Source organism: Anomaloglossus baeobatrachus, chromosome 1 (assembly GCF_048569485.1).
Source record: "Anomaloglossus baeobatrachus isolate aAnoBae1 chromosome 1, aAnoBae1.hap1, whole genome shotgun sequence".
NCBI lineage: Eukaryota > Metazoa > Chordata > Amphibia > Anura > Aromobatidae > Anomaloglossus > Anomaloglossus baeobatrachus.
Genome location: NC_134353.1, coordinates 715875596 through 715947684, shown reverse-complemented (window position 1 = coordinate 715947684; position 72089 = coordinate 715875596).

Genomic DNA, 72089 nt, shown 5'->3' with positions numbered 1-72089 from the left:
GGTGCAAAGCTGTCAAGGGGGAGCATAACATCGAAAACACCGGCAAGCAATCCACAAAGCCAAGCCAGGTTCATGCGAGGGCAGAAGCGTGGGAAAAAATATAAGACGCATGTGTCAACGGCATGGATCCAGACCCATTCAGGGTTCATTGGAGTGCAAGAGCGTGGGAAAAAGATTAATTGCGCATGCGTTAAAGATATAACAGCTGAGGATCCCTAAAACAACGTGAAAAAATAAACCTGCAGGCTAAAAGGGGTGCTCATATTTGACAAGGTCTTGATAAAACATACTAAAATGTGCAAATTCAAGTGTCTACATAAATATATTGTGAAGAGGGAATATTATTTATATGCCAGCACCCAGGGAATTCTAAGACAAGACACATATCAATCCATTTGACAAAACTATAAATCTCCTTAATGGAGGTGAAGCCCTATGCAAAGAAAAATATATATAATACGACAAAGGAATATAAAATATATATATGTGCAGAAAAGAGCTGTGTGCAAATATATAATCTGTGTAGAAAAACTACGTGTAGATGTATGACAAAAATAAAGTAGGAGTATCTACAAATATATGAATAGATACCCCTAAAAAAGTCTCCATTCAAAGGAGTAAAAACCACACAGGTAGGACCGGTCCTAGTCAAACCCACTGCAAAGGAGAGTATCACTTAAAGTAAAATTTAACATGATGCATATACACATAAAAACTAGAGTTGAGCGCGGTTCGTGGTTCGTGGTTCTCCAGTTCGCGGCTCGAGTGATTTTGGGGCATGTTCTAGATCGAACTAGAACTCGAGCTTTTTGCAAAAGCTCGGTAGTTCTAGAAACGTTCGAGAACGGTTCTAGCAGCCAAAAAACAGCTAAATCATAGCTTGGTTTCTGCTGTAATAGTGTAAGTCACTCTGTGAATCAAACTATTATCACATTTCAGTGTATAGTGTGCGTGAACAGCGCCTTCAGATCACTGCTGTTTCTATAATGGCGATCGCCATTTTTTTTTTTTTTTTTTCTTGTCTTCCTTCCCTAAGTGCGCGCGTCTTGTGGGGCGGGCCAGCATGTCAGCCAATCCCAGACACACACACAGCTAAGTGGACTTTGAGCCAGAGAAGCAACGGCATGTGTGATAGGATCTGCATGTCACATGTCCCTGCATTATAAAACCGGACATTTTCTTCACGGACGCCATTATCTGCCTTCTGCGTCTTTGGTGTCAGACATCACTGTCGCAGCTCCGTCTTCCTGAGTCCTATAGCCGATACAGCTGTATGCGCTGCATACACAGCGTTAGACAGCTTAGGGAGAGCACTTTATAGCAGTCCTTTTAAGGGCTCCAACCGGCAGGGTCAGAGAGCCATAGGTGACAGGTCCTGCAAACAGCAACAGCGTCTGTGTAGCCCAGGTCAGGGATTTCCTACCTGCATTTCACCATTAGGAGGGAATAGAAAGGCAGGCTTCCATTCCTCTACCCAGAGCACCACAATCCTGCCACTGTACCCTCTTGTCCTCTGCACACTCCAACTGATAACTAAGCCATTATACTAGCAAACACTCAGTGTACCTAGTGGCATCCTATACGTGGCTATTGGACTTTGCTATAGTCCCACTAGTGCAAAGACATTTGCAGAGCGCGTCTGCCTGCATTGCACACTACAACTCATTCTAACCAAGCCATTATACTAGCAAACACTCAGTGTACCTAGTGGCATCCTATACGTGGCTATTGGACTTTGCTATAGTCCCACTAGTGCAAAGACATTTGCAGAGCGCGTCTGCCTGCATTGCACACTACAACTCATTCTAACCAAGCCATTATACTAGCAAACACTCAGTGTACCTAGTGGCATCCTATACGTGGCTATTGGACTTTGCTATAGTCCCACTAGTGCAAAGACATTTGCAGAGCGCGTCTGCCTGCATTGCACACTCCAACTCATTAAAACCAAGCCATTATACTAGCAAACACTCAGTGTACCTAGTGGCATCCTATACGTGGCTATTGGACTTTGCTATAGTCCCACTAGTGCAAAGACATTTGCATAGCGCGTCTGCCTGCATTGCACACTCAAACTCATTTTAACTAAGCCATTATACTAGCAAACACTCAGTGTACCTAGTGGCATCCTATACGTGGCTATTGGACTTTGCTATAGTCCCACTAGTGCAAAGATATTAGCAGAGCACATCTGCCTGCATTGCACACTCCAACTTTTTTAAACTAAGCAATTTTACTAGCAAACACTCAGTGTACCTAGTGGCATCCTAAACGTGGCTATTGGACTTTGCTATAGTCCCACTAGTGCAAAGACATTTGCAGAGCACGTCTGCCTGCATTGCACACTACAACTCATTGTTACTAAGCCATTATACTAGCAAACACTCAGTGTACCTAGTTGTATCCTAAACGTGGCTATTGTACTTTTGTCTATTCACAGTATTGGAACGATATTTGCAGCACGTCTGCCTGCATTGCACACTCTAACTTTTTTAAACTCAGCCATTTATAGTAGCAAACACTCAGTGTACCTAGTTGTATCCTAAACGTGGCTATTGTACTTTTGTCAATTCACAGTATTGGAACGTTATTTGCAGCACGTCTGCCTGCATTGCACACTCAAACTTTTTTAAACTCAGCCATTTATAGTAGCAAACACTCAGTGTACCTAGTTGTATCCTAAACGTGGCTATTGTACTTTTGTCTATTCACAGTATTGGAACGATATTTGCAGCACGTCTGCCTGCATTGCACACTCTAACTTTTTTAAACTCAGCCATTATACTAGCAAACACTCAGTGTACCTAGTTGTATCCTAAACGTGGCTATTGTACTTTTGTCAATTCACAGTATTGGAACGTTATTTGCAGCACGTCTGCCTGCATTGCACACTCAAACTTTTTTAAACTCAGCCATTTATAGTAGCAAACACTCAGTGTACCTAGTTGTATCCTAAACGTGGCTATTGTACTTTTGTCAATTCACAGTATTGGAACGTTATTTGCAGCACGTCTGCCTGCATTGCACACTCAAACTTTTTTAAACTCAGCCATTTATAGTAGCAAACACTCAGTGTACCTAGTTGTATCCTAAACGTGGCTATTGTACTTTTGTCTATTCACAGTATTGGAACGTTATTTGCAGCACGTCTGCCTGCATTGCACACTCTAACTTTTTTAAACTCAGCCATTATACTAGCAAACACTCAGTGTACCTAGTTGTATCCTAAACGTGGCTATTTTACTTTTGTCTATTCACAGTATTGGAACGATATTTGCAGCACGTCTGCCTGCATTGCACACTCTAACTTTTTTAAACTCAGCCATTATACTAGCAAACACTCACTGTACCTAGTTGTATCCTAAACGTGGCTATTGTACTTTTGTCAATTCACAGTATTGGAACGTTATTTGCAGCACGTCTGCCTGCATTGCACACTCAAACTTTTTTAAACTCAGCCATTATACTAGCAAACACTCACTGTACCTAGTTGTATCCTAAACGTGGCTATTGTACTTTTGTCAATTCACAGTATTGGAACGTTATTTGCAGCACGTCTGCCTGCATTGCACACTCAAACTTTTTTAAACTCAGCCATTATACTAGCAAACACTCACTGTACCTAGTTGTATCCTAAACGTGGCTATTGTACTTTTGTCAATTCACAGTATTGGAACGTTATTTGCAGCACGTCTGCCTGCATTGCACACTCAAACTTTTTTAAACTCAGCCATTTATAGTAGCAAACACTCAGTGTACCTAGTTGTATCCTAAACGTGGCTATTGTACTTTTGTCTATTCACAGTATTGGAACGTTATTTGCAGCACGTCTGCCTGCATTGCACACTCTAACTTTTTTAAACTCAGCCATTATACTAGCAAACACTCAGTGTACCTAGTTGTATCCTAAACGTGGCTATTTTACTTTTGTCTATTCACAGTATTGGAACGATATTTGCAGCACGTCTGCCTGCATTGCACACTCTAACTTTTTTAAACTCAGCCATTATACTAGCAAACACTCACTGTACCTAGTTGTATCCTAAACGTGGCTATTGTACTTTTGTCAATTCACAGTATTGGAACGTTATTTGCAGCACGTCTGCCTGCATTGCACACTCAAACTTTTTTAAACTCAGCCATTTATAGTAGCAAACACTCAGTGTACCTAGTTGTATCCTAAACGTGGCTATTGTACTTTTGTCAATTCACAGTATTGGAACGTTATTTGCAGCACGTCTGCCTGCATTGCACACTCAAACTTTTTTAAACTCAGCCATTTATAGTAGCAAACACTCAGTGTACCTAGTTGTATCCTAAACGTGGCTATTGTACTTTTGTCTATTCACACTACTGCAAATCTATGTGCAGCACCTCTGCATGACAACCTCGTGCTCTGTTTTTAATAAGCTATAATGATAGCACAAAATACTGCCATTTTGTGGCATCATAGAACTGGCTGTTGTATTCCATTAGTGCCCCACTGGTGACAAGCTATTTCTAGCACCTCTACATCACACCCTCATGCACATTTAGCTACGCTAATGTTATAGCAAACTCATGGAATTCATTGCTGCATTTCATAATTCGGAGGGATAGAAAGTCAGGCTTCCTTTAGCTTTTCCTTCTGTTCATAGACAGCATCTCCAAGACAAATTTCCCCTCCACGTCTAAGTGTGGAGAGGCAGCTAGTGCGCATGCGTGTGCCGATGTACCCCAGCTGCAGCATAATTACAGTGTTTCGCCTAGTGAGTATGCTCAGCCTGACTGTGCCATTCCTGACGCTAAGTCTTCATTTCGGGATACAGCGCATGCTCCCACACTAAGTGTGAAAAGCCTCTTTGCACAGGTGCTTGCATTCTGTGCCGGGTCTAAGTCCTGTTTTGTGCCTAGACACCATGCTAAAGCTGATAGTCTTTTTTCAGAGACTGTATTTCATGCTACTGAGCATGCTCAGGCACTTCCTGCATCAGAGACTAGGTCCGGTAATGAACTCTTTGGCCCTGGCCCTGATGTGGGGGTCCCATATAGACCACAGGGCATCAGGTGTCCTCCCAAATGGCTTGCAGAGGCCCACACCTATGACTTGTCACCGCATTATTGATGGTCAGACGATGACTGGTGAGGTGTTTGGGTCATGGCAGCCATGAGGTCATCATTGAAGTTGCGTTTCCAAATAGGACGCTAGTTATGCCACTCATGACGTGTCACTCTGCTTTTGTCTCCAGGAGGTGCATTGTGGTTCACCCTGGTTTGGGGCGGACCCAGGTTATAAAAGGGGCTGGAGCCAACAAGGAGGTGCGCAGTCTTCTATTATGCTCCGAAAGAGCACACCTCCATGTGTTGAACCCATTGCGGCTTTAGGCCAGAGGTAGGCAGGGATAGGGTGGTGGATGCAGGCCACCACCACAGTTGGTAACGCAGAACGGTTAAGACCAGCTCCTGTCCTAACAGTCCTGCTTGTGCAGCCCAGTGGCATTAACAGGCCTGCTGCTGCTGATGCGCCTGCTGTCCACAGGTGTGGCCCCTACGCACACGGTCAGCGTACTCAATGGCCCCTGTGTTGTTAACAGGGAGTTCCTGGGCTGGGTGGGCATGTGGACCCTGTGACGCTAACAGGGCTCACAGTCTCCAGATCCGAATGGCGTCTAACTCGGTTCAGGCTACTATTAGTTTCATAGCCACACAGCTCTGTATCCTCCACCAAACCTTCAAGTTGCCAACCTCTCCTTTTCCAACTGGGAGCACGGTGGACACTGACTGCTGAAGGTGATATATACCTTTCTCTTTCTTTTCTTATTAATTTTTGTTATATAGCGGTCACAGATTATATACCACTTTATCCAAATCTGCCAGTCCCACTGTAACAGATGTTGTTTCTTCAGCAAATGTTACAGTTGTTTAACCACCAAATCCACGGACCAAAATTTTTTTCCCCTTTCCAACACACCTGTTCCCCTTTCCAACAGCATCTGTCCTTTTTCAACTCATTTTGGGATATGACCAAAAGTGCAACTGTGCAGGGACACCGTACTCAACGCCATCTCAGCACAGCAGCCATCCCTCGGTCCCTCCGATGTGGACAAGTAAAAGACCATTTCCTCCTATCCATGACAAAGTGTTGAGATTCACTCTGTGCAGCACTGGTGTTTAGTGGAAAAGTAGATCTAAGATTGCGTACCACATTCTGCAGATACTCCTGTATACGTGCGTCTATTTCTATGGCAGGAATTAGTTCGCCAAATTTTGTCTTGTACCGGGGATCTAACAGTGTGGCAACCCAGTATTCAGGATTACTTCAAATTCATACAATCCGAGGGTCATGTAGGTAGTGCAGCAAGAAGGCGCTCATGTGTCTTGTGCATCCAGGAGGACCAAGTCCTTGGTGTGTTGGTGGCAGAGAGGTGAGAATCGTGCATCCTTCCTCTGCCCTCTACCCACAACCTCGCACAACCGAAATGTGAGCAAGCTCTCACTCATCTGCTGAGTCTTCCATGCCCATCGCCAGTTCGTCCTCCATTTCTTCATGGGCTCCTGCACTTTCATCAACACTTTTTGCTGATACTATGCGCCCTTGTTAATCCCTCTCCCTCACCATGACTGCCGCATAGGTGCCGCTGACCATCTGGACCTCGTAGATCTTGTTATCCCTTCCGCATATGACTCCTCCTGTACTTCCTCCCCTTCCTCTTGTCCCAACACCTGACTCCGAATAATAATTACAGTGTGCTCCATCATGTAGATGACCAGAATTGTCACGCTGAGAATGACATTGCCAGTGCTAAACATCTTCGTCGACATTTCAAAACTGTGTAGCAGGGTGCATAGGTCCTTGATCTGACACCACTCCAGCAGCGTGATCTGCACCACCTCTGGATCAACTTATCCCAGGCTATATGTCTTACCGTATTTCAGCAGGGCTCTGCGGTGCTGCCACACACGCTGCAACATGTGCAGATTCCAATTCCTGCGTGTCGGAACATCGCATTTCCGGCGTTTAACTGCCAGACCCTAAGACTTCCGGAGTGATGAAAGTTGTTGAGCTGCTGTGTGCGCACGATGGAAGTGAGCACATAGCGAGCGTGCCCGCTGCACAAGGCCATGTAGGCCGTGATGGTGTTTTAAAAATTGCTGGAGAATTCGGATCAACACGTGAGCCATAAAAGGCACGTGTGTCACATTGCCCTGAGGATGGCCCGCAGCCAGGTTTGCATCATTGCCGCACACGGCTGTTAAGTCACCAACGGAGTCCGCTCCGTCAATTTGTACTCCGGTCGCCAGGTGACAACGTGTTCCTTTCATGAATAGTGCTGATGATGGGAGAGTAGTCGATGCCAGCGGCGCAGGTGGACGCAGGTTATGCTCACCCACTGGGCTGCATTACCTTGACAGATGCAGAATCTCTGGCTGAATGTAGCTGGTGGGTATCTCACAGATGAAATACCATCATTCAGCTACAACCAATGGGAAGACACCACACCCTTTTTTATGCCCATCCTGTCTGCAGACCACTGCCAGACATAGCTATGAACCTCTGGTTAATTTTACCCCCAGTTCAGTTTTATGATTTTGTGTGCTTGTTACCTGACTACTTTTCCTGCTTGCTGTTTATGTACCTTGTTGGCCGATACGCATTTCACCTCTGCTTGTTTTCTGATTAAGTCCTGGCCGTCCCATTCTGTTCCTGTTCCTCAATTAATGTTTTGACCCTGCCTGACTACTATTCTCTGTAATAGCGGTGTGACTCACATTTCCCATACATTTCAAAGTAAAACTTTGACCGCCTGATGGCATTGAGCTCTGCTGCCAGCATAGTAAGGAGGTGTGTGGTAGTCCTTGTGCGCAGTTGCAAGGAAGGGTGGCCTGACCACACAGGGTTTGCGCAAAGGTAGAGGACCCACACGAGGTTGAAGAGGCAGAAGCAGTGTATTAACTTCTACATACAGAACAAGGATTGAAACAACTCGTGGGGACGGCAAGACTTGTACAGCAGACCCTTCTCCATCTCTCACCATAGTTTGCCAGTGCCCAGTCAGTGACATGTAATGACCCTGTCTATGCTTACTGGTCCAAGTATCTGTGTTGAAATGCACCCTGTCGCACACAGATTTTCTCAAGGAAGTGGTGATGTTGTGTGCGACATGCCGGTGTAGCGCGGGCATGCTTTTCTTGGAGAAGCAGTGGTGATTGGGCATCTGGTACTGGGGCACAGCGACAGACATAAGGTCTGTAAAATCCTGTGTGTCCACTACGCGTAAAGGCAGCATTTCGGTAGCCAACAGCTTACAGAGGGATAGAGTCAACCACTTAGCTTTGTCATGGGTCGCAGTAAGTGGCCTTTTATTTGACCACATCTGAGGGACAGAGATCTGGCTGCTGTCTGTAGACGGTGTTGAGTAGGGTGTCCCTGGAAAAATGCAGGTTTGTGAGAAAAGTGCAGGCGGAGACATGATGTTGGCTTCATCTTGCCTTCAGATCTGTTCATCTTGTATCATTTTTAAAAAACACAGCAAGCAAGGGTTACTCCAAGCGGAGTCTCCCTTTTTTTCCAAAAATTGGGCCCCACACAGACACCTTATCAGTGGCAGCACTTGTGCCCTAGTTGCAAACAGGATGTTTTGATTTGCATCAAGCACATTCCAAATCCACAAGCATTTACTCTCCCCAGGATGACACAGGGGTAGTAAATTCCTTCTGGATCCATGACTTGTTCATTTTGATGAACGTCAGTCTGTCCACATTGTCACTGGACAGACGCGTGCGCTTATCTGTCAGCACACACCCAGCAGCACTGAAGACACGTTCAGAGACAACGCTGGCAGCTGGACACGACAAAATCTTCGAGGCGTAACTGGAGAGCTCTTGACATTTTTCTAGATTTGAAGCACAAAAGGAGCAAGGCTCCATTTGCAAAGTCATTGCATCGATGTTCATTTGGAGATACTCCTGTATCATCCTCTCCATCCGTTGACTATGTGTCAGACTTGTTGTCTCTGGTGGCCTTGCAAAGGAGGGTCTAAAAAAATTATGAAAAGATTCCATAAAATTGCTGTTACCAGCACCAGATACGGTCCTACTGGTACGGGTAGACTGTTGAAGATGACGAGGCCGTCCCATGTTTGTCAAGTTACAACTGGGAGAATCACTCCCTTCACCTGCACGGTTGTTTGGTGGAAAAGCCGAGCTAAGATCGAGTAACAGCTTCTGCTGATACTCCTGCATACGTGCGTCCCTTTCTATGGGTGGAATTATGTCACAAAATTTGGACTTGTCCCGGGGATCTAATAGTGTGGCAAGCCAGTAGTCATCATCACTTCTAATTTTGACAATACGAGGGTCATGTTGGAGGTAGTGCAACAAGAAGGCACTCATGTGTCTTGCGCAGCCATGCGCACCAAGTCCACGCTGTGTTTGTGGCATAGAGGTGCTAACCGTTCTTTCTTCCTCTGTCATCTCCCCCCAACCTCTTTCAACTGAAATTTGACCAAGGTCCCCCTCATCTGCTGAGTCTTCCATGTCCATGGACAGTTCGTCCTCCATATCTTCATGTCCTCCTGCACCTTCCTCAACATCTCACCTGCTACCATGCGCCCTTGTTGATCCCTGTCCCCCATGGTCCCATGCCTGCCGCGTTGGTGATGATGAACGTCTGGACCTTGGTGATGTTGTTGTGTCTTGCGCATATGAATCCTCCTGTAGTTCCTCCCCTTCCTGTTGTCCCACCCCCTGACTACGAATAGTGTTTAGCGTGTGCTCCAGCATGTAAATGACTGTAATCGTCATGCTGATAATGGCATTGTCAGCGCTAAACATATTCGTCGCCATGTCGAAACTGTGCAGAAGGGTGCATAGGTCCTTGATCTGAGATCACTCCATCAGGGTGATCTGCCCCACTTCTGCATCTCGTTGGCCCAGGCTATACATCATGACGTATTGCACCAGGGCTCGCCGGTGCTGCCACAGTCGCTGTAACATGTGGAGAGTTGAATTCCAGCGTGTCGCCACATCGCATTTCAGGCGATGAACCGGCAGGCCGAAAGACTTCTGGAGCGATGCAAGTCGCTCAGGTGCGGCGGTTGAACGGCGGAAGTGAGCACTGCAGACAGTTTCCGTGCCCTGGTCAGAAGGCCATCTAGGCCGGGATAGTGTGTTAAAAATTGCTGGACAACAAGGTTAAACACGTGAGCCATACAAGGCACGTGTGTCACCTTGCCCAGGCGAAGGGCCGCACCCAGGTTTGCAGCATTGTCGCACACGGCCTTACCAGGCTGCAGGTTGAGTGGAGACAACCATTTATCAAAATCAGTCTCCAGAGCTGCCCACAACTCAGTCGCTGTGTGACTCCTATTTCAAAGACATGTCAAGCTAAAGACCGCCTGATGCCGTTGCGCTCTGCTACCAGCATAGTAATGAGGGGTGCGTGATTCCTTCTGCGCAGTGAGAACGCTGGTGGCCTGACCAGGCAGGCTTGGGGCGGAGGTGGAGGACCCAGATGAGGTGGAGGATGCAGAAGCAGTGGCGGAACTTGGACAGACAGAGGATTGACACACAAGTCGTGGGGACGGCAAGACTTGTGCAGCAGACCCTTCACCATCTATCACCATAGTTACCCAGTGGCCAGTCAGCGACATGTAACGTCCCTGTCCATGCTTACTGGTCCAAGTATCGGTGGTGAAATGCACCCGTTCACACACAGAGTTTCTCAAGGAAGCGGTGATGTTGTGTGCGACATGCTGGTGTAGCGCGGGCACACCTTTCTTAGAGAAGTAGTGGCGACTAGGCATCTGGTACTGGGGCACAGCGACAGACATAAGGTCTCTAAAATCCTGTGTGTCCACTAGGCGGAAAGGCAGCATTTCTGTAGTCAACAGCTTACAGAGGGATAGAGTCAACCTCTTCGCTTTGTCATGGGTCGCAGGAAGTGGCCTTTTATTTGACCACATCTGAGGGACAGAGATCTGGCTGCTGTGTGTAGACGGTGTTGAGTCGGGTGTCCCTGGAAAAATGCAGCTTTGTGAGGAAAGTGCAGGCGGAGACATGATGTTGCCTTCATCCAAAGTTGGTGCTATCGATGTCTGAGAGAGCTGTACACACTCACTTGTTTCCCCTTCCAAACCAACTGACGACCTACCAAGCAAACTGCCTGTTGCGGTTACAGTGGTGGAAGTTGTGGGTGGAAAAACAGGTGTGACAGCTGTCCCCACAGTCCTAGAAGATGACGAGCGCGCGGATGCACTGGAAGGGGCAGGCGGTGGATGGTTCGCTCCGCTAGGCCGCATTGCAGCACGGTGAGCTTCCCATCGGGCCATATGATATTTATTCATGTGACGATTCATGGAAGAAGTTGTCAAACTGCTGAGGTTTTGACCTCTACTAAGAGAACCATGACAAATTTTACAGATCACATAATTTGGGCGATCTTTTTCTATGTCAAAAAAGGACCTGGCTAGGCAAGGCTTAGAGGCCATGCGACCTGTTGATCCACCCCGAATAATGCTCAGAGGCAGAGTGGTGGCTGAGGATGCAGTTGTAGACGTGCTACCAGTGCTCCGACTGTGTCCAGGAAGGCGCCAGGTTACTTCGACGTCGGTTGCATCCTCCTCCACCGCCTCTGTTGACCTCCTCGAGTGTCTGACTGTGGGTTGACAGTAGGTGTGATCTAGAACTTAATCATCAATTGTTGTGTTTGCACTCCCCTACCCCTCAGACCGAGTTTCTTCTTGCCCTGACCGAATATTTAAGTTGTCATCCCAATCGGGTATCTGCGTCTCATCTTCATCAGTATGTTCCTCATTGCCTATAACCACAGTTGTTGGAAAGGCAGCATTTTGGTAGCCAACAGTTTGCATATGATGAAAGTCAACCTCCAAGCCATTTCATGCCCTTCTAAAAGCATGTAAAACACAGCGAGGGGACTCCAACCACAGTCTCCCTCGTTGCCACTAACTGGGCCACACACACCCCACTTGACTGGCATCGGTTGAGCCCCCTTTTGAAAAAGAAAAAGATGCTTTGCATGAAGCACTCTCAAAAATACGCGTGCCTTTCCCGTCCCCTGGCTGACCCAGGGGAAGAAAAGTCCTCTGAGAGCCATGACTTGTTCATCTTGGTTCTTTTAGAGACACAGCGAGGGGACTCCAACCACAGTCTCCCTCGTTGCCACTAACTGGGCCACACACACCCCACTTGACTGGCATCGGTTGAGCCCCCTTTTGAAAAAGAAAAAGATGCTTTGCATGAAGCACTCTCAAAAATACGCGTGCCTTTCCCGTCCCCTGGCTGACCCAGGGGAAGAAAAGTCCTCTGAGAGCCATGACTTGTTCATCTTGGTTCTTTTAGAGACACAGCGAGGGGACTCCAACCACAGTCTCCCTCGTTGCCACTAACTGGGCCACACACACCCCACTTGACTGGCATCGGTTGAGCCCCCTTTTGAAAAAGAAAAAGATGCTTTGCATGAAGCACTCTCAAAAATACGCGTGCCTTTCCCGTCCCCTGGCTGACCCAGGGGAAGAAAAGTCCTCTGAGAGCCATGACTTGTTCATCTTGGTTCTTTTAGAGACACAGCGAGGGGACTCCAACCACAGTCTCCCTCGTTGCCACTAACTGGGCCACACACACCCCACTTGACTGGCATCGGTTGAGCCCCCTTTTGAAAAAGAAAAAGATGCTTTGCATGAAGCACTCTCAAAAATACGCGTGCCTTTCCCGTCCCCTGGCTGACCCAGGGGAAGAAAAGTCCTCTGAGAGCCATGACTTGTTCATCTTGGTTCTTTTAGAGACACAGCGAGGGGACTCCAACCACAGTCTCCCTCGTTGCCACTAACTGGGCCACACACACCCCACTTGACTGGCATCGGTTGAGCCCCCTTTTGAAAAAGAAAAAGATGCTTTGCATGAAGCACTCTCAAAAATACGCGTGCCTTTCCCGTCCCCTGGCTGACCCAGGGGAAGAAAAGTCCTCTGAGAGCCATGACTTGTTCATCTTGGTTCTTTTAGAGACACAGCGAGGGGACTCCAACCACAGTCTCCCTCGTTGCCACTAACTGGGCCACACACACCCCACTTGACTGGCATCGGTTGAGCCCCCTTTTGAAAAAGAAAAAGATGCTTTGCATGAAGCACTCTCAAAAATACGCGTGCCTTTCCCGTCCCCTGGCTGACCCAGGGGAAGAAAAGTCCTCTGAGAGCCATGACTTGTTCATCTTGGTTCTTTTAGAGACACAGCGAGGGGACTCCAACCACAGTCTCCCTCGTTGCCACTAACTGGGCCACACACACCCCACTTGACTGGCATCGGTTGAGCCCCCTTTTGAAAAAGAAAAAGATGCTTTGCATGAAGCACTCTCAAAAATACGCGTGCCTTTCCCGTCCCCTGGCTGACCCAGGGGAAGAAAAGTCCTCTGAGAGCCATGACTTGTTCATCTTGGTTCTTTTAGAGACACAGCGAGGGGACTCCAACCACAGTCTCCCTCGTTGCCACTAACTGGGCCACACACACCCCACTTGACTGGCATCGGTTGAGCCCCCTTTTGAAAAAGAAAAAGATGCTTTGCATGAAGCACTCTCAAAAATACGCGTGCCTTTCCCGTCCCCTGGCTGACCCAGGGGAAGAAAAGTCCTCTGAGAGCCATGACTTGTTCATCTTGGTTCTTTTAGAGACACAGCGAGGGGACTCCAACCACAGTCTCCCTCGTTGCCACTAACTGGGCCACACACACCCCACTTGACTGGCATCGGTTGAGCCCCCTTTTGAAAAAGAAAAAGATGCTTTGCATGAAGCACTCTCAAAAATACGCGTGCCTTTCCCGTCCCCTGGCTGACCCAGGGGAAGAAAAGTCCTCTGAGAGCCATGACTTGTTCATCTTGGTTCTTTTAGAGACACAGCGAGGGGACTCCAACCACAGTCTCCCTCGTTGCCACTAACTGGGCCACACACACCCCACTTGACTGGCATCGGTTGAGCCCCCTTTTGAAAAAGAAAAAGATGCTTTGCATGAAGCACTCTCAAAAATACGCGTGCCTTTCCCGTCCCCTGGCTGACCCAGGGGAAGAAAAGTCCTCTGAGAGCCATGACTTGTTCATCTTGGTTCTTTTAGAGACACAGCGAGGGGACTCCAACCACAGTCTCCCTCGTTGCCACTAACTGGGCCACACACACCCCACTTGACTGGCATCGGTTGAGCCCCCTTTTGAAAAAGAAAAAGATGCTTTGCATGAAGCACTCTCAAAAATACGCGTGCCTTTCCCGTCCCCTGGCTGACCCAGGGGAAGAAAAGTCCTCTGAGAGCCATGACTTGTTCATCTTGGTTCTTTTAGAGACACAGCGAGGGGACTCCAACCACAGTCTCCCTCGTTGCCACTAACTGGGCCACACACACCCCACTTGACTGGCATCGGTTGAGCACCCTTTTGAAAAAGAAAAAGATGCTTTGCATGAAGCACTCTCAAAAATACGCGTGCCTTTCCCGTCCCCTGGCTGACCCAGGGGAAGAAAAGTCCTCTGAGAGCCATGACTTGTTCATCTTGGTTCTTTTAGAGACACAGCGAGGGGACTCCAACCACAGTCTCCCTCGTTGCCACTAACTGGGCCACACACACCCCACTTGACTGGCATCGGTTGACCCCCCCTTTTGACAAAGAAAAAGATGCTTTGCATGAAGCACTCTCAAAAATACGCGTGCCTTTCCCGTCCCCTGGCTGACCCAGGGGAAGAAAAGTCCTCTGAGAGCCATGACTTGTTCATCTTGGTTCTTTTAGAGACACAGCGAGGGGACTCCAACCACAGTCTCCCTCGTTGCCACTAACTGGGCCACACACACCCCACTTGACTGGCATCGGTTGACCCCCCCTTTTGACAAAGAAAAAGATGCTTTGCATGAAGCACTCTCAAAAATACGCGTGCCTTTCCCGTCCCCTGGCTGACCCAGGGGAAGAAAAGTCCTCTGAGAGCCATGACTTGTTCATCTTGGTTCTTTTAGAGACACAGCGAGGGGACTCCAACCACAGTCTCCCTCGTTGCCACTAACTGGGCCACACACACCCCACTTGACTGGCATCGGTTGAGCCCCCTTTTGAAAAAGAAAAAGATGCTTTGCATGAAGCACTCTCAAAAATACGCGTGCCTTTCCCGTCCCCTGGCTGACCCAGGGGAAGAAAAGTCCTCTGAGAGCCATGACTTGTTCATCTTGGTTCTTTTAGAGACACAGCGAGGGGACTCCAACCACAGTCTCCCTCGTTGCCACTAACTGGGCCACACACACCCCACTTGACTGGCATCGGTTGAGCCCCCTTTTGAAAAAGAAAAAGATGCTTTGCATGAAGCACTCTCAAAAATACGCGTGCCTTTCCCGTCCCCTGGCTGACCCAGGGGAAGAAAAGTCCTCTGAGAGCCATGACTTGTTCATCTTGGTTCTTTTAGAGACACAGCGAGGGGACTCCAACCACAGTCTCCCTCGTTGCCACTAACTGGGCCACACACACCCCACTTGACTGGCATCGGTTGAGCCCCCTTTTGAAAAAGAAAAAGATGCTTTGCATGAAGCACTCTCAAAAATACGCGTGCCTTTCCCGTCCCCTGGCTGACCCAGGGGAAGAAAAGTCCTCTGAGAGCCATGACTTGTTCATCTTGGTTCTTTTAGAGACACAGCGAGGGGACTCCAACCACAGTCTCCCTCGTTGCCACTAACTGGGCCACACACACCCCACTTGACTGGCATCGGTTGAGCCCCCTTTTGAAAAAGAAAAAGATGCTTTGCATGAAGCACTCTCAAAAATACGCGTGCCTTTCCCGTCCCCTGGCTGACCCAGGGGAAGAAAAGTCCTCTGAGAGCCATGACTTGTTCATCTTGGTTCTTTTAGAGACACAGCGAGGGGACTCCAACCACAGTCTCCCTCGTTGCCACTAACTGGGCCACACACACCCCACTTGACTGGCATCGGTTGAGCCCCCCTTTTGACAAAGAAAAAGATGCTTTGCATGAAGCACTCTCAAAAATACGCGTGCCTTTCGCCTCCCCTGGCTGACCCAGGGGAAGAAAAGTCCTCTGAGAGCCAGGTCCACATTGTCAGTGGACAGACACGTGTGCTTATCTGCCAGCAGCTCCCCAGCAGCACTGAAGACAGGTTCCGAGAGAACGCTGGCTGCAGGACACGACAAGATCCTCAAGGCGTACGTGGCGAGCTCAGGCAATTTATCCAGATTGGAAGCCTAAAATGAGCAGGGCTCAAGTTGCACAATAATGGAATCGATGTTTCTTTGCATATACTCATATATCTGTGTGTCTCCCTCTTTTTCCTTGTCCAGCTGTTTTGTTTTCACATGAGTATATGTCCTTGTCACTTTCCCATGTGTTTGTGTTATGTTGTGAGTTGTTTGTCACCTTTTGGACACCTTTCAGGGTGTTTTCTAGGTGTTTTACTGTGTTTGTGATTGCCTGCCATTGTTTCCTATGGGCTCGAGTTCGGTTCGTCGAACGTTCGACGAGCCGAACTCGAGCCAGACCCCCCGTTCGGCGAACCGCCTCGAGCCGAACCGGGACCGGTTCGCTCATCTCTAATAAAAACATAATAACAATATAGATAAAAATGTAGATAAAGGCTAAAAAAAGTGACATATCATTTATAAATCCTAAAAACAAATATATAAGAAGGGTGTAAACCCCTAATTAAAAATATATTAAATTAATGAAATAGGTCAGTAACCTCATTAAGGCCCTGAGGTTTTAGGGTGTTCAACTTATAAATCCAATAGGTTTCTTTTTTGTTTAAAGTATCCATTCTATTATGAATATGTGGGGGTATTTGTTCAATTGGAGTGACTTTCAGTTTTATTTTCTTCTCGTGACATATAGTGGTATGTCGAGACAACCCATGGAGCAGGTATCCCACTTTAATATTGTGTCTATGAGAATTAATTCTTTTATGTAGGGCTTGAATGGTCCTCCCTACATAACGTCTATTACAGTCACACTCGATTAAATAAATCACATAGTCAGATTGACACGTAAGGTGCCCTTGTATCGAGAATTCCTCACTGCCAATGACAGAACCAAAAGTCAATCTTCCATGCTGAATGGACCTACAACACAGACAATTTCTGGTAAAACACTTATAAGACCCCATGGGCTTGTCAGTCCCCATAACATTAGGAGGACCCCTTAACCTACTAGGGGCCAAATGGTTTTTCAGATTGGAGGCTCTCCGAAAAGTGACACCCGGACAAAAAGGTAAAACTCCCTTAAGGTAAGGATCATTTAGCAAAATGGACCAATGTTTTCTCAAGATCCCTTTAATGGCTTCTCCATCGCAACTGTAGGTAGTCAGGAAATTGGAAGAAAAATTATTTTTAGGTACACTATTATCAAGCAATTTGTCGCCTATAACCAATAAATCAGACTGTTTTTGGTGTATATTATCATGATAGGCCTTCTTGACGACCTTCAGGGGATAGTTTTTATCTAAGAATCTTTCTTTTAGGATCTTAGCTTGGTCTTTAAAATCGCCATCTAGTGTACAGTTTCTCCTGATTCTCTGATATTGGTTTCTGGGGATATTAAGCAACCACTTATCATAGTGGCTGCTCTTAAAGTTAATATAACCATTACTGTCTACCTTCTTGAAGAAAGTTTTCGTAAGTAGGGAATGGTTATCATGTGAAATGGTGAGATCAAGAAAATTGATGGCTATACGATCAACCGTGGGTGTGAATTTCAAACCCCACGTGTTGTTCTCAATCCCTTCCAGAAACAAAAGATAGTTATTTTCAGTGTTGTCCCAGATAATAAATAGGTCGTCTATATACCTTTTATAGACCACTACATGTTTAAAGAATTCCGAGGAATAGATATGTTGTAGCTCAAAGAGTCCCATCACAAGGTTGGCAAAAGTCGGAGCTGCCCTAGAGCCCATGGCAACGCCACAGCACTGGTGATATAAAGTATCCTGGAAACTGAAGAAGCTATTTTCAGATATGAACTTCATGCTATCAAGAATGAAACCCTTTTGTGCGTTCGGCAGACGGTCAACAACCTCTAAAAATTGTCTAAAACATTCAAGTCCCAGGTTATGCGCAATATTAGTATATAAGGACGCAATATCCAACGTGAGAAAAAGAAACGACTCTTTCCAGGTAACACCCTTCAAGATATTGATAAGGTGAGATGAGTCTCTAAGGTAACTTCTTAAATTTATGACATGAGCCCTCATAATGGAGTCAACATAAGCTGCCAGATTTTCGGTGAGTGATCCAATACCCGATATAATGGGTCTCCCAGGGGGATTAGATAAGCATTTATGAATTTTCGGGAGGTGATAATAGAACGCCAATTTTGGATTCTTAATATCCAGAAATTTAAATTCGTCTTGATTTAGAATCCCCAATGATGAGGCATTATTGATCAGTGTCCGATATTTGATAATCGACTCCTGATAGGTAGACAACCCCACTATCTCGTAATGGGTTCTCACGGACAGCATTCTCAATGCTTCCTGAATATAACGGTCCCTGTCCTGCAGGACAATACCTCCTCCTTTGTCTGCATTACGAATTACTATATTCATATTATTTTTCAGGGAAATTAGTGCCATTTTTTCCCCCCTAGATAAATTTGGTCTCAGGGTTTTTTTAAAATTATGATTCTGTAGCATCTTAAAATCATTCAAAACTAAGTCATTAAAAGTTTTAATATGATGCCCTATGTTATGTAAGGGGTAAAAGTTCAATTTCACTTTATGATCAGTATGAAGAAAAATATCGCTATTATCACTCTTACTGACAGGTGTGGATCTGTTTATTTGAAAATGCCTAGTAAGTGTAAGCTTTCTGATAAATTTCTGAAAGTCTACAAAGAGCTCGAAATCATTAGCAGTTTTGGCAGGGCAAAAGGAGAGGCCTTTTCTCAGGACATTTATCTCACTCTTAGAGAGAGTATGGCTGGAGAGATTGAAAATTCCAGAATTATCATTTTTTCTCAGGTGTTTCTTTTCTCTTTTTTGTTTGAGCTTGATCCCTGCTCTGGTCCCTCTGAAATGCCTTTTCTTTTTCCTCCTCTGAGGGTCAAGAACTTCGTGATGGGCAGCTGTGAGCCCCTGGCAAGAGGTAAAAAAGGCACACATATGTCATTTTTCTGAGTGTTGTCGATAATAACCAACCCATCGGTGGATGTCTCTGGCTCTGTTGTGGGGGCAAGTGAGTCGGGACAATCATCAGTGTTCTCCGATGATGTCGGTAGAGGTAAGAAATCATCATGTACAGAAATATCTAACAAATCAATAAAATCATAATCAGGGCAATCATTTTCCATACGAGGAATATTGTGTGTATCAAGAACAGACAAGGATTCCCTATTCTTTCGAATCCTCTCAATTTGTGATCTCAGGGACTCCAATTGCTTTCTTGTGTCCTCAAAATTAATAGGTCCTCTGGATGGCTTTTGGTTCTGTCATTGGCAGTGAGGAATTCTCGATACAAGGGCACCTTACGTGTCAATCTGACTATGTGATTTATTTAATCGAGTGTGACTGTAATAGACGTTATGTAGGGAGGACCATTCAAGCCCTACATAAAAGAATTAATTCTCATAGACACAATATTAAAGTGGGATACCTGCTCCATGGGTTGTCTCGACATACCACTATATGTCACGAGAAGAAAATAAAACTGAAAGTCACTCCAATTGAACAAATACCCCCACATATTCATAATAGAATGGATACTTTAAACAAAAAGGAAACCTATTGGATTTATAAGTTGAACACCCTAAAACCTCAGGGCCTTAATGAGGTTACTGACCTATTTCATTAATTTAATATATTTTTAATTAGGGGTTTACACCCTTCTTATATATTTGTTTTTAGGATTTATAAATGATATGTCACTTTTTTTAGCCTTTATCTACATTTTTATCTATATTGTTATTATGTTTTTATGTGTATATGCATCATGTTAAATTTTACTTTAAGTGATACTCTCCTTTGCAGTGGGTTTGACTAGGACCGGTCCTACCTGTGTGGTTTTTACTCCTTTGAATGGAGACTTTTTTAGGGGTATCTATTCATATATTTGTAGATACTCCTACTTTATTTTTGTCATACATCTACACGTAGTTTTTCTACACAGATTATATATTTGCACACAGCTCTTTTCTGCACATATATATATTTTATATTCCTTTGTCGTATTATATATATTTTTCTTTGCATAGGGCTTCACCTCCATTAAGGAGATTTATAGTTTTGTCAAATGGATTGATATGTGTCTTGTCTTAGAATTCCCTGGGTGCTGGCATATAAATAATATTCCCTCTTCACAATATATTTATGTAGACACTTGAATTTGCACATTTTAGTATGTTTTATCAAGACCTTGTCAAATATGAGCACCCCTTTTAGCCTGCAGGTTTATTTTTTCACGTTGTTTTAGGGATCCTCAGCTGTTATATCTTTAACGCATGCGCAATTAATCTTTTTCCCACGCTCTTGCACTCCAATGAACCCTGAATGGGTCTGGATCCATGCCGTTGACACATGCGTCTTATATTTTTTCCCACGCTTCTGCCCTCGCATGAACCTGGCTTGGCTTTGTGGATTGCTTGCCGGTGTTTTCGATGTTATGCTCCCCCTTGACAGCTTTGCACCGGAACACATATAGCACATATTTTTATTTGAGAGATGTATCTGCCCTCGGGTGGCGACATTAGTTAATACCTTAAATCCTGGGTTATACTAGGGCTTACGGGCTGGAGATTCGTGAGTTCTCTGACTTCTCTGATCTTGTACGACTATATGTCTACTCTAAACACACATGATATTTAGAACATACGGCTCTATACATTAAGCTGTTAGTTGTGATGCACATTGAAATACTCACGCACAAATAAGGGGATTTTTTATATAAAAATAATTTTAATACAAATATATACATTTTCATTTCATTTTTTATTTTTCTTAAATGCTGTTGGTGGATTTTTATCTGGATTATTTCCTGAAGGACTATATTTATGATTCTCGTACAACTGCATCTTTGATCTGTAGTACGTCATGATTTGCAACGTGGCTTTGATTCCCGCCGGTTTTTTTCGGTTGAGGGATGGTCTGATGACGTCATGAAGACTTTATAATGTATGTTTCGTCCCACTGGGGCAGATTTAATGTTATTCCTGTGCGTGGTGGTCCTGATGAAGGGGGCAGATGCTCCAGAAACGCGTTGACCTGTACGATAATAAAGTGACATTAATCTGAACATCGGCAAGAAGTGATCTTTTGGCGCGGCAACTGAACACCTATCTCTTGTGTTATCTGTTATTCACATTGTCACTGGACAGACGCGTGCACTTATCTGTCAGCACACACCCAGCAGCACTGAAGACACGTTCAGAGACAACGCTGGCAGCTGGACACGACAATATCTCCAAGGCGTAAGTGGTGAGCTCAGGCCATTTTTCAAGATTTGAAGCCCAAAATGAGCAAGGCTCCAGTTGCAAACTCATGGCATCGATGTTCATTTGGAGATATTCCTGTCTCATGCTCTGCAGCCGTTGACTATGTGCCAGACTTCTTGTCTCTGGTGGCCTTGCAAAGGATAGTCTAAAAAAATTATGAAACGATTCAATAAATGTTACCAGCACCAGATACGGTGCTGCTGGTACGGTTAGACTGTTGATGACGAGACCGTCCCATGTTTGTCAAGTTACAACTGGGAGATTCACTCCGTGCACCACTGGGGTTTGGTGGAAAAGCCGAGCTAAGATTGAGTAACAGCTTCTGCTGATACTCCTGCATACGTGCGTCCCTTTCTATGGCTGGAATTATTTCACAAAATGTGGACTTGTACTGGGAATCTAATAATGTGGCAACCCAGTAGTCATCATCACTTCTAATTTTGACAATCCGAGGGTCATGTTGTAGGTAGTGCAGCAAGAAGGCGCTCATGTGTCTTGCGCATCCATGTGGACCAAGTCCTTGCTGTGTTTGTGGCATAGTGGTGCTAACCATTCTTTCTTCCTCTGACATCTCCCACCAACCTCTTTCAACTAAAATGTGACCAGGATCTCCCTCATCTGCTGAGTCTTCCATGTCCATGGACAGTTCGTCCTCCATTTCTTCATGTTCTCCTGCACCTTCCTCAACATTTTGCCTGCTACTATGCTCCCTTGTTAATCTCTCTCACCCATCGTCCCATACCTGCCGCCTTGGTGATGATGAACGTCTGGACCTTGATGATGTTGTTATCCCTTGCGCATATGAATCCTCATGTACTTCCTCTCCTTCCTGTTGAACCACCCTCTGACTCCGAATAGTGTTTAGCGTGTGCTCCAGCATGAAAATGACTGGAATTGTCATGCTGATAATGGCATTGTCAGCGTTAAACATATTCGTCGCCATGTCGAAACTGTGCAGAAGGGTGCATAGGTCCTTGATCTGGGACCGCTCCATCGGGGTGATCTGCCCCACCTCTGCATCTCATTGGCCCAAGCTATACGTCATGACGTATTGCACCAGTGCTCGGCGGTGCTGCCAAGTTGCTGTAACATGTGGAGAGTCGAATGCCAGCATGTCGGCACATCGCATTTCAGGCGATGAACCGGCAGGCCGAAAGACTTCTGGAGCGATGCAAGTCGCTCAGCTGTGGCGGTTGAACGGCGGAAGTGAGCAGACGGTTTTCATGCCCTGTGCAGAAGGCCATCTAGGCCGGGATAGTGTGTTAAAAATTGCTGGACAACAAGGTTCAACACGTGAGCCATACAAGGCACTTTTGTCACCTTGCCCAGGCGAAGGGCCGCACCCAGATTTGCAGCATTGTCGCACATGGCCTTACCTGGCTGCAGGTTGAGTGGAGACAACCATTTATGAAACTCGGACAGCAGAGCTGACCACAACTCAGTCACTGTGTGACTCTTATTTCCAAGACATTTCAAGCTAAAGACCGCCTGATGCCGTTGCGCTCTGCTGCCAGCATAGTAAAGAGATGTGCGTGATTCCTTGTGCGCAGTTACAACACTGGTGGCCTGACCAGGCAGGCTTGGGGCGGAGGTGGAGGACCCAGATGAGGTTGAGGAGGCAGAAGCGTTGGAGGAACTTATACATACAGAAGATTGACGCACAAGTCGTGGGGACGGCAAGACCTGTTCAGCAGACCCTTCTCCATCTATCACCATAGTTACCCAGTGACCAGTCAGCGACATGTAACGCCCCTGTCCATGCTTACTGGTCCAAGTATCGGTGGTGAAATGCACCCGTTCACACACAGAGTTTCTCAAGGAAGCGGTGATGTCGTATGCGACATGCTGGTGTAGCACAAGCACACCTTTCTTAGAGAAGTAGTGGCGACTGGGCATCTGGTACTGGGGCACAGCGACGGACATAAGGTCTCGAAAATCCTGTGTGTCCACCAGGCGGAAAGGCAGCATTTTGGTAGCCAAGAGCTTACAGAGGGATAAAATCAACCTCTTAGCTTTGTCTTTGGTCGTAGGAAATGGCCTTTTATTTGTCCACATCTGAGGGACAGAGATCTGGCTGCTGTGTGTAGACGGTGGTGAGTAGGGTGTCCCTGGAAAAATGGAGGTTACTGAGGAAAGTGCAGGCGTAGACATGATGTTGCCTTCATCCAACGTTGGTGCTATCGATGTCTGAGAGAGCTGTACACCCGCACTTGTTTCCCCTTCCAAACCAACTGACGACCTACCAAGCAAACTGCCTGTTGCGGTTACAGTGGTGGAAGGTGTGAGTGGAAATCCAGGTGTGACAGCTGTCCCCACAGTCATAGAAGATGAAGAGCGTGAGGATGCACTGGAAGGGGCAGGCGGTAGGCCGCATTGCAGCACAGTGAGCTTCCCACTGGGAATTATGCTTGGTGACGTGTGACGATTCATGGAAGAAGTTGTCAAACTGGTGAGCTTTTTGCCTCTACTTATAGATTTCTGACAAATTTTACAGATCACATGATTTGGGAGATCCTTTGCAAGGTCAAAAATGGACCAGGCTAGGCAAGGCGTAGAGGCTTAGAGGACATGCGACCTGCAGAGCCACCCCGACTTGTGCTCAGAGGCAGAGTGGTGGCTGAGGATGCAGTTGTAGACGTGCTACCAGTACTCCCACTCTGTCCAGGAAGGCGCAAGGTAACTTTGTCGTCAGTTGCATCCTCCTCCACCGCCTCTGTTGACCTCCTCAAGTGCCTGACTGTGGGTTGACAGTAAGTGGGATCTAGAACTTCATCTTCAAGCATTGTGTTTGCACTCCCTTCGCGCTCAGACCTAACCTCTTCCTACCCTGACCGAATAGTTAAGTTGTCATCCCAATCTGGTATCTGCGTCATCAGTATGTTCCTCATTGTCTACACCAACAGATGTTACAGTTTGTGAATGAGGGTCTACATTATGCTCATAAACTTGGTCATCAGGGCCTGAATCTGAATCACAAAGCTTCTGGGCATCACTGCAGACCATATCCTGGTCTGTACTCACTGTAGCTTGGGAGCAGACCTCTGATTCCCAGGCTATAGTGTGACTGAACAGCTCTGCAGACTCAGCCATCTCTGTTACACCATACTGTGCAGGGTGGGTGGAGACTTGATAGCTGTGAGAAAGCATGTGTGATTGGGATGACAACTCAGAGGACTGTTTTTTTTTTTATGTGGTAGTTGAGGTGGAGGAGAGGGCATTTGTTGGAGCACTTGAGATCCATTCAAGCATGTTCTTTTTTTGTGCATCATCTACCTTTCTTACAGTTGGTCGGGTCCGTAAAAAAGGGAGCACATGGGATTGTCCACGGAAATTAGTAGACATCTTACTTTTGCTGGAAGATGGCTTATCTTCAGCAGATGTTAATGTAGCTTTGCCACCTTCCCCAGGGACACAAACTTTTTTTCCTTTTCAAACACGCCGGTTCCCCTTTCCACCAGCATCTGTCCTTTTGCCACTCATTTTGTTAGCGACAAGATTAGCCACTTAAAATGAGGTAGCAAAAATTGAAAGGTGGTGTAGATTGCAGAGGTGGTCTAGCTTTATTGACAGCTGAAGAACCAACACTGACTATCCCTGACAATGCAACTATGGCCCTAAGACTGGCAGCACTGTTTGCTATTAGAATAGCGTAGCAAAATGTGCATGGGTTTTGAATGCAGAGGTGCTGTAAATTGCTTGGCACCAGTGGGACAACAATGGAGTATAGCAGCCACTTTTTGGATGCCACTTATGTTCAGCACTGTTTGCTATAAGAATAGCGTAGCAAAATGAGCATAAGGGTTGAATGCAGAGGTGCTGGGACTTGCTTGGCACAAGTGGGACACAAAATTAGTATAGCAGACACTTTTTGGATGCCACTTATGTTCAGCACTGTTTGTTATAAAAATAGCGTAGCAAAATGTGCATGAAAGTTGAATGCAGAGGTGCTGGAAATTGCTTGGCACCAGTGGGACAACAATGGAGTATAGCAGCCTCTTTTTGGATTGCACTTATGTTCAGCACTGTTTGTTATAAAAATAGAGTAGCAAAATGTGCATGAGGGTTGAATGCAGAGGTGGTGGAAATTGCTTGGCACCAGTGGGACAACAATGGAGTATAGCAGCCACTTTTTGCATGCCACTTATGTTCAGCACTGTTTGCTATAAAAATAGCATAGCAAAATGTGCATGAGGGTTGAATGCAGAGGTGCTGGGACTTGCTTGGCACCAGTGGGACAACAATGGAGTATAGCAGCCACTTTTTGGATGCCCCTAAGTTTCAGCACTGTTTGCTATAAAAATAGCGTAGCAAAATGTGCATTAGGGTTGAATGCAGAGGTGCTGGAAAATGCTTGGCACCAGTGGGACAACAATGGAGTATAGCAGCCACTTTTTGGATGCCACTAAGTTTCAGCACTGTTTGCTATAAAAATAGCGTGGCAAAAGTGGGCAGGTGGGTACAGCGGCCGGGTTCTCTGGGTCAGTGGACATGAAAGGAAGCCTCACTTTCTATCCCTCCTAATGGTGAAATGCAGCAAGGAATTCCCTGAGCTTAGGTACACAGACGCTGTTATCTGAAGCTGTATACAGCATTTCCACGGACCTGACTGTCACCTATGGCTCTGAGCCTGAGGAAATGAGCCCTGAAAAGGGCTGAAATAAACTTCTGTCCCTAATCTGTAGAGCGCTGTGTGTATAGCGTACACAGCCAGAGTGGCGACAAGAGCTGCGTAAGCAGTGACTGTCACCTACACGCAGAAAGCAGATAATGGCACTGTGAGGGAAAATGGACGTATTTATAATGCAACGACATGTGACATGGACAGCCTATGACACATGCCTTTGCTTGTCTGGCAAAAAAGACCACTTAGCTGTGTGTGTGTCTGGGATTGGCTGACATGCTGGCCCGCCCCACTGCACGCACGCTTAGGGGAAAAAAAATGGCGATCACCATTATCCCAGCAGCACTGATTTGAACGCGCTGCTAGTAAATAGCTAGGCTTTTTGCTGATCGAACCATTCTCGAACGTAACTTGAGCTATCGAGCTTTTAGCAAAAAGCTCGCATTCGAGTTCGATATCGAGCACCCCCAAAATCACTCGAACATGAAGTTGGTGAACCTTGAACCTTGAACATCGCTCTACTCTAGTCACTAGTCACTTATTTAAAATATGTCGCCTATCTCTTGAATCCAGTATTCTTCACTCCTTTAAACAGACCAGCATAAACCCATTACTAAAAAAGAACAAATGTTCTGCTAACTACATACTTGAGCTTAAGCTTCCCTTCAACTCTAAACGTCTAGAATGCTTGGTCTCCTCTCCTCTAAACCTATGTTCACATGTCCAGTAATCATCCACCAGAATGGATGCAGATACAATCCATTGGCAAAAAAGTTATGAACTAACCACAGAAAAACTGATTTTAGATGGACCCATTTTTTAAACTTTCAATTCTATGGAAAACTGATTCTTTGAATAGCCGTCTGTTACCTTCCATTTAAAACTGATCCAGTTAACAAAAAAAAAAAAAAAAAAATCTTTTTCAAATGAAAGAAAAATGGATTGCTATTTATCGGATCAATTTTCTATAGACTTCAATGTTAAAAATAAAATTAGTTTTCTAAAAATGGACAAAAAGTCTGCATAACTGTTTTCTCTAAGAATTGCTGCTGGATGGGATGATTACTCATGTGAACATAGCCTAATTTACTATTCTTCAGCTAAATCTACTCTTTAGATTTTAGAATCTTGTTTCTGTTCTTTACACATTAAAGAAGCTACCCTTTTTTATTATTATTATTATTATTAATAATAATAATAATAATAATAAACTCTCTAACGACCTACTAACAACTAAATCTAATGGTCACTAATCTCTTCTGCTTCTCCTGGATGTCTCTTAAACATCTGACACTGTGGATCACCAGGTCCTCCATACAATGCTTTGGACTAGCAGCCTCAAGGCTACTGCTCTCTCTTGAATCTCCTCTTACCTCTCTAGCCACTACTTCAGTATAATATTTCCTTGAACTTCTTACCATCCTCTTCCCCTTATTGTTAGAGTTGGTAAGTGTTCACTCCCAGATCTCCTTTTTTTCTGAAAATCAACCGTAGTGGACAAATCATCAGCAGATTAACCGATTATTACCGATTCAATGTTAATGACACCTAAGTATACAAATCTTCTCCTGACTATTACAAAATACCTCTGACTACCTCAAATATCAAGTCCTCTGTCTATATGAAACTGAATCTTCCAAAATTGAACTTCTTGTATTTCCTCCCTCTACTAACTTACGTAAAGCTAATATTGCCATTTACATGGTTAGTAGAGATGGACAAATTTATTTTAGTGGAATTTCTCCAGAATACTTATTTTTTGTAATTCGCACAAATTCAGTAAAATAGTGATCACAAGTGGTCACCATTTTACTAAACTGTAGAGCACCTCCAAAAGATTAAAAAGAACAAAAAATATCTAATACTTCATCATTCACTTGTCTAGGTACCTTCGCTGCTTGCAGTGCCCGCTGACTTTGGGTTGCAGCCAGAATTCCTGATAAGAGGTACTGTGGTTGGACAGCAATCAGCAGTCATCAGAGACAGTGGCTTCAGTCAGGTGCATGGTAAGGTGAGTATTAGTTATTTTTTTTGCTTTACTTTACCTTTGTTCTGCTATTGGATCTGGAGAACTCCCAGTGACTTATAGGTAACATTCAAATAGCAGAAAATAGCAGAAAATAGCTTCACTGCAAATCATATTTTTGGATAAAATCCACACAATTTTGTGAATTTGAATCTTGCTAGACCTGCTCATCTTTAATGGCTGGTTCTACAATAATTTTCCAGATGCATGCTCACTGTATAGGATTTATATTTGACTCAGATATCTAGGGGTTATATGTAAACCAGATCCTTCACTGCCGGTATCCAACTTTAAAACATCTCAAGAATCCAACCCCTTCTTGTCTTTGACACTTCAAAAACTGTTTTCATTGCTCTGATTCATTGTAGTCTAGACTACTGTAAGGCGGGCTTTGCACACTGCGACATCGCAGGTGCGATGTCGGTGGGGTCAAATTGAAAGTGACGCACATCCGGCATCGCATGCGACATCGCAGTGGGTAAAGACTGGATGATACGATTAACGAGCGCAAAAGCATCGTAATCGTATCATCGGTGCAGCGTCGGCGTAATTCATAATTACGCCGACGCGATGGTCCGATGTTGTTCCTCGCTCCTGCGGCAGCACACATCGCTGTGTGTGAAGCCGCAGGAGCGAGGAACATCTCCTACCGGCGTCACTGCGGCTTCCGTAGGATATGCGGAAGGAAGGAGGTGGGCAGGATGTTTACATCCTGCTCATCTCCGCCTCTCCGCTCCGATTGGTCGCCTGCCGTGTGACGTCGCAGTGACGCCGCACGACCCGCTCCCTTAACAAGGAGGCGGGTCGCCGGCCACATGAACGTCGCACGGCAGGTGAGTGTGTGTGTGAAGCTGCCGTAGCGATAATTTTCGCTACGCCAGCTATCACCACATATCGCTGCTGCGACGGGGGCGGGCACTATCGCACTCAACATCGCAGCATCGGCCTGCGATGTCGCAGTGTGCAAAGTGCCCCTAAGTCTCTATTGTTTTCCCTACTTATTAAACTTTGTCCTCTCCAATGTATCCTAAATGCAGCAGTTAGCATCTTATTCCTGTTCAACCACTATGCCAATACCTTCAACCTATGCCAGTGCTCTGGTTGGTTGGCCATCCACTACAGAGTAGAGCTGAGCAAACCACACGAGGTTTGGTTAGTGTTCGAAGACTTCACCTGTGTTCGACGAACGGTTCAACAAATATATCCGAACCCACTGAATGGGAATCAAAAATAAAAGCATAGACAACACCTTTATGGGGGCCCATTGGCTACCAAAACAGCTTAAACAATTTTACAGTGGAGCCATACAATTGTGACACAGCCATTATCTTACTAGACTATTAACATAAGAAATATTGGATGAGTGACAGGTATAGGCCTGTTGCTCAAAGAACCCTGCCACTACAGAAAAGATACAACTTGGAGACCCATCTTAGAGTCTCCACATTTCCAAAAAGTAGAGGCTAACAGCAGCACAGTGGCATCAATTGCCCCACAGTACCCATAGGGTCTTAGCACTGCAGTCAAACTTGGGCCATAGACAACACAGAATCTGGACCAACATTTACAGCTTTAAAATCAAGAAGTGGATGAGTGACAGGAGAAGGCCTGTTGCTTGGAGAACCCTACCACTACAGACAAGATAAAGCTTATATAACTTAAAGATTACTGGAGCTCAAATGCACCAGGTCTCCCGGCAGCTGTGAGAACTTTTAAGAGAGCTTTTAATGTTACTTTAGTTACCAGCTGCTGGAACATCTGGAGGGAGACATTTCTGCACTAAATCTGCATCTGTTGGCAAAAAAAATAAACAGGAACAGAGTTTTTTCCAAGGAGATGGAGATTTGTTGCTGAAATATATACTGCCAATTCCTGCACCAAATCAGTGTCTTCTGGCAAAAATCATGATGCAGTAGTGATGCGGTATTGATGCATTTTTTTTGCTCTAAGATGCAGATTTGGTGTATAAATTTCAGCATCAAATCTGCATTTCTTGGCCAAAAGAATGCGTTTTTCTGCCATGAGATGACCCACATTCTGACAGTCCGGCAGCAGTTTCAAAGTGAAAGTGCTGCCAGAGGGCGGGTTGCACTGTGCTCTGCACTACGGCATTGACTTTCACTTTCAGTGTATGTGTACATGTTCAGGACACTCTGTGTCCTGGATGCAGGGTATCCTTTCCGAGTGACATATATGGTAGTACCGGACACTGTACTGATAGAGGTGGCAGGTTACTGGTACTCCTGTTTGGCCACATGAGAATCCAGGCCACAGGCACCCCTCAGGGATGGGGCTACAGGCTCCTCTTGGCGACAGATCTCCCTACAGTTGACAGACGGGGTCCTCCCACTTTACTGGCCTTGCTAGTCTTCCATCCATCTTTCAACCTCCTTTTCAGTGGCAGGCCACCACATTCCACCCTATTCCACCCTTTGGAGCACCACAAGCACATAAAAAACACTCTCTCCCCCACATACAGAGTCTGTAAGTGAGCAAGAGAGAGTATCATGTTTGGCCATCACCTGTTTCACATATATATGGTAACCGGTCCTATCTTCAGCTGTAAACCCAAAGCCTTGGGTCTGATTAAAGTCGGCTCTCTTGGACCCGGGCAACCACTACTAAGGCATCTGCCCTCCTTCCCTCCTACACCACATCTAATGTCTCGGCTATTTTCATGGAGAAACTGGAGACGGGTGCAGGGGACCGCAACTTATCTGGCTTCAATGGACTGCAGGGTGGGGGGGGAGTCTGGATGGCTTACTCACTTGGGCGGGTAGGAGGTCTTCTTCCTCTCATTCATCTTCCTCCTCACCATCCGGCTGACTCCAGCAAACCAGATCCAAGGGGGTCATTTCAGGGTGGTCCTCAGGGGCTTATCCTTGCTGGTCTCCTCGGTGGAGGAATCAGTCCCTGCAAATACTGCAGGAAGCTCCTCTCCCATCCAGTCCCAGCGCTGGGCGTCATCTGCAGTGAGATTTGGATCCAGTCCTGTGCAGTACTATCACAGGAACATGATTAAGACCTGAGCGTCGAAACGCGTTGTTCTGTAAGCCATCCGACATATGCTGTACCTGCTGTTTTTTATTTTATTTTTCATAATAAAGGGGATTTTTAATTAAGCTTCTCCTGGCGCTGGAAATTTGCTGCTTTTTTCTATAATTGTGCGGTACTATCTCCCACATTACATATACGGGGGAAGCGTTGTCCATGCCCACTGCTTCAGGAGCAAGATGGTCACCTGCTTCCCCAGGGTTCATCAGCCGGATAATGTCCTCCAGCTCCGCCTTACTTCCATCATAACTCATCTTCTCGTCTGCACTCAGGTGATCAGGGCAGCAAGCTGCTACTTCTACATCCAACACCAAAATGGTGATGGCCCATAATGTAACACTATCTTCTGGCGGGCATGCCCCGCTCTCCGCCTTAACTACTGGAGTAACCAAATGCACAGAGGCTGGGTGGGGAAAGCATTGAAAATTCATGAAGTTTAATAAGCGAACCTGGAAGAGAGTCTGACTGTAATGACTTCCCTGGGCAATCACAGTCAGTCACAGTCATGCCAATACTTGACATGGCTGATATGGGACCAGGAGTGGATGGTTTCTGCAAACTGAACAGTTTCCGAACAAAATTGAACTTTGACGATATTTTACAAAAGTGTTCAGAAATCTGAACTGAGCTGGCCAAGGCTTGAAATGAATTTGAAATTGACGACCCTTTACCGAACAAGTTCACTCATCTTTACTACAGAGTACACTGTAAATGTATTACTTTCACCAACAAAGCTCCCCATAGTTCTGCACCGCCCTACATCTTCTCCTTCATCTCTGTCTAGCGCTCTACCCATGCTCCCCATTCTGCTAATGATCTAAAGGCCACTTTACACACAGAGATAAATCTTTGGTAGATCTGTGGTTGCAGTGAAATCATGGACATATTGTTCCATTTATACACAGCCACAAACCTGGCACTGACTGTCCACAATTTCACTGCAACCACAGATCTGCCGCAGATTTATCTCTGTGTGTAAAGTGGCCTTAAGACTAACATCTATTATAAACCGAACCTTCTACTTCTATCTCCAGGACCTCTCTTGTGCTATGCCAATTCTCTGGAATGCACTACCCCCAGACAATCTGGTTAATTTCCAGTATCCACAGTTAGAATTATGTTCTAAGAAACACATTTTCATAGACTGGCCTATCATGTCACCTAACTAATCTAACTGTCCCCTTTTCTCTCTTCCTAAGGGCTCCGCCACACATCCGTGAAAACCACGTCCGTGTAAAACGGGCCGTTTTTCGGGTCCGTTTTCCGTTTTTTAGGTCCGTTTTTATGGTATGTGTGGCCTGCGTGTGTATCCCGTATGCTAGCCGTATGTGCGTGTGGAATGTCCGTGTGTGCGTGAGTGAAATAACTGACATGTGTATGTGTTGTCCGTGTGAAATGTACGTGTGTGATGCAAAATGTCGTTACTACATGTCGGAAGACAGAGTAGCGGGATGAGAATGAACTCGGGTGAACTTCACCCGACTTCATAGTCATGCTGCGGCTCTGTCTGTGTGCCGTGTATCCAGCGGTGGCCGCGGGTAACCTCAGTGACAGCAGCTGATCGCGCTACTCATCTCATTAGCTGCGTGGAGGTGACCGGAGCGGCGGTGTCTTCTGCTGCTCCTGTCACCTCCATGCAGCAGAGCTGGATGCGACGCTGGAGGGCCGTGGAGTACGCCGGACATGGGGGGTTTGTCGGGGTTAATAAATTGGTAATGAGGGAATTTGTTTGTGTTTTTTATTTCAAATAAAGGATTTTTTTCGGGTGTGTGTGTTTTTTTACTGTCACTTACAGATTAATCATGGAGGGTGTCTCATAGACGCCTGACATGATTAATCTAGGACTTATTGGCAGCTATGGGCTGCCAATAACTCCTTATTACCCCGATTTGCCAACGCACCAGGGTAAATCGGGAAGAGCCGGGTACAGCCCATGAACTGTCGCATATAATGTATGCGGCAATTCTGGGCGGCTGCTGACTGATATTGTTAGGGTGGGGGGCCCCCCCTATAACGTGGAGCTCCCCATCCTGAGAATACCAGCCTTCAGCCGTATGGCTTTATCTGGCTGGTATTAAAATGGGGGGGGGACCGCACGCCGTTTTTTTTAATTATTTATTTATTTTTATCAATGCACAGTATAGACACGCCCACCGGCTGCTGTGATTGGGTGCAGTGTGACACCTGTCACTCAGCGTGGTGGGCGTGTCTCACTGCAACCAATCACAGCCGCCGGTGGGCGGGTAAAACAGGGAATACGAGATTGATTAATGGGCGGCCGGCTTTTTCAAAAGAGGAAAAGCCGCCGGAGTTTTTATAACAGCCGTGCAGCGCCGCGCCGGAGATCGGGGAATGGTAAGTATGAGAGAGGGGGAAACTGACCGACAGACAGCTAGAGGGACAGACAGACATAGAGACCGACCGACGGACTGAGGGAGAGAACGAAACATAAAAAGAAAAAAGACTGACATCACATGAAAAAAGCACAAAACATACAGGGAACAAACAGAGATGCGTCCGTGTCACTCGGACGTGCGCACAGACCCATTGACTTTCATTGGGTCCGTGTTGCGTGTTGCGTGAATAAAACGGACATGCTGGCGTGAGACACGGACCAAAAAACGCATCACGGAGACGGACTCACGGACATAACCAAAAACGCAAATGTAACCGCAGAGATATAGTAACATTGGTGCACGTTTGGCCGTGTCTCCAGTATACACGGAAACGGACCAAACACGCACGTGTTTCACGGATGTGTGTTTCAAGCCTAAATGTGCCTCAGAATTAGGCCCCTTCTATCATCTGTTGCCACATCCTTAATGCACTCAGTATCACTTTGCATCTTTAGTTATTCAGATTCTGACTCATGACAGGTTCATGCATTTTTATTTGAATACCCCTTTTATTACAATGATGGTTGGATCATACACTACAAGCACTACGTATCTTTTGCATCATGCACATTTCCCTATAGAATTATACGATTGCAAACATGGACTTTACTCATTTTGTTCATTTGTCTATACATGTCCAATCTAATTTGTAAAGCGTTGCAAAACATGTTTCAAAAAAATAGCTTTTATTAGTCTTTCCTGTTTACCTTTTCTTCATATCTTCTTTGCATATCCCCTTTAGGCCTTGTGCGCACTGGGAAATGGAATGTTCTTGAGAAAATTCCGCATGCTCTCAAAGATTACCGCACCCGCGGTAAAAAACCGCGGGAAACCGCACCCGAAAACCGCATGCGGTTTGCTGCGGTTTTACCACGGTATTATTCACGGTATTGCCGCGGTTTTGCCGCGTGCGGGTTGGGATGTGCTTTATTGCATTCAATGCAATAAAGCACATTGAAAAAAAAAAAAGTCATTTAATTCTGAGATAGTAGATAGACAGAAGAATAGATAGAGGGATAGATAGACAGACAGACAGAGGGATAGATAGATAGATGACAGATCGCTGCATTTCCCACGGTCGGCAGTGAGTTCACATTACCGGCCGTGGGAAATGACCGGTAATTACCTCTGCTGTGTGCTGCTTTCATTCAGCGCTGTGTCTGTGACAGTCGCGGCTGGATGGAAGCAGCGCAGGACCTGTGGATTACGCCGGAGCGGTGGATTACGCCGGAGCTTTGGTGCGGGAGGGGTTAATAAAATGGTGAACGAGGCTTGTTTGTTTTATTTAAAATAAAGGATTTTTCGGTGTCTGTGTTTTTTTCACTTTACTTACGGGTTGATCATGTCAGCTGTCACATAGACGCTGCCATGATCAAGCCTGGAGTTAATGGCGGTGGTCCCTCACCATCATTAACCCCTTGTATTACCTTGCTGCCACTGCTACACGGCGGCAAGAAGAGCCGAGGACACGCCGGTGCTGCCGCATAATGCATGCGACAGTCCCAGGGCAGCTGCGGCTGATATTCTCGGCTGCGGGAGGGGGAGTGAGGCGGGGGACATTAACCCTGCCCCTCGACCCCCCCAGCCTGAGAATACCAGGCCGCCGCTGTGTGCTTACCTCGGCTGGAAGGTAAATATACAGCGGAGCCCACGTTCTTTGTTTTCTATATTTCCGTTTTCTTTCTATGTGTGTTCTATGTGTCTGTGTCTATGTGTTCTATGTCTGTGATGTGTTCTATGTCTGTGATGTGTGTGTGTTTACTCTCTGCACGGCTTCCTCTTCCTGTAATGACATCACTTCCCTGCAAAACCGCAGACAGGCGATGTACATTACCGGAGGTAAACCGCGAAATACCGCAGGGAATAACGCAGGAAAACGCAGTGAACCGCACAGAATTTGCTGCCTGCGTTATTCCCTGCGGGATTTCATGATTAATATTGGAGTCAATGGAGTGAAATCCCGCAGCGATGTGCGGAAAAGAAGTGACATGCACTTGTTTTTGCTGCGGGATTCCCGCAGTAAAACATGCAGCTGTCAAATTCCGCCCAGTGCGCACAGGATTTTTTTTCTCCATAGGATTTGCTGGTGATTCACTGCAGAGATGTTATGAACATTTTCTGCAGTGAAACATGCAGCAAATCTGCGGAAAATCCGCGGCAAAATCCGGTAAGTGCGCACATAGCCTTAAAATTCAAGTTACAACAGAATAAAGAAACAATTGCAACATTTGAAATATTAAATACATTAAATATCCAATCACACTGTTGAGTTCTAGACAGCAACATATCTAATGGATGGGAATCAGTGCTGTGAACACAGACTTTTTATATGGGAATCATCCTAGGGCCAGGAACATGTTAAAGTGTGATCCTGCTGTAATCTCTACAATGACAACCTGAGCTCCCTGTTGATTAAAAATTCTGCTTCAGCTGCTTCCATAAAATGATGTGTAATATCACAGATTATTACACCCTCCTATTTGTAAGATGACATTGGAAAAGGGGTAGGTATTGCTGAAAATTGGCTTTTAAATCTGGCTTCCCCGGAGGACACCGCTGGTGAGTTGCCTTTTGTGGAAACCTACGATAAGCTATGATTGAAGCAGTAATCCAACACTGCAATCAGAGAGCTAGGGAGCTTTTCTGAAATTACTTTGCAGTAAGACAGACCTGCATGGCACAAGATAATGCTGAAACAGCTCTCCAATCTCATTCACAACTGTTTGACCCATTACTCATCAGCTTAAAACTATGCCTCTTGTCATTGTTTTTAAAACTGACAGCTCCATATCACCTTTAGGTAGCATTATAGAAGAGCTGTGCTAAAACCTGGTTCAGTGCAGCACATTTTTAAATTGCCAAAATGCAATACATGTCAAACAATTGACACTGAAATTGCCCCTGTATATAATATTGGCTGGATAATGTGTTTTCTATAGAACTCCTGACCTTCCTTCTTCAAGTACTTAAAGGGTCACAAGTTTAGAATTTCTTTATGATATTTACTGTACACATCCATGGGGTAGCACGGTGGCTCAGTGGTTAGCACTGCAGCACTGGGTTCAAATCGCACCAAGTGCACCATCTGTAAGGAGTTTGTATGTTCTCTAGTGTTTGTGTGGATTTCCTATGGGTTCTCTAGTTTCCACCCACACTCCAAAGATATAGTAATAAGGAATTTAGATTGTGAGCCCCAATGTGGACAGTGCTGATCACGTCTGTAAAGCACTGTGGAATTAATAGCATTATATATGTGAGTAACATAAATAAAATGTACTCACACCTATAGCTGCAACAAAGGGTCTCATATCAAAAGCTTATGAGTGGGCCCCTAACGAGGTAAGCATGTTAACGACTATGGTGGCTTACCTTAATTCTGCGTATACGGCAACCTCAGCAGGTGACCATTCTTTAGCAAAACATTAATCTCTATACAATGATCAAGACTGGTACTACTGCAATAAATTTACAGCAATGCACTGCTATTTGATTGACAGGTGCAACATGGGTGGGAATGCGTGTGTCAAGTCTTGCTATCTATTCCTGCCCCTGGCTGCCTATCTAGCCTTGTTAGATGCTAGAAGGTATGGGCTGCATTTTGAACACACCCCTATCAAGTGACAGAAATGACTCATACCTGGAAGGTGCCCATACCGTCTAGCATCTACCAAGGCCAGGCAAGCAGACAGGGGTGGGAATACTTAGCAAAACCTGACCCATATATTCTCACCCCTGTGGCATCTGTCAATCAAATAGCAGTGCACTGCTGTAACTTTAACAGTAACAGTCTTGGTCTTTGTATAGAGATTTATTTTCAATTAAAGAATGGTCCCCTGCTGAGGTTGCCCTATACATAATTTAGGAAAGCTGATTTGTTGAAACTGTGTCGTTATATCAAACGCCAATTAGCAGCTTTCCATTATTCCCCTCCCCATGTACATTTACCCATACTGACTCTACATTGCTTCAACTCCCCCCAATGTCATCACTGAGAACAGGTCTTAAGTTAGATTTCATAAATTTACACACCCCTTCGCCTTTTTTGTCTTTCCTCATCTTTCTGAATGTGGTGTAACTCTCTATGTTTGTCATCCAGTCATGGCTCTCATCCAGCCATGTTTCCTTAATGCCTACCCCATCGTTATTCGTGGTTGACATAAGAGTTTCCAACTCAATCATTGTGTTTACAAGTCTTCTTGCATTTGCCAGCAGACATTTAATACTGTTAACACATTTCTTACTCATAGTCTCTGTAATTTCCTTGTCTGTCCCTACCCCTGACCCATACTGTCTCACTCTCTGTCTATGCTATCTATTCTCTTTTTTGCACAACTAACCTCCCTCCCCCCAGATCCCAGTTTTAAAGCTCCTCCATCCATCTGACCATTTTTTCCCCAGCACAGCAGCACACTCCCCATTAAAGTGTAGCCCGTCCCTACTGTTGAGCCTGTAGAGAAGTCAGCCCATTTCTCCATGAACTCATACCCCTTCTTCCTGCACCAGTTTGTAAGTCACATATTTATCTCCCTAAGCTCCCGGTGTCTTTCTAGTGAAGCTCGTGGCACCTTTTGTATTTTTTAAAACTCCGCCTTGGAGGTCCTGGTCAACAGCTTCAGTCCTAGTTCCCTGTAATCATTTTTAAGGACCTTCTACCTCACTCTAACTTTGTTATTAGTACCAATGTGCACCATGACCGCTGGGTTTTCCTCAGCCCCACCCAGCAGTCTACACCAAAAGAAACTGAGCTGTAACCAATGCTCAGTAAACATGCAACATTACAAGCATGTGAATGGCAGCCTCAAGACTAGAAATAAAACAAAGAGAAAAATTGTTTGAAAAATACCGTGACTATATATAAATAAATTGCAAGTACTTAATAACAGGGTACTTAGTATATACAGTTTTGCAAAAATGTAAGAAGCTGTCCCACCTCATCACAGTGTACCCATCTGGGACAGTCCCTAACCAACTAAAGTTAAAAACATTTTCTGTACCTGACTTGTGTCTATCAAAACTCCAATGTGAATGGTAACAAGTGGTCAGCTGGGTGCCAGATTAAATACACAGAAAAGTGGGAAGCAAATTGATTGCCCAGTCTCAGTATAAGGAGGGCTGCACCCCCATCTTGCACTACAGCAAGAAAATAGACAAAAAACACCAAAAGAAACTGAGCTGTAACAAATGTTCAGTAAACATGCAACATTACAAGTATGTAAATGGCAGCCTCAAGGCTAGAAAATAAACAAAGAGAAAACACAGAGCAATCTGTCTATCCAATATGTAATATGCCGAACTCGAGCATCCAGCAGACAACACACTGTTCGGCATTCACAGTCTTGGCGACAGATGACAGTGTTTGTCCGCTTAATTATAGAGTCCCGTGCCACCAACATATGTCTGGCCTTCTTAGTCTCTTTTGTCCCTCCTTCCTACAGCAGTCATTTTCCTGGTTGTCAGGAGCAACGTCCTGCTATAGTGATCCTAGTCCTAGTCCATCCAATATCAGCCAAACAGACATATTTACTGTGTTGTGCCAGGTCAGGACTAGCCTCCTGGACACTTTACACCTTACCCTTACCCTTTACCCCTACTTCTAACTTTTACTCAGTTAACTACTTCTGGGACTTGAATTTCTCCACCTCCACCCTTCTCCATATTACTGGACCCAGCCAGAGCATGCTCAGTGAGCACTAAACTCTTCTCCAGGTTTGCAATGCTCCTGAGTGTTGCAAGCTGCATATTTAGATCCCTTACCTGGGCTTCCAAATATGTAACACTCTGACATCGAGTGCAGCCATATTTGCCCATCAGTATCTTCAAAAGTAAAACATAATACAATAGTAATAATGTTCATTCATTGACCCCTACAGTAATTATGTTTCCCATTTGCGCCATAAAGTAATAATGTATGTTCCTCATTCTATCCCACATACAGTAATTATGTTACCCAGCTTGGCCAAGTCCTATAATAATTTCCCCCACTCCTGACCTCTTCCTGTAATAATGTCCCCATCCTGCTCCCATACTGGTCCCCATATGTCTCCTATCCTCGTCCACATATATCCCCTATCCTTTTCCCCATATGTCCCCATCTAGGTCCTTTCCTGTAGTAATGTCCCCATTCTGGAACCCTATGTCCTTTGCCCTGGCCCCCTCCTGTAATAATGTCCTTCATTATGGACCCCTTCCTGTAATAATAACCCCATCCTGGGCCCTTCCTGTAATAATATCCCCATCTTTGGCCCCTATGTGCTCTGTCCCGGCCCCTTTCTGTGATAATGTCCTCCATCATTAGCCCCTTCCTTTAATAATGTAATCTACCTGGACCTTTCCTGTAATGTCCCTCATCCTGGTCCTCATGTGACCCCCCCATCCTGGATCCCATATGTCTTCCATCCTGTTCTCCATATGTCTCCTAGCCTGTTCTCCATATGTCTCCCATCCAGGTCCCCCATCCTGGTCACCATATGTCTGCCAAACTGGTCCACATATGTCTCCCATCTTGGTCCCCATATGTCTGCTATATTGACACCCATATGTCTCCCATAGTGGTCGATAGGGATGAGCAAATGTATTCGCCACTATTCGGTATCCGACGGATAACAGGCCATTCGCACCATTCGTTATCCGACGACTAAAACAGCATCAGCTCCGATACTTTCATTTTAATTTCTGACTTCCTGGCACCTGTTTTCCAGCCAATGAACACATCTGATGTTGCTTGCCCTCACAGTAACGCCACAACCATCTTCTGCCTGAAGCCAAATACCGTCATAGCCCCAACCTAGCATCCTGGTGTTTCATTCATATCTTACAGAACCTAGATAGTGGCCTGCTGCTACTAAAACACAGTGTCAGACTTGAACATTTTTAATTTATAGCTGGTGTCAGTGGCTCTACCTCTGCCTGAAGCCAAATACCATTATAGCACCAACCTAGCATCCTGGTGTTTCAGTCATATCTTACAGAACCTAGATAGTGGCCTGCAGCTACTAAAACACAGTCTGAGTGCCAAAAACCAATATTAAAATAAAAGTTGTGTAAAACCCTGTTTTCTTTTAGGGCTGAAAGACATTCACTACATCTTTGTCGACTCCTCCAAGTGGTACTTTGTCCAATAAAGGTACCTTGCGTTTTTTAGACTTACAGAAACAGCTATCGTGGGAAGCAAACACAGGTTTACCAACCCACCATCAGTGTTGTTCCACTGCCTGTACAAAAGGTCAGGTTACAGTGTTCACCTTCAAATAATCAAACCCAAAAAATGGGAACGGGCCATGGACGAGGTGGTAGTGATAGTGGTGGTCGCCCAAACAGTGTGACCAAGCCAAAGGAAAAGGTTCCTGCTTTATCTACCTCTGCCTTCCTATCCCAATTTTCTGTTCGACATGGGAAACCACTCTTGCACCCTAAGCAGTGTGAACAGGTAACAAGTTGGCTAGCAGAAAATGCCTCCAGTTACTTGTCGAGTAGCAAATCCCAAGGATTCACACAGACAGACTTGAGTCTGTCATCGAAACCTCAGCCTGGTCCTCCTTCCTCACAACATCAGTATTCTAAGGAAACATATGACCCCAAAGCAGGTTTATCTGAGGAACTGTTTATGGGAATCTTTGACCTTTCTTGCCTCTCACCGCGCAACACCACCAACGCACGTGAGGCCGTGGGTTGCAGTGATGCACAGATCTTTGAGCACCCAAGGCCAGATGAGAGCTATGTTGTTGGCCGTGACCTGCTGGACAAACAGGTGGAAATGTTTGAGGATGATGAGACACAGTTGCCCTTAGGTCAGCCTGAATCCTCCATTACCGAAGATGTTGACCTTCAGGAATGTGAAGACAACCTGGTCGATGATGAGGTGACTGATCCAACATGGACGGTTGGCATGGATTGCGAGAGCAGCAGCACAGAAGAGAATGTACCCATCAGCCGCCAAAAGGCTGTAAAAGATAGGGTTTTAACCACTGCCAGAGATCAACCAAATGTGCACATGACACCACCACCTGTGTCATCTCAGAGTCCAAGGGTCCGTAGTGCGATTGTGTGGGAATTTTTTCCACGAGTCCTTCGGACCAAACGGTTACCATTTGTCAAATCTGTCAGACCAAGATTAGCAGAGGCAGAAATACTTCCAGCTTGGGCACCTCCAGCATGAGAAACCATATGTTAGCCAAGCACACAACTAGATGGTTGACAGCTCTAGGTGAAAAACACGATTTCCAGACTCAAAACACATCTACTTCTCCTGGGCTGCCTGCTTCCCAAACTCGTGTGCAAGAAGGTAGCGCTGATGCCTCCTTCTCCCAACCTGATGTTGGCCACACTCAATCATCATCGACCACATCCGCTTTGGTGTCCCAGCATTCCCTTCAGTTGTCCATACCATAGACCTTCAAAAAGAAGTAAAAATACCCCATTACGCACCCAAGGGCACAAACCATAACTGCACACATTGCACGATTGATAGCCCTTGAGATGTTGCAGTATCGGCTTGTGGGAACAGAAGATTTCCGTAACCTTTTGGCGGTGGCAGAACATCGGAACTCTGTGCTTAGCCACCACTATCTTGTTCCTTGTGCCATCCCCGCGCTCCACAATCACGTGTCCATAAACATCAAACGAGCTCTCACCAACGTCATAACAGGGAAGGTCCACTTAACCACAGACACATGGACAAGTGGAAGTGGACAGGGATGCTACATCTCATTGATGGTACACTGGGTGAACCTGGTGGCGGCTGGTACAGAGTCTGAGCCGGCAACATCCCATAAAATTCCCACACCCAGAATAGCGGGCCCCACTTCCATCAGAGTTTCAGTAGCCTCCTACACAGCAACAACTCCCTCCTCCTCATCTCTATCGGTGACAAATCGCACATGGCACCTGAGCTTTGGAAAGCAATAACTGAACAGACAGGTGAGTGGCTTTCACCATTGGACCTCCGTCCAGGGATGGTAGTGTGCAATAATGGTCATAATCTGGTGGCGGCTTTAAAGCTTGGAAAGCATGTACACGTTCCTTGTATGGCCCACGTTGTATAATTAGTAGTTCAGCACTTTCTCAAAAAATACCCTAACATACCAGACCTACTAAACAAGGTAGGACGTATTAGCACCAATTTCAGCAAGTCATCTCCCTCTTTTGCTGGCGTGGCAGTGCTGCAGCAGCACTTACACTTGCCTCGTCACAGACTAATATGTGACCTCCCTACGAGATGGAATTCAACCTATCATATGTTGGCCAGGATCCATGAGCAGCAGAGGAAAGTATCTCAATTCCAGCTGGAACATGCCCATCAGACACAGCTGCAAGACATAAGTTCTGCAGAGTGGGTGTGGATTGCAGACATTTGTCAGGTCCTAGAGAATTTTGATTATTGTACCAACATTGTGAACACTGATGATGCTCTTATCAGCATTACCATTCCACTGATTTGATAATTGAATGCTCTCTGGATGGTCTGACTGACCAAAGTGTTAATGCACCAAAGGTGTCTGTGGATCCAGACTTCACAATGATTGCTAGTAATCCGCAGAACCTCGGCCAACAGGCTCAGGCCACCTTTGGTCAGCAACATGAGGATGAGGAGGATGATGAAGAACAGGAATGGTTTGAAGTTGGTAACCAAGGGATTGACAACTCAAGCTTCAAGGCTGTCCAGCATGGATGGCCTGAGGAGGAGCTGGAGGAGGAGAGAGAGACTGAGGAGTAGAGGAGGTTTAGGGAGACAGAATGTATTCTTAGCAGTGACACACAAAGGTTTCCAGTTCGGAGTGTGGCACATATGGCACAGTTCATGTTGCACTGCCTTTCTCATCACTGTCGGCTAGTCCACATTTTGACAGACAGCAAATCATGGTTATGTACCTTTCTTGACCCACGCTACAAAGACAAATTCGCTTCACTACTTGTCAAGGCAAATAAGGATTGTACTACGGAAACATTCAAGAGGGCTGTAGTGGAGCAGTTGATGAAAAGATTACCATCAAAAAATGCTGTTGGCAGAGGTAGTGTGTCATCTCATGCAACAGAATTACAAGAGAAGGCTACGCATAGTAGGAGCAACACAGGCGGGGGGACTAATGTGCTAAAACTGGTCCATTTTCCACAAACCGTCAACGTCGAATCAGATACCGGTTGGGGGAACTATGACAAGGAGGGAACACTTAAGTAATATGGTGAGGGTCTATGTAGGTGACCATATCAGCATGCTTTCAGAGTCTATAGTTCCCTTTAACTATTGGATTTCCAAGCTCAACAATTGGCCAGACCTCACCTTATACACTTTTGAAGTTCTAGCTTGCCCTGCTGCGAGTGTGTTTTCTGAGCGTGTTTTCAGCTCAGTGGGGTCAATAATAACAGTTACTCGCACACGACTATCCACTTGAAAGTGCAGACAGTTTGACGACGATCAAAATGAACCATAGATGGATTGCCCCAGAGTATCTCAGGCCGAATGTTAACAAGACCCAATAATAACTGTAGCCCCAAAATGTTTATTTCTGAAGTTCAAATAAGTTCCATTGTTTCTCATTCAAGATTATTTTGTCTTCTATCATCTAATGAGACCGCATGACTAATCTAACTTGTTATGCTGCTGCAATTTAATTGTTCAGCCCCATCACCCAGGGCAATATTTTTCAAGCCTTTATACAGTATGTACTGGCACAACCACTGTCGGGGCTACACTGTCTATAACAATTGGTCAGGCAGTCTCTATTTGTGTTCTTTATTGATGCTGTGCTCCACGGTGTTTTACACATGGCTTCCTGCAGAATCAGAATTTTTTTTAACTCCAGTGCTCCAGAGGTCCCCGCGCATGCCCAGTGCCACTCTCGCGGGAGTGATCACTGTGCACAGTGTGACCGCTGGTGACGTGATTGCGCAGGCATGAGATTATGGGCGGCGCTGTGATTGTCATCAGCAAGTACCCGCCCATAATCTCGTGCCTGCGCTTTTCACTCTGCCTCCACCGTTATGCTGCTCCGCCCCTCCCATCTATTTCCTGCTCCAGGGAAAGATGGGTAAGAGGTGACATGGGTTCATCTGGCCAGCGCTTGCACAGAACGGTGGAGGCAGAGGGGAAAGCGTGGGCACGAGATTATGGACGGGTACTTGCTGATGACAATCACAACGCCGCCCATAATCTCACGCCTGCGCAATCACGTCACCAGTGGTCACACTGTGCACAGTGCTCAGTCCTGCGAGAGTGTCACGGCGCATGCGCAAGACCTCGGGAGCACTGGGTGGCGTCCTCAGTTATGGAAATGAGCGATGGGGGACGGCAAACGTGGCAGGAGGGTGACTAACGGATGCAAAACAGCCTGCCCCCTTGTCCATAAAAAAAGATTTGCATAGGAAAAGGTAAGACTTTATAAAGTATTTATTTTAGTCTCAAAGGGGGCACATTAACAACAGGAACCTTGCTAGAATGCAGCACAGGAGCTCCAGAGGGGGAATGTTTTAGGTTTATTGCAAAATTTCTGCTGACAGGTTCCCTTTAATGACAGGCGATAATTGACACCTTTCATTAAGCCCTTGATTGGTAATATTTAGGTTCCTATTAGACCTCCATATTACCAATCCTCTAATTAAATAGTTAATAAAACACACACAGAGATAAAAATCCTTTATTTAAAAATAAACACACAGACACCCTCTTTAACCCATTTATTAACCCCAAACATACCGAGCTCCGACGTAAATCCACAACTGAGGTCCAACGCCGGCTCTGCTGTATCCAGTCCTCATACTGAGCGGTGACATGAAGCTACCGCTCAGAGAGAGAACCAGCACGGAATGACAGCTCTGAAGCCTGCTGTTATCGGAGCAAGGTGATAGTGGTCGGTGCCCGCAGCCGGCTGCAGTCTGGTCCCCCACCCGGTTGGTGGTCTCTGCCTTTCTCCTGCACCTGTTTTGTGATGATGGACTACCTGCGCCAGCAACGTCAGGAGTCCGCTCTCCGACTTGTAGATGTTGGAAGAGCCCTTTGCCCGCAGCCACTGGCCCGTGGGATCTCTCTGCCATGGCAGTGGCTTTCTATCCCCCTCTTTGGGCTGTTGTCTTCAGTTGGGACTTTGGATGGGACAGGACCTATAGTCCTGGCCGCAATCAGTGACTTAGCTAGCCTCCAGTAGCTACTGGACCTAGCTTCAGGGTCTGAGTACCCCCCTTTGTGCTCCGGTTTCCGAGTCGGTTCCCCGGGTCGGTACCGGCGGGCCACTACCCTGACCCGGTCCACCACAGTTCCACCGATCCGTTTTCCCGCCTCCTGCAGGCAGAGGCCTCCGTATGCCTCCTAGCCAAAGGTGCCTGTGCTCCAAGCCTCGCACCTGTCAGTCTGCTACAGGCCTGTCACACAGGCCTGACCTCCTCCACTCAACTTTCAAACTAGACTCCCCAGACAAAACTGTTTACTTTTTCCTGCCTCAGGCTCTCTGAACTCCTCGGTGGGCATGCCAACCGCCTGGCTCTGCCCCCCCCCCCCCCGATGTGTCCATCAAGCACTGAGGGAGGTGACTAGGTTTTAATGGTTGGCTGATGACACCTTGTTAGGGGACTGGTGTAGTGCAGGGCTCTATCTGTGACTACCTGGCTGGTCCAGGGCATCACATGTGCAGCACACTGGTCCTGGTCAGCCCTTACTGGGTGTACTGTATGTGAATCTATTTTGGATTTTTTCTTTTGTTATTGGAAAAGCATTTTATCAAAATTCTTCAGCAAAGAGTTCCTTTGGAAAATTTGGTGTTGGGCCATTTTTTTTTGTTTACAGTTCTGCCATATCCTAGGGAGCCCATCCCAATACTTGGTCTTCATATGAAGCATAGTGTGCGGAAGATAGCATACAATTTATATATAGTGTGTATACATGTGTATAAAAGTAGGAATTGCATCTATGCCGAGCCAGCTGTCCGTCAGATTCCCCTGTGCTGTGTCTCTATGTCTGAAAGATGGAGGATGCTGAGAGGAATAAAGTTAATGTTCTCCCACTAGCAATGCTTTCAGTGTGGCAGCCACACTGCAGCAGAACGCTATTATTCTGCAGTTTAACCACATACCTGCAGGTTAATACTATTTTTTTACATGACAGGTTCCCTTTAACTGATATCATTCTCAATGTCTCGTATCTCCATATGTTATTGTGGCGCCCCTGAGGCTTCAGTCGCCACAGAGGTACTGCACCTCAGCCAGAGGTGTGGTATTCCAGCCTGGGTAGGGTAAAGAGCAGGTCACAACTGGTTCATACAAAGCATAACACCCTTACTTAGTAAGACCTCACCAGACATGGCAAGGGCGTGATTATACCTGGAGCAAGGCCAAAGGGGGTGGAGCCTTATGAGTGGGGACAGATTCAGTCAGTGTGGAATATGGAGAGAGAAGGAAAGGAGTAGTGAAGGAGCAAAGACCCTAGGCCTGGAGCTGGTACCGCTCGGCCCAGGCACAGACAGAAGGGGTCCTAGAGACCACGGGAGTTAACCTTCCATGGCCTTGTTTATCATACAATCTACAGGTGGAAGGACTTGGTCGCAACATGGGGACTGGTCCCTGGGCTAGAGGAGAAGAACCTACGTGATCCACTAGTAAAACCAGCGACTGAGGTGACTTCAAGAACCGAAGCCACATCCGCACACAAATTCGCTGGAAGGTTACAAAAAAAGGACTAAGTTATACAGCTTCACGCCATCCAACAGGGTCCACTGGCACTGGCACAGGGTTCAGTGAGCAAGAGCACAAGGCAGGAGGGTGAAGCAAGTGCAGAGACGACCAGGAAAGGGACACTTAAGAAAGGTGCACCGGACTCGACCTCCGAACAACCTGGGATCGGCTGTAGCCCATCACAGTGAAACCCCAGGTGGCGTCACGAATAAACTGTCATCATCCCCTTCCTATTCCCTAAATGACACCGCCGAGTCACAGAACTGGGCCACATCACCGCGGCAGCCCAGGAGCAGAACCACTGCCCAGTAGCGAGTCACCCCAAGCCCCGGTGCAGGCGTGTCAACTTGGCATCACAAACAGGATTGTCGTGCCCGTTGTCACGGGTACTGTGCGTCTTAACAGACTGTGTGAAAAGACTATGCGCTGGCGGCCATTAAAAAAGAACAGGCTCCATGTGCAACCATATACCTTGGGTGTATCTGCCCTTTGTGGGCTGTGTAGTGGTATCGAAAATGCGATCCCACCCCCTACAGCACCAGAGCAGAAATGAAACTTACCCAATGACCTAGAAGTCCACCTCCCCAGGAAGAGGCGAAGGATGGGATAACTGCGCAGAAGGACTTGGAGTGCGACATAGCAAGCATCAACCAGGACAACCCGGAGTGTGGGGTGGCAGCAACCAGCTCCCCTGGCTGTCCTCAGAATGCCCCGGTGCCGCGACAAGTCTTGGATCTAGACTTCCAAGAGGAGGAGATGATGAGGCTGGGATGCCGGCTGCTGGAGGTCCAAACTGGTGCCGTTCAGCAATGGCTAGCATCCATGATGGAGGTGGTGGAGGAAGGACATGCCCTGATGGACCGTGCACCACCAGCCCGTGCACCACCAGCCCAGGAGGAGAGAAAGACCAGCACTGGAGAGGTAACGGAGACGACAACCCCTGTTGCCCCAGTCGCTGAGGACACTCTATTGAGACCCATTTCAGCTCCCCCAGCACTTGCGTGGCAGGCAGTGGGAAAGGACTGGCGGCTCCTTTAATTCCCACCTAGTCTGCCAGTGCCATCGCGATGGCCTGCCATCAGGATTTTCTGAAACTACAAGCGGAGCGGGAACAGCGCCAGGTGAGATGGGAGGAGATGGAAGCCCGCAATATGGCCACAAAGAAGCGGCTCCGCAAGGTCCGACTATCTGAATGGGGACCGCTAAGACACGGGATGGTCGTGCGGTTTGACCTACAGAGGGGATGGGGCTTTGTTAGCGAGACTCGCGAAAGACATCTTCGTCTCCTGGTGGGACGTGGAGGCCCACCTCCAGCAAGGCCATCCTAAGCTTGACCTTTACCCTTGGTGATGTGGTCGCATATAATCGCTATAAAGGTGAAGAGGGTGGTACGCCCTAGATGTGCAGCACCTAGACGTCGTACAGGTGTGTGTATCTGACCGGGAGGCTGCCAACTAAGTTGATTGTGTTTTCTTGTGATGATGTTTGCATTTGTTGATATTTGCGTTAAATGGACAGCTGGGTCACTGGACTATGGGTGACCAGGACTGCACCTGTAAATATTTGCGCTTATTACAGCGCCCCCTAGCAGAATTTGCAGATCACAGGGGATAAAACCCATCTGGTGTGGCAGGAGCAATGAAGTGTGATCAGGAATGCTCTGTCGCCCACCCAGAGCCTACATTGGGGGTTTTCTTGTGGTGGGTCCCCCACTTTGTCCTCTTTGTGGTTGCTGATTTGCACAGATCAGGAGCGGTGCAAGGGTACTTGGCATTGCGCTCTTAAACAAAATTTTATTATGTAACAAATGATGTTTTATATTGTCCAAAGTGCTAATTGCAAAACCTTATCATGTTGGTAACGTTCAAGATGATGCCTCCCATAAAGGGAAGAAAATGTTTAACAAGTTTACAGCATACAAAAATGTGCATGTGTTCAGACCACTGTATTTTTGTTTTGTTCCAGCCAGAGGACATGCTGGGATGTGCTGTGGGGGGGTGTGGTGCCCCTGAGGCTCTCAGTCACCACAGAGGAACTGCACCTCAGCCAGCGGTGTGGTATTCCATCCTGGGTAAGGAGGTCACAACCGATTCACGCAAAGCATAACACCCTCACTTAGTAACACCTCACCAGACATAGGAAGGGCATGATTATACCCAAAGCCAGGCCGGGGGCGGGGGGGGGGGGGTGGAACTGTAGTTCACTACAGTCGCCAGCACTCATACAGCCCCAAAACATGACACTCCAACCACCATCCTTGTCTGCAGGCAGGACACACTTGTCTTTCTACTCCTCAGCTGGTTGAACACAAATATGACACCATCTGAACGAAGTGTAATGCTTCCAGTACAAGCAAGGGATAAATAGATCCAATGGATCTAAGGCACCGATCACTGACATGGAGGAGCGTACTTGAACAGATACCGAGTCTTCACTAAAACCACTAGAGATGGTGCCAAGGGTATAAACACAAATAGTCTCTGATAGTAGAGGCAAAAAGAAGGTATCTTAAGTTTGGCCATTATCTGAGATTATGTAGCCTAGGAAATGAAAGGAAGACCGCTCAAACAGGTACTTATCGAACTTGGCAGAGAGGCGAATCTACCTGTGTCTTTGAAGCACCTGTCGAATATTTAAGCTGTATGTAGGCAAGTCTGGGGAGAACAGCAGGTACACCACGGCACAAGAGAAGAGCAGGTTACAGAATATGTAGTTGATGAATTCTTGGAAAAGTGCCTGAGGATTGCTGAGTCTGAAAGGCATTACCTGATACTCATAATGGCCAACCCGGCCATTCATCTCCAGACCGTATTTTGATGAAGTTGTACGCACAACAGGGAACGAGTTAAGAAAAAATCATGGAACCTCGAAGCCAGTTTAACAATCCCGGCATGAGCGGCAGTGGATTTTTGTTCTTGACAGTAATTTGATAGTGACCTCCATAGTTGATACATGGTCGAAGAGACCTGTCCTTTTTTTTTTACAAAGAAGAATCTGACTCCCGATGGTGAGGAAGACTTGGATGAAACATCTTGACAGATTCTCCTGAGATATAGCTTGGGTCTCAGCCTGAGACAGAGGGTAAATACAATCACGGGGAGGAATAGACCCAGAGAAAAGGTCAATAGGGCATTCATATGGTCTATGAGGTGGCAGAGTGTCAGCATCTGTCTTGTCAAAGATCTCCACGTAAGCCCAGCAGGCAGATGGAAGACCCAAAAGATAGAGGACCTCACAGGTGGCCAGGCAGGTTGCACGGAAACAAGACAGCTTTCATGGCAGGAGTGACCCCACCTGAACACGTCTCCAGATATCAAACTGGATAGCATTGGACAGGCGTTTTCTATCCACGGACAGCACAGTAAGGGGAGTTTGAAGCTGACAAATGGGAATGTGATAAGAATCCACTATAGCCTGCTGTATGAAATTCAGGATTGGCAATAGGTGTGGTTGGGGAGGGTTCACAAACGAAAAAATACTAACAAATAGGAATAACGTTTGGAACACCATTCTAAGTCCGAATCTCCCCATATCTCCCCATAGTGATGTTTTTTTAGGTTTTTGCACCCAGTTCGGACTTAGAATGGTGTTCCAAACGTTATTCCTATTTGTTAGTATTTTTTCGTTTGTGAACCCTCCCCAACCACACCTATTGCCAATCCATATCATACGCATATATAGCCTGGGTCTCAGCTTCCCATACACGGTAAGTTTTTTAACTGCATGAGAGGACACACACAAGCTAGGGACACCAACGTAGAGAAATACTTTGGCGTAGTGTTGGGGCTCTATTGCATTGATCAATTCAGTAGCTAAATTTCTCTTGATTCATATGTTCATGGCAGTAATGCAGATTCCATTTTTCACATTTTCACTCTTGCATATAGCTATTGGATTTTTCAAGTCAGTATTCACACAGCAGTTTCTGCTATTTCATGTATTCCCCTTACATAGTCACTGGTGTGCATACCTTATCTCCCCATAGTGATGTTTTTTTAGGTTTTTGCACCCAGTTCGGACTTAGAATGGTGTTCCAAATGTTATTCCTATTTGTTAGTATTTTTTCGTTTGTGAACCCTCCCCAACCACACCTATTGCCAATCCATATCATACGCATATATAGCCTGGGTCTCAGCTTCCCATACACGGTAAGTTTTTTAACTGCATGAGAGGACACACACAAGCTAGGGACCCCAACGTAGAGAAATACTTTGGCGTAGTGTTGGGGCTCTATTGAATTGATCAATTCAGTAGGAAAATTTCTCTTGATTCATATGTTCATGGCAGTAATGCAGATTCCATTTTTCACATTTTCACTCTTGCATATAGCTATTGGATTTTTCAAGTCAGTATTCACACAGCAGTTTCTGCTATTTCATGTATTCCCCTTACATAGTCACTGGTGTGCATACCTTATCTCCCCATAGTGACACCTCTTGCTGTAGGCTGATTAATTGAGTGGCAGTGAAACCAGCGAGATACATGGCCTGGGCAAATTGTAATGCTGTAATGTAGAGCAAGGGGTAAGTGGATCCTCCAAAAGATCACTGACTTGAAGAAGCATACCTGAATAGCTACTGGGTCTTCAGTAAAGCCCCTGGAGGTGGCTACCTACCAGGCAAACACGCTGGTAGGTAGCCATCAAGGTCAGCTCCAGCAGATCATGGTGCCCCAGCAGCTGGCACTATGTGTATGTACACAAATAGTTTCTGATAGTAAGAGCGGCAGCAGTAGCAGGTATCGTAGGTTCGGCCGAGATGGGAAGATGCGGCAGCAGCATCCGAGATTGGTGCTTGTGTGCCGCCCCCAAGCCCGCAGAAGCCGGGCTGCTCAGATCCGGACCTGCTGTGTGGCTCAAGGGATCCTCCGGACCCGGGGGTCACGTGGACACGCCGAATGAAAAGGGGGACGTAGTTGTATGGCCTTGGCCGCATTCAGTTTGTGACGCTACCCACGGTGTGTGGTGAGGTGGGACACCACTGCTGCTGTTGTGGGGTACCCAGGGGAGATGTAGTGGCAGCCGGATGTTAACCCCTCCATGGGTAGGAATGGTTGCCCCAGGGCCCAGTGTCTCTGTGCAGGCTATGGCGATGGCAGGGGCTTGCGCGCCCGGACGTACCAGGGGATGTTTGGTTACTCACAATTAAATGAATCACACGAGTCTTTTGGTAAACCAAGGTGTTGATGGCCGGCCGCCACAGCCGGTTGTACTTTGGTCCCCCACCCGGGCTGATGGTCACCGTCTTCTCCTCTGCACTAGTTTTGGTTGTGTGTTTAGACTTCCCGACATGGAACACGGGAGTCCGCTCCCGACTTTTTGTGTACCTGAGGAGCCGTGCCCGCTGACGCTGACCTGTGGGATCTATGGGCCCTGGCGGTTGCTCTATCCCTCTCTGTGGTTGGTTGTCTGCTTTTGGGACTTTGGTTGGGACAGCACCTATAATCCTGCTCTCAATCGGTTGATTAGCTAGGCCGTTGGATCTGGTCCTGGCTTCAGGGTCCAGGTTCAGTAGCCCCTCTGTGCACGGTTTCTGGTTGGGTCTCCGGTGTCGATACCGGCAAGCTCCAACCCTGTCCCGGTCCACCTCGGATCTGCCGACTGAGACCACCATCTACCACCTAGCCAAGGTACCAGGGCTCCGACCCTGGCACCGTTCAACTTGAACTTCTCTTCCACTGGAGCTACACCTAGCTCCAGCCTCCACTCCTCTCAACTTGAACTACAACTTCATCTATTTGTTTTCCCACCCCGGGCTGTATAGACCCCTAGGTGGGCATTTCCTAACCGCCTGGTCTCGCCTACTAGTGTGCCTGTCTTGCCCTGAGGGGGGTGACTAGGTTTTCAGGTCGGCTGTATGTGACCGAGGTGAGGGAAGGTGTTATGCGGGGTCCTGATGTGTGACTACCTGGTTTTGCCAGGGCGTAACACTTGTAGCAGCAGCAGCTAAGATGGGTGGTTGCACCAGCGAAAGCCGAGCTGGGTAGTTGCAACTGTGGCAGCTGAGATTAGTAGCTGCAGCAGCAGCGGACTAGAAGCATAGTTGCAGAAGTCGTGCCCGAGAAGGTTAGTTTTAGCAACAGCAGCTGAGATGGGTAGTTAAAGCAGAAGCAGCCAAGAAGAGTAGTTGCAACAGCGTTGTGTCCAGTATCGTACGAGCGGCCGATGTGGACAATTGCAGCAGCGGAGTGATCATGCACTGGAAAATAGAAGAGCATCAGCAATGTAGCACGCAGTGCAGTGGCAGCACAATGGGACCTGAGAACTAGCAATGTTAAGAACACTTTGCCAAGGTACCTCACAAAAGGGGTGGGTACCTTAAATACCTGATGCCTCTCAGCAATAGGCCCATTAAGAAAAGGCATGTGTCCACATGCACAGCTTAAGGACACTTCCAGGAGGCCTATGCGGTGTGTGCAGACCCCGGGGGACAGCAGTAGGATCCAGGGATGGAGCATCGCGGCTAGAAAGGTGAGAGTGCCAGTGTCCTTGCCGGGGGGAGAGGAAGTACATTACGGGGATGCCGGTATGGACGTTACACCAAGTAAATTTATTTCTGTCTCATCAGACCACAGGATATGGTTCCAGAAATATACAATATGTCCTTAGTCTATATGCGTTCAGCAAACTGTTTGTGGGCTTTCTTGTGCATCATCTTTAGGAGATGATTCCTTCGGGCATGACAGCCATGCAGACAAAATTAATGCAGTCTGCGGCATATGATCTGAACACTGAGAGGCTGATCTCCCACCCCTTGATTCTCTGCAACAATGCTGGAAGCACTCATATATGTAGTTTAAAAGGTAACCTCTGGACATGATGCTGAGGACGTGCACTCAACTTGTTTAGTCGACAATGGCATGGCCTGTTCTGAGTGGAACCTGTCTTGTTAAACTGTGTGGTTTTGGCCACTGTGCTGCAGTTCAATTTCAGGGTGTAGGCAATCTTCTTATACTGTAGGCCATCTTTATGTAGAGCAAAAATTCATTTTTTCAGATCCTCAGAGAATTCTTTGCCACGAGGTGCCATGTTGAACTTCCAGTGACCAGTAGGAGAGGGTGTGTCAGAGTTAACACCAAATTTAACATACCTGCTCCCCATTCATACCTGAGACCTTGTAATACTAATTATTCAGATGTCACCGGTGAGGGAAAAAGCTTAATTGAGCCATTTTCACTTAGGGATGTACTCATATCACAGGGTATGACACAAAAACCAGGGATAAGGGCACCTAGACTGGCCCTCAGACTAGGGATACTATGCGATCCCTTATCCCGGAGATATGCCAGATGGTGGCGAGGTCTGGACCACCAACCTTGCCCTGACTCGTGTGTAGCCCTGGTCTAACACACCCTCTCCCGCATCATAGAGGAGGGCTGGGACAGGAGAAATGAACCCAACAAAATGAACGGACAGTAGAAAACCAAAGATCAAACTCACTGCATGCACACACAGAGGAGAAGACAATAAATGTTCAGGGAGAAACAAAGTTCAGGGAGGAAATACACAAATGACAAGGATATTTCCACTGCACACCCAATAGCACACAACTGTTCAACAATAAATGGATCACCACACAGAAGAACTGGTATTGCTGGAGCACAGCTAGAGCTATAATCGGCATGTGAGGCTAAGTTCCAAGATTTTTTAGATGGCAGAGGCGGATGTGATAGGACATTAGCAACCTGTTACTCCAGAAGCAATTCACCAGCCAGCAGGAATTAACTGTTGCTATACTGAACACCAATGAACACTAAACAGTAAGCACCCGACTTCTGTCTGAGCAACTAAGAAGCCTCAGGTTGCCTGCCAGACTTTGCAATGTGAACAGAGTCTGAAGTCGCCATGACACCTAGTGAGTGAGGAGCAGAACACCGCATTACAACTCACTTTTGTTATCAGAGGTTTAGACATTAATGAGTTATTTAGATGGCTCACAAAATTTACGCAGTTATACAAGCTGTACACTGCCTGCCTATGTTATATTGTATCAAAGTGTCATATCTTCAGTGTTGTCCCTTGAAAAGACATAATAAAAAATGTACAAAAATGTAAGGGGTGTACTCACTTTTGTGATATACTGTATAAATCATATCTCCTACCCTCAAAGAAACGGAATAATAACTTTAGGCAGAAGTGTTTTGGCATTTCTGTTATTTCTCCATTTTTTATTGTATAACTATTTTGCTTATGTGTGTGTTGCTTTATTTTTCTATTTTTGTACCTTTCTTGTAAGCACTGTACTTTTTTATATTATAGTATAAAACTTTAATAATTTTGATCCTTATTTGCTCTAAAGAATTAATAGCCTTTTAGAGATTGTGTGACATTTTGATTGTTGGACAGTATTATATATTTTGAGAATTCATCACCCTGTGTGTTTGAGCGGTGACAGCATGTTGTATATCTGGGGTGCGTGGACTGTGCTAGGGTTGATTTATTTTCACTTTGGGCCAATAATAGAGGTTGAGTACAACACTGAGGGAGAAAATAAATTAACCCTTGCAGGCACACTCCACATCACATGCTGAGAAATATGTATGTGACACTGTGAACCATACAGAAGAGTATGTGTGTCACATACAGTGTGTGTGTAACATCCACATTTAAAATTGCCAGCAGCGCAGACAACAGCTTAGAGCTTTAAATAACACGCCTGCACCTGGGCCATGGGCTGACTCGTTACCGGGCCACGGTTCTGTTTCTGGGACGCTGCGGTGGCAAGGCCCGGTTCCATGACCCCGATGGTGTTGTTTAGTAAATAGGAAGGGGATGATGACAGTTTATTCGTGACGCCACCTGTGGTATGCGGCAAATTAGGTGCTGCCACCGCGGAACGGGGACCTCTAGGGCAGATGGTAATGCAGCCTGGATGGTGCAGCTCTCCACAGGATGGGGCTAGTAGTAGTAGGCGATGGAGGGGGTTGCTGGGCTGGATGCGCAAGCGAATAACGGAGCAACACAGGGATGCAGTATCAAGGTTTTTACTCACTGTAGCAGGTTCCAAGGTAACATGACATGTCAGTGACCGCATTTGGAGTGCTGGGGTTTCATTGTGATGGGCTGCAGCCGATCCTCGGTAGTTCGAAGGTCTATTCCAGTGCACCTTTCTTATGTGTCCCTTCCCTGATCGTCTTCCTGCGCTTGTTTCTCCTTCCTGACACTGAACCCCGTGCCAGTGCCTATGGACCCTTTTGGATGGCGTGAAACTCTATCCCTTGGCCCTTTTAGGGTCACCTTCCCGTGAATTCATGTGCGGATGTGGCCTCGGTGCTTGCGGTCACTTCGGCCGCTGGTTTTACAAGCGGAGTACGTAAGTTCTTCTGCTCTAGCCTAGAGACCAGTTCCCAATTTGCGACCAAGTCCTTCCACCTGAAGATTGTATGTGGAACAAGGCCATGGGAGTTTGTTACACTTCCCGTGGTCTCTAGGACCCCTCTGTCTTATGCCTGGGCCGAACGGTAACAGCCCCAGGCCACAGGTCTTCACTCCTCCACTGCTCCTTACTCTCTTTCCTCCTTCTACACACTTCACCACTCTGTGTGTACCCATTCTTAAGACTCCACACCCTTGGCCTGGCTTCGGAGATAACACACCCTTGCCATGTCTGATGATGTGTTCCTGAGTGAGAGTGTTATGTTTTGTGTGAACTGGTGGTCACCTCCTCCACACCTCTGGTTGAGGTACAGTAATTCTGTGGCGACTGAAGCCTCGGGGCGCCACATAAACATAGCAATTACCCAATGAACAAGCAAAATGCTGCTCATTCATCAGGTGACTGGATTGTTTATGCCGAAACAAAAATAATTGTTTTTCACCAGCACATGGCACGATGTAAACCAAAGATGAACTTCTGATAACATATATGGGCACTTATTGATCAATTAGTGGTCATTCTGTGCACATTATTCTTCCTAATCCTGTGTAAACAAGCGCCGAACAACCTTCATATTGTCATTCACACATGTTTAGCCGCCTGGACTCAGCTTACGTAAAAACAACCTAAATGATGTAATGGTGCATTATGTTAGCATTTGGGGATCCACTGTTAACTAGAGATGAGCGAACCGGTCCCGGTTCGGCTCGAGGCCGGTTCGCCGAACGGGGGTCCCGTTCGAGTTCGGCTCGTCGAACGTTCGACGAACCGAACTCGAACGTATAGGCTAGAATGGGAGGCAATCACAAACACATAAAAATGCATTATAAATGTACACAAACAGTTAATAAACATTGCCATAACACTTACCGGTCCCCGCGATCCCTTCTGCACTCTGTCTCCTGCCGCTATTCCATCCGATGATCGCTTAATCCTCCCGGTGACCTGCACTGCCAGCAGAGATGCAGGACCTATCGTGACGTCAAAATAGCCATGTGACCAGTCACGTGGCTATTATCTCATTGGCTACAGACTGGTCACATGACTATGACACGTCATGTAGGACCTGCGAGTGCATCTCTCCGGTACACGGTGCACATATGTGTATCGCCGTGTACCGGCGACATGCTCTAGCACACGGTCGACTCCCCGTTCCGTTAGGGACCGGCTGACACAGCCGGTCATTAACGGAGATCACCGTTGCCATAGCAACGGAGCTAACCGCGGCTCCGAGAGCACCGTTGCTATGGTAACGCGTCTGTCAGCGTTACCGCTGTTACCGCTGACAGCCAGCACTGATCACTCACGGAGTGAAGGCTGCACGCTGGTTCACGATTGTAGTGAGGATTGTAGTGAGGATGGAGGTTCCCCAGCCCCAAGTGATGAGCTGGCTAAACTCATCCTCACTACATCGTCACTACTACTACACTAGTGAGGATTGTAGTGAGGATGGAGGTTCCCCAGCCCCAAGTGATGAGCTGGGTAAACTCATCCTCACTACAATCGTCACTACTACTACACTAGTGAGGATTGTAGTGAGGATGGAGGTTCCCCAGCCCCAAGTGATGAGCTGGGTAAACTCATCCTCACTACAATCGTCACTACTACTACACTAGAAAGAAAGAAGACAGAAGAGCAGGATCGTGGAGGGCTGACAGGGGGTAATAAAGATGGAGTCTCTAATGTGTCTGTGTATTTTTTTCTATTAAAGTATTTTTTCTCTGTGTGGTGTTTTTTTTAACCCTTTATTGGAGATTCTTAATGGCCGGGTCTAACGTGCCTGACATTAAGAATCTCTGGCTTAATACTGGCTAGTAAAACAAAGCCAGTATTAACTCATGATTACCCAACAAGCCACCCGGCTCCAGGGCTGTTGGAAGAGTTGGATACAGCACCAGATGATGGCGCTTCTATGAGAGCGCCATTTTCTGGGACGGCTGCGGACTGAAATCCGCAGTAGAGGCGCCCAGAAACCTCGGGCTAACCTGTGCTGCGGATTCCAATCCCCAGCTGCCTAGTTGTACCCGGCTGGACACAAAAATGGGGCGAAGCCCACGTCATTTGTTTTTTAATTATTTCATGAAATAAGTGAAATAATTAAAAAAATCGGGCTTCCCTATATTTTTGGTTCCCAGCCGGGTACAAATAGGCAACTGGGGGTTGGAGGCAGCCCGTGGCTGCCTGCTGTACCTGGCTAGCATACAAAAATATGGCGAAGCCCACGTCATTTTTTTGGCGGGCAAAAAAATTCTGCATACAGTCCTGGATGGAGTATGCTGAGCCTTGTAGTTCTGCAGCTGCTGTCTGCTCTTCTCCATACAGATAGACAGCAGCTGCAGAACTACAAGGCTCAGCATACTCCATCCAGGACTGTATGCAGAAGTTTTTTTCCCCCTGAAAAAATTATGTGGGCTTCGCCATATTTTTCTATGCTAGCCAGGTACAGCAGGCAGGTACGGCTGCCCCCAACCCCCAGTTGCCTATTTGTACCCGGCTGGGAACCAAAAATAAAGGGAAGCCCTTTTTTTATTATTTCATGAATTTCATGAAATAATTAGAAAACAAATGACGTAGGCTTCGCCCCATTTTTGTGTCCAGCCAGGTACAACTGGGCAGCTGGGGATTGGAATCCGCAGCACAGGTTGGCCTGAGCTTTCTGGGCCCCACTGCTGCGAATTGCAGTCTGCAGCCGCCTCAGAAAATGGCATTTTCATAGAAGCGCCATATTCTAGCGCTGTATCCAACTCTTCCAGCACCTGCCTGCTATACCTGGCTAGCATACAAAAATATGGCGAAGCTCACGTCCTTTTTTTGTAGTTTTTTGGCAAAAAAAATAAAAAATGCTTCCCTGGATTTTCCATTGCCAGTGAAGGTAACACCAAGCAGTGGGGGTTAGCAGCCAGTAGCTGCTTGGATTACCCTTAGCTAGCAATACAAAAAATGCAGCGGGAGCCCATATATATTTTTTGTAATTATTTATTTAAATAACTAAAAATAAAATGGGCTTCCCTGTATTTTGATTGCTGGACATCACAGTGCTGTAAAAATAAATCTTTAAAAAAATGACGTAGCGCTCCGCGGTATTTTTGATTCTCAGCGCAGATAAAGCAGACAGCTATGGGTTGCCACCCCCATCTGCCTGCCGTTACCTTGGTTGGCAATCAAAATACAGGGAAGCCCATTAATTTTTTCTATTTAAAAAATAGTTAAAAAAAAAATGACGTTGGGTCCCCCCATTTTTGATAGCCAGCTAGGGTAAAGCAGACGGCTGTAGCCTGAAAACCACAGCTGGCAGCTTTACCGTGGTTGGGGATCCAATGTGGAGGTCCCCTCAGGCTCTTTTTTATAATTATTTTATAAATATCAATAATTACACAATAAAAGTAGGGTCCCCCCCAAATTGGATCACCAGCCAAGGTAAAGCGGACAGCTGTGGTCTGGTATTCTCAGGGTGGAAAGGTCCATAGTTATTGGGCCTTCACAGCCTAAAAATAGCAGGCCGCAGGCACCCCAGACGTGGCGCATCCACTAGATGCGCCAATCCTGGCGCTTCACCCCAGCTCATCCCGTGCCCTGGTGCAGTGGCAAACGGGGTAATAAATCGGGTTGATACTAGCTGTAAAGTCACCTGAGATCAAGCCCAGCAGTTTGTGATGTCATGGCGTCTATTAGATACCCAACATCATAAACTGTCAGTACTAACAAAAAAAAAAATCGACAAAAGAAATTTATTTGAAAAAACAGTCCCCAAAACATTTCCTCTTTCACCAATTTATTGTAAGAAAAAAAATAAAGGGGTCCCACGACGACTCTGGACCGTCTAGAATATGGGGGGAGACACTCAGGGAACGTATCCCCCATTTTCTAGGAGTGCGGACCCTTCATGTGAGGAGTGTGGGTGCAATGAATCTGCACTCACTCTCCCCGGGTCCACAGCAGCAGAGTCCATGTCGTAATGGTTGCTACCAAAGCTGCCATGCCCTGCTCATGAGGTAAGGGCATGCCTAATCAGGAGAACTACTGTAGAGGAAGCTCTGCTCACTGGTATATAGGTGCTCAGAGGTAATAATAGATAAAATTAATGAGTAACCTCGGCACTCTAAATCTCCCATACTAAGTCAGTAAGTCACAACGGATAGTAATGCAAAATCACTCTTTATTGGTCCGTATTAAGAAAAAAAAATTTTTCATAAGCATATATGTTTTTGTCCAAAACAAGTTACAAATGACATTTCGGCCTGAGCCTTCGTCAGATTGGACTTATCTGCATGTAATCATGAAAAATGACAATAATCAGTATCACATAAGAGTGAGAGAACAATAACATAAACTCGAACAATGTAGAGGTACAATTGGGATGCAGCAAAAAAATTGCAACACAGCAAGAAATGAAACACATGATACAAATGTCATAATACAGTACAAGGACAATATAGTAATGACAAATATGGGGTCAGAGTAGACTTAGACAGCTCTGGTACGAAAGAGATGTCAATCATAAAGTAACATGTGCAGTAGGTGTAGAGCTACAGTATGCATGGCAGAGCTAATGGGTAGACCGACCATAGAAAAAGAACGGAGAAAAAGTGGAGAAAAAGTGGAGAAAAAGTGGAGAAAAAGTGGAGAATAAGTGGAGAATAAGTGGAGAATAAGTGGAGAATAAGTGGAGAATAAGTGGAGAAAAAGTGGAGAAGAAGTGGAGAAAAAGTGATTAAGAGGAGAAAAAGTGGAGAAAAAGTGGAGCATAAGAGGAGAAAAAAGTGGAGAAAAAAGTGGAGAAAAAGTGGAGAAAAAGTGGAGAAAAAGTGGAGATTAAGAGGAGAAAAAGTGGAGCATAAGAGGAGATAAAGTGGAGAAAAAGTGGAGAAAAAGTGGAGAAAAAGTGGAGAAAAAGTGGAGCATAAGAGGAGAAAAAGTGGAGAAAAAGTGGAGAAAAAGTGGAGATTAAGAGGAGAAAAAGTGGAGAAAAAGTGGAGCATAAGAGGAGAAAAAGTGGAGAAAAAAGTGGAGAAAAAGTGGAGAAAAAGTGGAGATTAAGAGGAGAAAAAGTGGAGAAAAAGTGGAGCATAAGAGGAGAAAAAGTGGAGAAAAAAGTGGAGAAAAAGTGGAAAAAAAGTGGAGCATAAGAGGAGAAAAAGTGGAGAAAAAGTGGAGAAAAAAGTGGAGAAAAAAGTGGAGAAAAAGTGGAGCATAAGTGGAGAAAAAGTGGAGAAAAAGTGGAGAAAAAGTGGAGCATAAGTGGAGAAAAAGTGGAGAAAAAGTGGAGAAAAAGTGGAGCATAAGAGGAGAAAAAGTGGAGAAAAAGTGGAGAAAAAAGTGGAGAAAAAGTGGAGAAAAAGTGGAGCATAAGAGGAGAAAAAGTGGAGAAAAAGTGGAGAAAAAAGTGGAGAAAAAGTGGAGAAATAGTGGAGACAAAAGTGGAGAAAAAATGGAAAATAAGTGGAGAAAAAGTGGAGAAAAAGTGGAGAAAAAGTGGAGATTAAGAGGAGAAAAAGTGGAGAAAAAGTGGAGAAAAAGTGGAGAAAAAGTGGAGATTAAGAGGAGAAAAAGTGGAGAAAAAGTGGAGCATAAGAGGAGAAAAAGTGGAGAAAAAAGTGGAGAAAAAGTGGAAAAAAAGTGAAGCATAAGAGGAGAAAAAGTGGAGAAAAAGTGGAGAAAAAGTGGAGAAAAAGTGGAGATTAAGAGGAGAAAAAGTGGAGAAAAAGTGGAGCATAAGAGGAGAAAAAGTGGAGAAAAAAGTGGAGAAAAAGTGGAGAAAAAGTGGAGAAAAAGTGGAGAAAAAGTGGAGAAAAAGTGGAGATTAAGAGGAGAAAAAGTGGAGAAAAAGTGGAGCATAAGAGGAGAAAAAGTGGAGAAAAAAGTGGAGAAAAAGTGGAGAAAAAGTGGAGAAAAAAATGGAGAAAAAGTGGAGAAAAAGTGGAGAAAAAGTGGAGAAAAAGTGGAGAAAAAGTGGAGAATAAGAGGAGAAAAAAGTGGAGAAAAAGTGGAGAAAAAGTGGAGCATAAGAGGAGAAAAAGTGGAGAAAAAGTGGAGAAAAAAATGGAGAAAAAGTGGAGAAAAAGTGGAGAAAAAGTGGAGAAAAAGTGGAGAATAAGAGGAGAAAAAAGTGGAGAAAAAGTGGAGAAAAAGTGGAGCATAAGAGGAGAAAAAGTGGAGAAAAAGTGGAGAAAAAAGTGGAGAAAAAGTGGAGAAAAAGTGGAGAAAAAGTGGAGCATAAGAGGAGAAAAAGTGGAGAAAAAAGTGGAGAAAAAGTGGAGAAAAAGTGGAGCATAAGAGGAGAAAAAGTGGAGAAAAAGTGGAGAAAAAAGTTGAGAAAAAGTGGAGAAAAAGTGGAGAAAAAGTGGAGATTAAGAGGAGAAAAAGTGGAGCATAAGAGGAGAAAAAGTGGAGCATAAGAGGAGAAAAAGTGGAGAAAAAGTGGAGAAAAAGTGGAGAAAAAGTGGAGATTAAGAGGAGAAAAAGTGGAGAAAAAGTGGAGCATAAGAGGAGAAAAAGTGGAGAAAAAGTGGAGAAAAAAGTGGAGAAAAAGTGGAGAAAAAGTGGAGAAAAAGTGGAGAAAAAGTGGAGAAAAAAATGGAGAAAAAGTGGAGCACCCTTTGGTACCTTTCATGTGGCACTAAGGGGTGCTTATCTTTGTATTTAGCCAAAAAAATGAAAAAAAAATGACGTAGGGTTCCCCCTAGTTTTGTAGCCAGCTAGGGTAAAGCAGACGGCTGCAGCCTGCAGACCACAGCTGGCAACCTCACCTTGGCTGGTAATCCAAAACTGAGGGCACCCCACGCTGTTATTTTAAATTAAATAAATAATTAAAAAAAAAAACACGTAGGGGTCCCCCAAAATTGGATCACCAGCCAAGGTAAAGCAGACAGCTGGGGCCTGATATTCTCAGACTAGGGAGGTCCATGGTTATTGGAATCTCCCCAGCCTAAAAATAGCAGGCCGCAGCCGCCCCAGAAGTGGCGCATCCATTAGATGCGCCAATCCTGGTGCTTCGCCCCAGCTCATCCCGCGCCCTGGTGCGGTGGCAAACGGGGTAATATATGGGGTTAATACCAGATGTGTAATGTCACCTGGCATTAAGCCCTGGGGTTGGTGAGGTCAGGCGTCTATCAGATACCCGACATCACCAACCCAGTCAGTAATAAAAGAAAATAGACGACAAACACATTTTTATTTGAAAAAACACTCCCCAAAACATTCCCTCTTTAACCAATTTATTAGAATGAAAAACAAATCCAGGTCTGGTGTAATCCAAGGGGTTGCCATGACGATCCACACTGTCCCAGTCAATGAAGAGCAGGATGTTCCCCATTGGCTGGGAGAGCAGTGCAGTGACCTGAGCTAACATCAATGGGTCAGCCCAGGTCACTGCAGGGGATGACAAGTGCTGCTGTCAGCGAGGTACATTACCTGCGCTGATCTCCAGCACACTGACAGCCCCTGTCACTGAGTTCAATCACCGGCGCCTTCCCCTCAAGTATCGCGAGAGGTCCGTGACGTCACCGCTAGTCAGTCTCGGGTCGGAAGCGAGAGGTGATGTGACAAGCGGCGGCCATGGAGGACAGTGACAGCGCTGAGGTCGGGATGGCGAGACTTCATCACCGCAGGTAAGCCGAGCGGGGGGGGGCGGGGGGTTTGTGTTTGTGTTTGTGTGTGTGTGTGTATGTGTGTGTGTGTGTGTATGTATGTATGTGTACATGCCGCGGGCAGGAGGGGGCGGAGCGAGCTGAGCGGGAAAGTGTGGGCTTCCTGCACGTAACTAAGATAAACATCGGGTTACTAACCAAAGCGCTTTGCTTGGATACCCGATGTTTATCTTGGTTACCAGCTTCTGGCAGGCTGCCAGCGATGGCTCCTGCACACTGTAGCTGTAAAAAGCCCTGCTTCTTGCTGCTAGAACCGTTCTCGAACGTTTCTAGAACTATCGAGCTTTTGCAAAAAGCTCGAGTTCTAGTTCGATCTCGAACAGCCCCAAAAATCACTCGAGCCTCGAACTGGAGAACCTCGAACCGCGAACCGCTCTCAACTCTACTGTTAACCTCTCTGCAAGACTCCACTTTGTCTAAAACCAGCCATGTTGACACCCCATATTTAGCTGGAATAGACAGTGGACAACATCTCACATTTGAAGAGCTGCTAAGGAAGGAAAACAACAGAAACCCCCCAAAATTACCCTCTTTTAGGAAACAACACACCTCAAGGAATTCATCTAATGGTGTGTTGAGCATCTAGCATGAAATAAATATTGCACGTTCTTTGATAAAACAAACATGTTATTAACATTCAAATGTATATATTCAAATGGAATTTAATTTTGCTCAATTATTTTTTTTTAATTTACATTCTCCAGAATATGAACTTTTAGCAATTTTCTCTACATAAATTCAGCAAAACGTTATCCTGCTGGCTGGCCAACATTTAGATGGCCCTCTGTGGCTAAATTATAGAGAGATGGCAAAATGTTAAAAAAAAATAATTCTCGATTCACCACCCTCCTTTCCTGCAATTCACCGTCTGACCCCCTTTGCCTCTACTTTGTGTCTTTCATTATTGTACACATCCTCTTTGGCCCGCTTCACTCTATACCATGGATTCCAGTGGTTAGTAGGCCTCTAAGTTCACTGCATGATGTGATGTCGTGATGTTATAAAGTACGTAATCGGAGGCCTAGTTAGCATCTTGGGAGACGCTCATCATGACATCACATGATCGCTGGGCCTCTGCCTGATATACTAGAGCTGCTGGGTCCTAGCTCACTCAAATCAGCTCTGCCTGGGGCCGCCATCAGGGCAATACAACCGTGACTCCTGTATCGGGACCAGTGAGCAGAAGCCAGGAGGGGGGCCCCACTGACAGCCAGGGCCCCTCCCCTTTCATCTTTCTGCTCACCGGGCTACAGGGGACGGGGATGTTCATATCACCACAAGTCAGGGCAATGAGGGGGGTCCTAACCGCTCATAGAGAGCTGCCCTCTCTCTTCCTGCTCTGCACTGATCTATGTGGTCAGTGCAGAGCAGGGCAGGAAACTTACTGGATCAGTATGGAGGTTGTAGGAGCTGAGAAGGTGAAGGACCTTCTGCCCGAGTAAATTCAGGACCTTCCAGGTCATTTTCCTAATCATGTGCCTGATCACATGCCTGGAAAGGTGAATTGGAAAGTCCTGTAGGGGTTGGTTCAACTGTTGCAGCCTCCATGCAGGTCCCACTGGCTCCTCACCTGCTTTGCACCAATCAGGAACTACAAGATGAGGTAATGTACATATAGTGTGTGTGTGTGTGTGTGCGTGTGTGTATGTGTGTTATGAAATGTGCCTGTTGTAAGGCTGTATGTCTATATGTGCATGTAGTCTGTGTGTAGCAGAGCTGTGTTTGGCTATAGGTGCATGTAATAGAGCTGTGTGTGTTTGTAGGTGCATGTAGTAGAGCTGTGTTTGTGTATATGTGCATGTGCATGTAGTAGAGATCTGTACATATGTGCATGTAGTAGAACTGTGTGTGTGTCTATATTTGCATGTAACTGAGCCGTGTATATTTATGGGCATGTAGCAGAGCCATGTATGTCTATGGGCATTTAGCAAAGTCGTGTATGTCTTTAGCCATTTAGCAGAGCTGTGTATGTCTATAGGCATATAGCAGAGCTGTGTGTGTATATAATATATACACTGCAGAAAGACACTAACAATAGATTTATTACCTCCCTATTCTACCCTAGTACATTTAAAATTAGTAATAATGACCCCTCCCCTTTAAACCACCAGGGAGGTTGTAATAGGAAAAATGATTTTTTTTCAATTTTCTGTTGTGTAAACCTTGGATGTGTCTTATGGTAAAGAGCATCTTATAGTCCAAAAAATATGGTGTTTAACTTTGTTAAGCCTCAGGGCCCTATTCATAGCAGCAGCTACTTAGGTATGGCCACTGAAGAGGGGTTGGCTCGTGTGTGACATCATCAGTGATGTCTGACGCTGATGCTTTTCCTCTGTTCATTATTGTGAAGTTTGTACTATGCATGCGCTAAAGAAGATGAAGGATGTCACCGCAAGGAGAGAGCATCCTCCAATTAACACCGAGCACCAGAATTCCATTTGTACCTTGTGTATTCAGTATCGGAGCCACTCACAGCTGGTGCGTATAATCTGTGTCTGTCTGTCTTTTGGCTCCCATTTCTAGCTCATATGTCGGGGGCGGGGGCCAGCTTCCCCGTCGCGGGGGCTACTCGCGGAGATTGCGCTTGGATCCGGTGCCTCCTCCTCGGTGGCTCGAGTGGGCCAGACCCGGGGCTCTAGCAGCGCTCCTTGCACTCGAGTGAAAAGGAGGATTGGGTTTCCTTTGGGATGTGGGGAGTTTGTGACGCCACCCACGGGTTGTGGTGATGGTGGGCACCACTGCTGCTGGTGACGGGGTTCCCGGGAGCAATGGCGGGGAGCAGCTAGGTGTTAACCCATCCGTGGGTAGGGGCTGGTAGTCCCGGGGCCCGATAGGAGGGCGTAGGGATTCTGCAGGATGGGTTTTAGCAAGGTGCAGGGTTGCGGTGCAGCGCAGCGCGGTGCCGGATGGCACAGGTGTACTCACTCAGACACAGATGAACAGAGTCTCTGGTAAACCAAACGGCTGGATGGACGAGGCCCACAGCCGGCTGCAGTGTTCTCCCTGGATGGGTTGATGGTGGCTGTCGTTTCCCTGCACCTGTGTTTTGTATCTTGACTCCAATGACTGGGCACCGGTAGTCCGCTCCCCGACGTATACGTGCCGGAGGAGTCCTTTTGCCTGCAGACGCTGGCTTTGTGGATCTCTGGCCCTTGGTGGTGGCACTTATCCAGAATGGTTGGGCTTTAACCTTCACTCGGGACTTGGGTGGGAATGAACCCCTGAGGTCCAGACCGCAATCAGTAAATTTGACTAAAGGTTGGCTTCGAGCCTAGTCGGGGTCTGAGTACCCTGCCTGGTGCTTGGCTCCAATCGGTTCCCCGGTTCGGTACCGGCAGGCCACCGCCCGACCCCGGTCATATGGTTCCGCTGACCTTCACCAACTCCTGCAGACGGCCACCACCATCTGCCTACCTTGCTGGAAGTGCCTAGGCTCCAACCCAGACACCGACAGTTTCACTCCTCTCACTCTACTGCCCACAACGGGACTCTCTAACTGACTGTGTTTTACCCGCCTCCAGGCCTGTGCACTCCTCAGTGGGTGGGGCCAACCGCCTGGCTCCGCCCCACCTGGTGTGAACATCAACCCTGGAGGGTGGCAACAAGGGTTTAATGTGTGACTGGTGTGACCTGTCCAGGGAAAGGGGTATAAGGTGTTGTGTCTGTGACCACCTGGCTAGGCCAGGGCGTCACACATACACAGCACCATACTGTATATACAGGTGCGCACTATAGTCTGCAGTATGTCTGTGTATACTATAGGTATATATTGTGTGTGTACAGTATAGTGTTGTATATACACTATATGCAGCCCCCAGCCTCCATATTATATACACGCAGCCAGCAGCCTCTATATTTTATTATATAGGCAATAGTCTGTATCCTCTGTGTATATACTGTATATAAAAATACGCATATGACTGATGATTCTGTTTGGGCCTCGTCATTTTGATAACCCAAAAATTGGTACATGCAGCTTTTTTTTGGACTATCAAAATGATGACCAGCGGTTAATGTTTGATTGGTGAGGACTGTTTGCAGAGTTGGAGATTTGCCAAGAGTGGCGGTGAGACTGTGGAAGGTTTGACGGGTAGAGGCAGAGCTGGGGTGGAGGTTCAAGAGGACCCAAGAATTTTGGCAGTATGGGGCCTTGAAATTCCTGGTGGTAGCCTTCGCTCTGCCATTCACTTATCACTGGATGGTTTTCCTATAACTGGTTCTCCTAGAGATTAATGATTCACAACAGATTTGATGCAATGAGTCAGCTTCCTTTACTGAACTATAGGAGCTAGCACCCCAAGGAGAGCCACTTGCAGTCTCTGAATGGCTCTCATTGGGAGTAAGATAAACCAATTTGGCTGCCATAAGTGCTCTGTTATTGGCTGGCTGTACGTGGGCGGAGTTTGATTTTGCATACATTAAATAGGGATTTGTTTGGGATCCAAAAGAACCAGATCTTTTTGGTGAGCAGAACCATATGATCCAGCTCACCAAAAAGAGTTGGACTACCCATTGCCACTAGAGGACTTTTATCCATAGTGGAAAATATGTGCAATTAAGAAAAAATAAATATATGTCCCCCAAACAAATTATCTGTCTATCAAATATTTACCTAACTAGAAATAAAAACTGGAAGTAGCACTCCAAAAATAGTGCATATTATAGACCTTTGGTTAATATTATAAACATTTTTTCAGGCAGTTCAATAAGTGTACATCCCAGGTATTTAAACCATACCAATTTAAGGGATGAGTAAAAATGAACGGTAAAATTCAGGGTTAGAACATCTAGTGTCTAGGGTTCAAACTCGATTATGGACTTTTCACAAATGTCTGTGTCCGACTTCAAAGTTTGGATGCTGAATAAAGTTTGTTAAAAGGCACAGTGCAGCCAATTAACAAGCTTTCGGCATGGGGAGGATGCCTGGACGCTGCTGGCAACAAAATTAATAATAATAAAAATAAAATAACATGGGGTCCCTCCTTTTTTGATAGCCAGCGCAGGTGAAGAATACAGCTGATTTACCTTGGCTGATTAGCAAAAATAGAGGGTTAAAACAGAAAGCTGGAGGCTGGTATTTTCAGGTTGGAAAGGCCATAAATATTTGGCCCTTCCCAGCCTAAACATAATCTGTCTTCAGATGTTTATTGGCCAAGTCTTGATGTTTCAGCTTATGTGTCGAAGTTCAGTGGTGGTCTGGTTTCAGCCTCCTTTACCTTGACAATGCTTCTGAATGGGTGTCTGGTTGCTTTATGCTTGGGTCTTCTCAAATTTTTTGCTGTTAATGTGCATTTTTTTTAAGCATGTTTTTTGTGATGCTGTTAATTATTTACAACAAAGCATTTTATGGTTCTCTGTTCTGGCCCCAATAACTAAGCAACTTCAAGAGTGATACATCCCTCTGTAAGACTTAAACTGATTCTGAAAAATCAGAAATTGTTCAAAGTGTATCATGATTTTAGTTGCCATTTGATAAATTAATGTCACACATGACAATAAGAAACTTAGTAATATATCTTATCAGACAAATTTGTATCCAGTGAAGATTTTCCCATTACTGAGATAGGAGAGTCGGTTGTTACTGATGAGATTCTATATAGATTGAAGAGGTCAGAAAGGACTTAGGGTACCTTCACACTTTAGCGATGCAGCAGCGATCCGACCAGCGATCTGACCTGGTCAGGATCGCTGCTGCATCGCTACATGGTCGCTGGTGAGCTGTCAAACAGGCAGATCTCATCAGCGACCAGTGACCAGCCCCCAGCCAGCAGCGACGTGCAAGCGACGCTGCGCTTGCACGGAGCCGGCGTCTGGAAGCTGCGGACACTGATAACTAAGGTAAACATCGGGTATGGTTACCCGATGTTTACATTAGTTACCAGCGCACACCGCTTAGCTGTGTGTGCAGGGAGCAGGGAGCCGCGCACACTGAGCGCTGGCTCCTTGCTCTCCTAGCTACAGTACACATCGGGTTAATTAACCCGATGTGTACAGCAGCTACATGTGCAGAGAGCCGGAGCCGGCAGCACAGGCAGCGTGAGAGCGGCGGAGGCTGGTAACTAAGGTAAATATCGGGTAACCGCCTTGGTTACCCGATGTTTATCTTGGTTACAGCTTACCGCAGCTGCCAGACGCCAGCTCCTGCTCCCTGCTCGCTTCATTTGTCGCTCTCTCGCTGTCACACACAGCGATCTGTGTGTCACAGTGGGAGAGCGCCTTTGAAGAAAGCGAACCAGGGCTGTGTGTAACGAGCAGCGATCTCGCAGCAGGGGCCAGATCGCTGCTCAGTGTCATACACAGCGAGATCGCTAATGAGGTCACTGCTGCGTCACAAAAAGCGTGACTCAGCAGCGATCTCGGCAGCGAGCTCGCTGTGTGTGAAGCACCCCTTAGGTTCTACCTCTAGCTCCTCCTTCTGCCTCTAGATCCTCCCTTGGTCTTTAGCTTCTCCCTCGTCCCATCATTATAGAATCTCATCATTAGCAACTGCCATCTCCTATCTCAGTAATGGGAAAGTCTTCACTGGATACAGATTTTACCTCAGAATTGAGAATTTTGATGACTTATCAATTCTGGAAGAGAAAGATGCAAATTTGCCTGATAAGATATATTACAAAGTTGCTTATTTTCCTGTGTATTATTCATTTATGATATAAAAATTAAAACAACGGTTATGCTTTAAATCTCTTATTTGGCCCATTTTGCCTGGGGAAAACAAGCTGCCTAATCATTCTGCACACCTTGATAAAGGGTGTTGATATCCTTAGACCCCATCCTCCCTCATTACACAAATATTGATCACCTTTTCTGTTTCATCCAAAAGGTATTTAAATTTATACAGATTACAGTCGGAATAATGTATAAAAATGATGATATGGGCAAAATACTTGCTTAATAATTGTGTACACAGTGTAGATCATTCTGCCCGTCTCATGCAGCATGACTCATAGCCTGGCTACATGTTTTCAACTATTGCAGCCAAGTATACAATACAGACCAAACGTTTGGACACACCTTCTCATTCAAAGAGTTTTTTTTATTTTCATGACTCTGAAAATTGTAGATTCACATTGAAGGCATCAAAACTATGAATTGACACATGTGGAATGAAATACTTCACAAAAAAGTGTGAAACAACTGAAAATATGTCTTATATTCTAGGTTCCTCAAAGTAGCCACCTTTTGATTACTGGTTTGCACACTCTTGGCATTCTCTTGATGAGCTTCAAGAGGTAGTCACTGGAAATGGTCTTCCAACAGTCTTGAAGGCGTTCCCAGAGATGCTTACCACTTGTTGGCCCTTTTGCCTTTACTCTGCAGTCCAGCTCACCCCAAACCATCTCGATTGGGTTCAGGTCTGGTGACTTTGGAGGCCAAGTCATCTGGCGTAGCACCCCATCTCTCTCCTTCTTAGTCAAATAGCCCTTACACAGCCTGGAGGTGTGTTTGGGGTCATTGTCCTGTTGAAAAATAAATTATGGTTCAACTAAATGCAAACCAGATGGAATAACATGCCACTGCAAGATGCTGTGGTAGCCATATTGGTTCAGTTTGCCTTCAATTTTGAATAGTCAAAAATGAAGTATGGCACTCTGTTGGTGCCAGGATAGGGTCCAAACCCTATGTATCAGAAAAAAGAATCCGGCACTCACAGTAAATAGTGCAGAAAAAGAAACACTTTATTCAGTAGCTTATCAGAAAAAAGAATCCGGCACTCACAGTAAATAGTGCAGAAAAAGAAACACTTTATTCAGTAGCTCCTTTGTATGAATATGGGTATAAAAACCCCAAATAAATACAAATGACATTTCGGTCACACTTTGACCTTCATCCGATCAAATTCACACAGTAAGCCAAAGGGCCACAGGAGAATGAG